At 38.7% G+C, this 72,089-nt stretch overlaps 2 protein-coding genes and 3 long non-coding RNA genes across 5 annotated transcripts in view; 3 read left to right on the forward strand and 2 right to left on the reverse strand.

Moving 5' to 3' along the window:
• The first annotated feature begins 2,321 nt into the window (after positions 1–2,321).
• Positions 2,322–40,280, forward strand: LOC127436544 (flotillin-2a). Its single transcript, XM_051690813.1, has 11 exons — positions 2,322–2,535; positions 18,285–18,366; positions 23,408–23,498; positions 31,003–31,126; positions 31,624–31,742; positions 31,897–32,010; positions 33,441–33,560; positions 33,692–33,906; positions 34,578–34,761; positions 36,965–37,114; positions 37,649–40,280. Exons 1-11 carry the CDS (start codon positions 2,487–2,489, stop codon positions 37,685–37,687), a joined length of 1,287 nt encoding a protein of 428 aa, XP_051546773.1. The 5' UTR covers positions 2,322–2,486; the 3' UTR covers positions 37,688–40,280.
• A 1,032-nt stretch (positions 40,281–41,312) lies between these two features.
• On the reverse strand, positions 41,313–45,847 carry LOC127436580 (uncharacterized). Its single transcript, XR_007896439.1, has 3 exons — positions 44,899–45,847; positions 44,408–44,479; positions 41,313–43,644 (listed from the first exon to the last, which is right to left on the reverse strand). It is a non-coding gene; the product is annotated as an uncharacterized LOC127436580 (long non-coding RNA).
• Positions 45,848–54,758: 8,911 nt separating this feature from the next.
• On the forward strand, positions 54,759–56,042 carry LOC127436560 (uncharacterized). Its single transcript, XR_007896429.1, has 2 exons — positions 54,759–54,958; positions 55,373–56,042. It is a non-coding gene; the product is annotated as an uncharacterized LOC127436560 (long non-coding RNA).
• A 291-nt stretch (positions 56,043–56,333) lies between these two features.
• Positions 56,334–65,108, reverse strand: LOC127436536 (GTPase Era, mitochondrial-like). The gene is made up of 11 exons (XM_051690807.1): positions 64,876–65,108; positions 64,491–64,649; positions 64,213–64,340; positions 63,546–63,623; positions 63,411–63,457; positions 63,119–63,180; positions 62,857–62,969; positions 62,269–62,574; positions 60,885–61,034; positions 57,523–57,603; positions 56,334–57,188 (listed from the first exon to the last, which is right to left on the reverse strand). Exons 1-11 carry the CDS (start codon positions 64,979–64,981, stop codon positions 57,066–57,068), a joined length of 1,353 nt encoding a protein of 450 aa, XP_051546767.1. The 5' UTR covers positions 64,982–65,108; the 3' UTR covers positions 56,334–57,065.
• The window catches only part of LOC127436572 (uncharacterized), a 13,386-nt gene continuing 5,833 nt past the window's right edge, over positions 64,537–72,089 (forward strand). Inside the window, exon 1 of the long non-coding RNA XR_007896438.1 lies at positions 64,537–64,681. This is a non-coding gene — a long non-coding RNA (uncharacterized LOC127436572). The remainder of the gene's footprint in view (positions 64,682–72,089) is intronic.

A 72,089-nucleotide genomic window follows, 5' to 3' on the forward strand; every position in this document is an offset into this window, starting at 1 on the left:
AAGGTACCGAAGCATTTGGAGCCCAGCTGCCTGAGAGCGGAGGAATGAGGAGGGGGTCCTAACCGACTGCCTGGAGTGGTCAGGGCTGCTACCAAGGGCGGAGAAGATCTCTACCAGCCGCTAAAACACGGCGGGGTCGGAGAACCACCGACCGCGTGCAGGGAGGGGCTCCTGGTCGACCGCCTGGAGTGGGAGGACCGCTGCCAGGGGCGGGGGAGACCCCTTCCGTCCACCGGAAACGCTTGGAATGCCTCCAATCCACCCAGGGAGGCGTGGCTGTCGTCTGCTAAAGGGCGGAGGAGTGGCTGGGGACCAGGCTACGGTGTATCGGAGAACCGGCGAGTAAATGTATTTATTTTTTTCTCTCTCTCTCTCTCCTCTCTCTCTCCCACTGCTGCTCCGTGTTGGCCTTTCCCTCTCTTTTTAAATATTCTTATTGTGTTTTGTTGGTAATATCACTGTTACAGTGTATGTACCGTGTTTTTTTGTTATTATTGTTTCCCTCCTCTTGTCCCCTCCCTGATCTAGGTAGACAGGGATGACCTGCCGGCAGACTCTCCTGGAAAGTTGAAGAACAACACCGTTCTGCCCTGCGTTCCAAACGGGATCAATCAGCCTCCGAATGGCCAACATGTTAAAGAGTCGTTCTAAGTGCTCATAAATAGCTGCTTCAAAATGAATGTTTCTGTAGGGTTGAACAACTGATGGACACCTCGCTGGCATCCGCAAGTTTGACAAGTGTAATGTAAATTAAACCAGCTGCACCTCTAAATATAGGCTACTCTGGTTCTATAAACAAAAAACATGCAACATTCCATCATCTCCATGGTTTTTAAAAGCTTTAAGCTTGTTATAAAAACTTTTTAAAACATTTAAACCCCTAGCGTTCTGTTTGAAATGAGCTTGATCTGTTATTCTTATAAAGCAGTTGAAATAAAATAAGTAGCCTACACACCATGGCATTTTATTTATTTAGTAATGGAACATTTGTTTTACTAGTTATTTAAAATAAAATAAAAAATAAAACTAATATTTATACTTTTTTTCATAAAGTCTATAAAAATAAAAAATAAAACTAATATTTATAATTTTTTTCATAAAGTCTATAAAAATTGAAGCATTTTGTGTTTGCATTCTAAAGTAGTTATTAGTGAGGCAAATCATGTATGAATATTTCTGATTATGTTCATCAGCCCGCTTCTATAGCATAGAAACATGATGTTGAAGTGCGTGCCATATGACCGATATTTTGAGCCCTACATCATTCAACCCTCCAAAGCTCTCACTCTAGAGAGTACACCCTTCGAAGAGAGGGCATAGTGATGAGCACTTGTATTGAAACACACCCCTAGTGTGTAGCTCATAGTACAGGCGTCATATCCATAGTTGCCAATTCCGCTTATTTTAAGCGACTTTTTTTTTTTTTTTATAAAGTCGCTTTTTTTGCGGGACTTATTTTCAGTATTCAGTCGGCGTTTTTTGGGCTTGCTGGGGCTTAACACTTAGCACAATAAAGTTTGACGCACCACTAAATAGCTGCTGTTCAAGCTGCACTCTACATCAGGTGTGTCAGTCATATGGCTTGCAGAAGTGTCTTGTCCAAACCGACACGCGCATCTTCGCGCTTTACACCGAAAAACTGGATCAGTGAGTGGCACTGTCACTAGGCAGCACGCAATGACATGATATGAAAAAATAAAGGTAAAAGGTGAGTTTCTCCGTTGTTTCCAAGTGTTCACTGGATGCATTATTTGATATGATACTGTTGGAGTTTGACTGAGAGACCTGTGATTAAAATTATCCATACAATTTATTTTTATTTAGGCTTTACTTGGTGTTAATGTTCGCTTAAGATGACCCTTCCTCCTCTGTCTTTACATCAAGAAAATATAATATGCCAATATTATTTTTTTTCTATGGTAGGGTATGTGTAATACCAATAATGTATTTATTGAATAGATTAAGTGACCTAATATTTTCAAAATGACAGTAAGGCAGCGTGTTAAGCTGCAAAGATCATTATTAAATTGCAAGGTTATACATTAAGAGTTTTAGTAGTCCATCCAAAAATGAATGGAGGGATGCTGGCAGGAGTCACTGTGTCTTTTGCTGTTGAGCTATCAAATCAAAATCAAATCACTTTTATTATAGCTATATAGCAATTAGGCAATTATCAAGTCTTAATATATATATAGTATATAAGTAATAATTATAATATTATTAAAAGCAAAGGTCGCTTATTTTGTGCTTGTTTTTCCAGCCCAAGTTGCTTATTTAACTACAAAAATCTGGCAACACTGGTCATATCGCTGAAAGGGCGGTGACTGCTGGTGTGTGAAAACTGCAAACCTTGAGTAATGGTGTTCACAGGTCTAGTTTGAGAGCCTTCTCATTTGACTATTTTCATTGCACTGTTCCACTGTCCTTAGGGGGAAAAGAATCTCAGCTTTTAAACAACTTTTTAAAGTCGCCCGGACAGGGAAAATATGGGGAACTGCTACACAGTAGGACCAAACGAAGCCTTGGTGGTGTCAGGTAACCTCTCTATTGCCTTCTTTTATCCTCAAAGAAACTAAACAAAACAAAGAATAATTTGCATGTATTCTATTAATCTGAATTTAAGCAGCTGTACAATGTTTTCTCAAGCGTTTTGATCGAAGAGTGCGTAAACATCCATATGCTTGCCTGTTGTATTTGGACTGTTGCATGAGAAAAGACAATCACCACCCGACACATGTTTTGTGTCTCTGGAGTTATACAAATACCACAATTACACCATTAATGCCCTTGAAATTCTTGTTTGGTTTTTGAATGTCCATTGATTATATGATGATGAATGTAAACAATATTTAATTTGTCTATTTTACTTACCACATCACTATTTAAAATAATCTTATCTATCTAAATATCATATTATAGCTAATGATCATATTGTGTGATTGTATGAAGACTTGACATTATTCTCGCTACAGAATAAAAGTGGGCGCGTTCTTTAGAAACATGATGACTGAGAGTATCAAGAGAGTGAAGTGATTTAAACAAGTAAATGAAAAGAAACTGCAAACGCAGATTTACTGAGATGCATTATGTGTAAAGTGAAAAGGTTTAACAAACCTTCTTAGTAATGTTGCTAGTGCTCCGAGATTTCCTATTAATTAACCTGACAGATTTTGCATTGTGAAGATCACATCACTACACACTATCACAAAATATGACTGAAGTTCATTGATTTGTGAAGGTCTGCCAGCTACAGTTTCCTGCATAAAGTCATTTCCTGTAACTTGCCCAAACAATGCATTTACATTGGCCATGTTATTTTTCAATAAAGTCACATGACAGAGACTGCAATGGGCCTGCTTTGATTCACGTGATTGATCTGGTCTCAATTGTGCTTCAAGTGATTCAAGCAACAAAGCATTTGATAAGCAGAGAATCTGTAGAGGATGTATGGCTGAACCCTCAACAAACATGGCATGCTTCGGCACATGCCCAAGGTGTCAAACATGGATAGAAAATAGCAAATTGTACCAAAATGACAGTACATTTCTATTGGTTGAAGGTGTTTCATTACTTTAAAAATTGAACCCAAGAGATAACGTTACTGACAACAATTTTAGTCATCTAGTTTGTAATCAGTAACAGATTACAATTTAGAAGAAATCTTCCCAGCAAAAGTAATCTAATCTGATTGCTTTTGGATTACCTCTGACCTAATTCTTGTTTGATGTCACATGCATTTGAGTAGGATAAGCTTGTATGATTTAACATGTTGCTTAAATTTAAAGTTAAAAACATATTCAGTGGATCTAAATATGAGAATGGATATGATTTTTGGTGTGTGTTTTACTTGCTATTTGTCTGTTTCTGGGTGAAATAAAAAAGGCACTTAAATTGTCCGGAGTCAGGACATTTTTGGCATTACAAATGGCATCAATGACCACGTTAACATGCACTTAAGACCAGGGTTTTTGCAGAAAGCAGCATTCTGAAACATCATGTAAACTAGAATGCTGGTTCCCTTCTACCGTTTAAGAGAAAAAGAGGATTAAGAGAAAGCGGTTTAACACACCTAGATTTCTCCCGAGGAACGCGGCTAATTGTGGTCATGTAAATGCATAAGCAGCATTCTAACTGGTTTTTGAGGAGTGTGCATGTACGTGAACAGACCGGATAACAAACGTCATAGGATGGAGCCCAACAACAAGTCAACACCGTGGAAAGAATTAAACTTTTCTGGGAATACAGTGGGGAAATCACATACACTATAATCTATACCCATTATACACAATGGAAAATGCACTGTTCATTACCATTTCATTTGTGAGTGGCCAAGAGTAAATGCAATAGTGTATAATACCTTCTTCGTCTTCTGTCTTGTGCTTAAAGAATATTGTGGGCAGCCTAATATCTTTGTGTGCCACATTGTCAAATACGACAAGAATTTTGATGCAAGACTGAAATAGTTTTCTTTACCACTGGTTCTTTATTACCGGAATATTTACATTATCTGACTCTAATGGTCAGTGAGCAGGCCACTATAGTCAGATTACAGGAGGAGTTTCCTGACATACCTTACATACCTCTGATAATAATGACAACGATACTATATCTCATGATAAACACTAAATAAGGCTCCAGATTGATTTTTTTAAAACATGGTTGCTATAACGTTGGCAGCTGCTTGCAATAGACTCCAGGTGACCTGTCATGGTTGACCCTATAATATCAGTATACACATCGAGCAGCCACAACATTAAAACCACCTGCCTTATATTGTGTAGGTCCCCCTCGTGCCGCCAAAACAGCACCAACCCGCATCTCAGAATAGCATTCTGAGATGATATTCTTCTCACAACAATTGTACAGATAGGTTATCTGAGTTACCGTAGACTTTGTCAGTTCGAAACAGTCTAGCCATTCTCTGTTGACCTCTCTCATCAACAAGGCATTTCCATCCACAGAACTGCCACTCACTGGATGTTTTTTGTTTTTGGCAAGAGGAGATTATATATTGATTAACGACCCTCTACAAAATAAGACAAGGTTCTACTGAAAGACAGGAAGATCTTTTAAGATTCTTCAGTGAGGCAGAATGAAGAAAAACTGAAATGAATAACATTTATGTATTGGTGACTGTATTATGGATGCCAGCATGTGTGTACGTGAGTAAGGGTCTGTGTTCCAGTAGCTAATTGGGATAAGTGGGATGGGAAATGCCATAGATATCCCAGAGGAGTGGTCTCTTGGAGAGGCCAGAGGCTAAACTCACTCTGTCCAGTTAGCAACTTAAGAGAGGCCTGCTGATCTAAAGTCCCCAGGCTTATCAGGAAAGTGTTGAAACAAGCAACATAGTTTATAGTGATAAAGATGGTTACTTTGGATTTTGCTTTTAAAAATAGTTTAAAAACCTTAAAAACCAACATTGGGAATATGTTCACCAGTCTGTATAGCAAACTTGGCCTACCATTTAAATATACTGTTTAGAGTAAATTCTAGAGACTGTTGTGTGTGAAAATCCCAGGAGATCAGCAGTTACAGAAATACTCAAACCAGCCCATCTAAGTCTACAAGAGACTTAGAATCCTAGCCCACACTCCCTCCTCCAATACCAAGTTTAAATCTTTCTCCCATAATCTCTTGGGAGAAGTTGAAGCTCCGTCCCCCAGACTCTGAATTAACAGGGAGTAATACACTGATGCCTCGTGACCTTTTCCAAAGGCAGTAATCACCACTTCCAGAGTATCTGCCAATTTAGATGGGTGTGTGCTACCCCCAAAAATAGCACAGAGCAAGTGGCACAGCTGTAAATACCTAAATAACTGAGATCTGGGAATCCTAAAATGTTGAACCATATTTTTCAAAAGATCTCAACACTCCACTCTCATATAGGTCACCGAGTGTATTAACCTCCCTCACAATCCACTCTGACCAATAGAAAGGGGACTTATTAATATGTAATTTTGGGTTCATCCATATGCTCGAGGCAACATTTAAATAAATGTCAGAATTAAACACTCTGGACACTTTTGTCCATACTGCATGCAAATGCGAGATAACGGAGTTTGACTTCTCTGGTTAGTTTAATAGAAAGGCTTTGTAATGGCAAAATAGGGGCAAGAACTTCCTGTTCAATACAAGATCAGGGAGGGGCTCTCTCAGATGGAAGTGACCAATTAGCTAAATGTCTGAGACCAAATGCATAATAATAAAACAAAATCTTGGGTAGGCCTAGCCCACCTTTGTCAATCGGCCTATGTAATTTATTGAAGTGTAATCTGGGACGCTTACCATTCCAAATGAAGGATTTCGTTATGCTATCAAATTGCTTGAAATAAGAGAGGGGGACATCTGTAGGGAGAGAATGTAGCAGGTTGTTACATTTTGGAATACAATTCATTTTAATAACATTAACCTTTCCAATCATAGATTATTGTAATGAAGCCCACCTACCTACATCGCTCAAACCTTTTTATTAAGGGGTCAAAATTAACATCAGACAAATTTACTGGGAATAAAATACCCAAATACTTAATGACCTGTTTAGGCCACTGGAAGGCGCCCAGCTGAAAAGCCGTTACTGGGCAGTATGCTGTCAGAGCCAAAGCTTCGGATTTAGACCAATTCACTCTGTATCCCGAGGACTTAGAAAAAGAATTAATAATTCTGTGGAGGCAAGGCATAAATCTAGTGGGGTCAGAGGTGAATAATAAAATGTCATCCGCGTAAAGCAAATGCTTATGCACCATACCTCTCACCACCACCCCTGGAAAATCAACTTCCTTTCTTATCGTGGCTGCTAATGGTTCCAGGGCAAAACAGAACAATAATGGGGTAAGAGGGCAACCCTGCCGGGTGCCCCTGTCCAGAGTAAAATAATCTGAAATTAATCCATTTGTCTGTACCGCCGCTACCGGGTGTCTATAAAGTAACTTAATCCATCCAATAAAAGTGTTCCCGAACCCGTATATTTCCAAAACCTTAAAAGGATAATCCCATTCTACCATATCAAATGCCTTTTTGGCATCAAGTGAGATGGTAGCAACCGGAGTCTGATCTTTCGACACCAACCACATGATATTGATGAGACGTCTGATGTTATCAGAAGAGCTGCGGCCTTGAATAATCCCCACCTGATCTATATGTATAAGAGATGTCATAACTTTACTTAATCAGTTAGCCAATATTTTTGACAATATTTTTATGTCTAGCTGGATCAGAGAAATTGGACGGTAACTCTTACACTTACTTGGATCTTTGTCCTTTTTAAGAATCAGACTGATCCAGGCTTGTGTCATGGTTGGAGGAAGTTTTCTATTCTTTAATGCTTCCATATAAACTTCTAACAAAAGTGGAGCCAGTTCTGTAGCATAAGATCTAAAAAATTCAGTGGCAAAGTCATCTGGACCTGGAGCCTTGCCTGTAGGCAAGGCCTTAATTACCTCACCAAGCTCCTCCAAGGTTATCGCAGAATCGAGAATTGTTTTGCTCAGTCATCAGTTTAGGGAGTTCTAATGGTTCCACAAAGTTTCTAATATCCTCATCAGTAGACAAAGACGTGGAGCTATAGAGATCAAGATAGAATTCTTTAAAAGCATTATTAATATCAATGACCGAGGTAAATATTTCACCACCAGCAGATTTCACTGAGGGAATGGTAGAAAAAGACTCTCTCTGCTTTATATATCTAGCCAAAAGCTTCCCTACCTTGTCCCCCTATTCAAAGTATGACTGACTGAATCCGCGACAAAATAGTATTATATCTGTATTTCAATCGGGTCAATTCTCTGAGGCCATCAGACGACATTCAGCACTTCAGCTCTGCCTTGGCATCTTTAATATTCCCTTCCAGTTCCATGAGTTTTCATGCTTTGGATTTTTTGGTGAATGAGGCATACTGATTGATCCGACCCCTAAGAACTGCCTTAAGTGCTTCCCAAGCCACTCTCACAGAGGATACTAAGGACCAGTTGGTTTCCATATAAACATTGATTTCAGCCTTTAACATTTGTTGGAATTCAGGATTTTGCAAAAGGGATACATTAAAGAGCCAACTATATGATTTATTTTTCTCCGTATATGGCAACACCTCTAAACTCACCAGGGCATGATTTGAGACTAAGATGTTTCCAATTGAGCAATCAACAACAGATGAAATGAGGGACTTGGATATATATATAAGAAAATCTATTCTAGAATAAATCTTAAGGACCTATGAAAAAAAATTTATAGTCCCTACCAGATGGGTTCAAAATTCTCCAAATATCTGTAAGACCCAGATTTTTACACATCCTGTGAAGCATCAATGTTGCTCTATGGGGCTTGCACATTTTTGCTTCTTTATGATCAAGGACTGGGTCCATCAAAAGATTAAAGTCTCCTCCCAATATTATATCATGAGGGGTGCCAGCGTCTTGCAACATCCCTTCAAGATCTATAAAGAAGCCCGATCATCAGCGTTAGGTGCATTAATATGAGCTAAAATCAACCTTTGCACATGAATTTCTGCTAAAACAATAATGACTCTTCCTAATTTATCATTAATCTGTTTGAGACATTTGAATTGTATATGTTTACTTATTAATGTAATGACTCCCCTGCTCTTATTTGAACCAGCACTAAAGAAAACATATCTTCCCAAATTTTTCAGCTTCCTGTGGGGAAAGATGCGTTTCTTGAAGAAACACAATATCGTATTTCTTATGTTTAAGAAAAGAAATAACCTTCCTTCTTTTTCCCCGAACTTCCCCCCGAACCAAACAAACAGAGAAAAGAAAAATGTGCACATTAACCCTGCACACAACAGCGCCAACCAGCGTCCATCCTTCTAAAATCAAACAGTCCATGTACTCCTATGAGAGCCCCCGTGGCAACTCTGCCGTTGGATTGCTCAAATCCGGTGCTTCTGTACAAATTTTGTGAGACAGAATTACACAACAGAAAATAATCTATAAAGCAAACTCCAGCCAATGGGCGGGATAAACCCAAAGACGTGTAGATTCATCCACATATCTGTACTGAAGGTGTGTTCCTCCACAAAACAAACTCCAGCCTCTAGGCGGAACCAGCACAAAAGAAACAAAAAAGGCGCCCAGTTTCCTCGGACAGTCAAGTGAATGTTCAGTGAGTCAGGCCCACTTGGCCAAAAAAATGCCCTTATCACTCCAATGTTTTGCAAGAAATATTCCACAGAACACACTCCAACCAATAGGAGGCATAAGCACAAAGATCATGAAGGCACAAAGAAGGCACCCAGTTTCCTCGGATGGTCAAATGTATCACACAATAACTTACTAATTCCATTGACTTCATGAAGGACATCACTTGCTGTGGGCATGTAAATATTTTGCGGCCATCCTTAGTATCTATTCTCAATTTGGCCGGGAACATCAGTGCAAAAGCGACCTTCCGTTGATGTAAGAGTTTCTTGCATTCCTTGAATCGATCACATTTCTCTCTTTTTGAATTCGCAAAGTATGGGAACAAGAAAATGCTGTGATTCTTCCAAGAAAGCCTTCCTTTACTCCTCGCCTTGCGTAACACAAGATCTTATCGGATGATCTCAGAAATTTGGCCAGAATTGATCGAGGCCTGTCTCCTTCGGTGGATCTCCGAGCTGGAACTCTGTGAGCTCGCTCGATTTCCAGCTTATGGCCTGTTATGTCGAGCAGACTCGGGAAGAGCTTGTCTAGGAATTTCACCATATCTCAGCCTTCTTCGTTCTCAGAAATTCCAACAATTCGGTCATTGTTTCGCCAGCTATGATTCTCTAAGTCTTTCAACTTTTTCAAAACGTGCTCCAAGTCTAACTTGGTCGCTAGTGGATTAGCAGCTAATTCTCTCTCTGATGACTCCAGATAATCGATCCGTTTCTCCACGACCGACACTCTTGTAATCAACTCAGAGAATTTAATCTCCATGGTAGTGATCGATCGATGTATTACAGCAAGATCCTCGAAGTCAGCAATGACCTTCGCCAGAATTGTCGACATGCTCGACAGTTGATGTTGAATCTCACCGCTGCACCGTCCAAACTGAGTCCCTGGTCTGCGGCCCTGTCTGGGGTAACAGCTTGAGCACGTAAGTGTCTTTTAATGTCTCCAGAGCCCAAGGATTTTGAATTCTTTGACAAATTGTCTTCATAGAACAGTTATGGAACAGGGTGTATATAATCTCACCTGTTTATGACACAAAAAGTATTAAAAACTAGCAAAGTGTGCAGAGCTAGCCATTCACCCATCCGACCCTTGCATGGAGCCCAATCTCCTCAGAGAAATGTCAGTTTTTTTTTTTTTAAAAGACTGTGCTTGTGTAGGACGGTAGCTTGTGTTCAACAAATCATACTTGTAAATAGTAAAAATTATGCAATTAAACAAGAAAAATGTAACAAAATAATATGAAAAATAATGTTATTTATTGATTGAATACATGGATTTGTTCATTTTTAAAAAGCCAAAATGTGACCAATGATGCAAAACTAATAAAATATACAGGTCCTGTGTATAATTATCACCATTAGCTGGAAAATAATTTTGCATATGTAAGCAAAAGGGACATTATTACTGAAATATACCCATATACAGTGCATTCATAAAATGTAAAGACCCCTTCATTTTCTTCACATTTTATTATGTTACAGCCTTATATTTTTCTTCACATCAATCTACACTCCATACCCCATAATGACAAAGCAACAAACAGATTTTTGATAACTTTGCACATTTATTAAAAAAGAAAAAAAAAATGAAATATCACATTGACAAGTATTCAGACCCTGTGCTGTGACACTTGAAATTGAGCTCAGGTGCATCCCATTTCTCTGGATCATCTTTGAGATGTTTCTTCACTTTGATTGGAGTCCATCTGTGGCAAATTCAGTTGATTGGACATGATTTGGAAAGGCACACACCTGTCTATATAAGGTCTTACAGCTGAAAATGCATATCAGAGCAAAAACCAAGCCATGAGGTCAAAGGAACTGCCTGCAGAGATCAGAGACAGGATCGTGTTGAAGTACAGATCTGGGGAAGACTACAAAAACTTTCAGCTGCATTGAAGGTTCCCAAGAGTACAGTGGCCTCCATAATTCTTAAATGGAAGAAGTTTGGAACAACCAGGACTCTTTCTAGAGCTGGCCGCTGGGCCAAACTGAGCAATCGAGGGAGAAGGGCCTTGGTAAGAGAGGTGACCAAGAACCCGATTGTCACTCTGGTCAAGCTCCAGAGATCATGTTTGGAGATGGGAGAAACTTGCAGAAGGACAACCATCACTGCAACATTCCACCGATCTGGGCTTTATGGCAGAGTGGCCAGATGGAAGCCTCTCCTCAGTGCAAGACACATGAAAGCCCACTTGGAATTTGCAAAAAAGCACCTTAAGGACTCTCAGACTGTGAGAAACAAGATTCTCTGATCTGATAAAATGAATATTGAACTGTTTGGCCTCAATTCCAAGCGTCATGTCTGGAGAAAACCAGGCACCGCTCATCACTTGTGCAATACCATCCCAACGGTGAAGCATGGTGGAAGTAGCATCATGCTGTGGGGGTGTTTTTCAGTGGCAGGGACTGGGGGACTGGTCAAGGTGGAAGGATATCTGAACGCAGCAAAATACATAGATATCCTTAATGAAAACCTGGTCCAGAGTGCTCAGGACCTTTTCACACTCCGGGTTTTTAAACGTGGAAGTGAACAATTGCATGGTAAACTTCAACAGCGGTGAATGGGAGATCACAGCAAATATTATTTTCACTTACACATTTGCTCCCAGACCAAAAGAAAAAATCCACTATTACATTTGAATGACTTTCCAGAAGAGGAAAAAAATAGAGAGCAGTGGATTAAGACAGTCAGATGGGAGAAAATGCCAAATTTACTGTCACTCTCTCAGCAGCTGTAATAGAAATCCCCTCACATCTGTGGTAATTCAGTTTTTAAAACTAATTCCAGGGTAATATAACACAAAGCATAATGTTATAAATTTACACTCAATATTTAAAAAATGTATAATATAAAAAAAAATTGCGAGATTTATGCTGCTAAAAAAGGCAGAATCACGTCATCACAGTCTGTGAAAAAGGATCGCCTGTATGGATTGTCACAGACGGACCGTCATGATTTGTGAATGAAAGGAACTTTTGATCCTAATCCTGAAGTTTTGATTCTGGCTGATAGAAACACGTTTTAGAGGAAGATATTAGATGAGCACTCGACGGGAAGATTTTCGTGAGGTTCATGAATTACATCTGTTTAAACAAGATATTTGCAGATGGTATATAATAGAAGTTTTATTGAAATTTGCCTTATTATACAAGACAGTTTAAGTTACAGGGAACTGTTGAGGAGAGAGCGGGGGAGTGAAACAGGCAAACACTTTAACATTATGAGCTCAAATGCGTCTGCCACGGCTCTGATATGTGGACCGTTTAAATGAGACTGTGTTGCACACCAGTCTATTATTGTAGTAACACAATGGCACGTAACAACGTAGGCTGTCTCTCGTTTGGAAGGCTGTGCCTTCCGGAGGTCGCATTTGTCGGCCGCATAAGTCTCGTTTCAGAAAAGTGAGTAGGGCACTTCGAATGCAGCCTTCGAATGCGACCTTCTTTCACGGGAATTCGGAGGATGCATGAGGTGTATCCTTCTTGGGCACTCACAGCCCACAATTCTTTGCTTCAACGGAAATGTCAAAAAAAAAAAAAAAAAAGATGCCAATTTGCCTGTAAATATGATGTTCAAATGCAAATAATGTTAATTCCCAAGTTGAAGTACCACAGTAGATGGGTGCAGAGTATATAATATGTATAATTATATTAATATATAATTAAAATAAAGTATTAGACTAAAAGTACACCTGTAAAATCTATTTTCTTTTCTCTTTACATCATTATAACTCTCCTAAAATGTACCTCATACATTCTCTTCCAGAGGGACTTTGTTCCCTTCTCACTCAAAGTGCTCGCGCGTGCTATCATAGTAACCATTTTACGTTCTGTTTCCGTTTGTCCTACGAAGGCTGTCTCGTTTAAACGAGACTTGTTTAAAGGAGGACACTCGGTATACCGCGGACTTCAAAGGACGCGTCCTACCTAGCACGTAGCCTTCGAAACGAGACACAGACAAAATGAACCATGACTGGTCGTTTACACGTCTCAGTCGCTTCACATGCAAGCAAGGGATTTTCGGTGCCCTCAAGAAAAAAATTTACCAAACCGGAAAACTTATCGGCCAATGCCGATAGTTTAAAAAAAGTCAGACTATCGGCCTATTTATTGGCCTCTGCGATATATCGGTCGACCACTAATTCAGAAATGGTTATACTGTAATCAAATGCACTAGTCACATGTTAGTAACAGAGTAGTCATTCTGTTCCAGACTGGTCTCATGGACATTACGTGACCAAAACAAAATTATGAGCCTTATTACACATTTTGCTGCAGTTTCCCATTGAAATGTTCAGCGGGGGGCACCAAAAGTGAATGAAATGGTAAAACATACCTCCCTAACCTAAACCTGACCAAAAGTGATCTAAAATCAAATGAGAAGTAGACACAAAAGACATCCTTACCCTTAACCAACGCCTAGAAATGTCCAAAAACAAAATGCTAAATGGAAAGCACATTTTCTAAAGCAACCACAATCATTTCATGTTGCTTCTTTGTCAGCTTGCATGCTTGACTGATCTTGATCTGCGGTCTGCCGAGTTCAAAGTCCAACGCTCTGTCAGGTGAGCTACCACGAATGCTAATTATGTTGGAATAAGTGTGTAAATGTAGGCAAGTCTGTAAAAAAAAAAAAAAAAAAGCATTCAAATATATCGATATGATAAAGTGGATATGTATTTCCAATGGTACGTTATAGTAAAAGTGTTTCAATATCATAACAGCAGTGTGTGATTTAATAGTATATGTGTTTATAAAGTCATAATCTAAAGTCCCTGAAATCAAGATGGCGCCAAGTATGGCTGCTGCGTTGCGAGCTCCGACACAACATAGTAGTGTTTTGTTTGTTTTGTTCACAATTCTTATGTTTTTTGTCTTGGATGTTGTCTGCCTTATTGTCTACGACAGACAAACACTTTTGGACATTGGTACAGCAATTTCACACAGTAAACCGGACTTCAAATTTCTCAATGCCGACCCACTGTTTACAAACACGCAAGCGGAGCCCTTTGTCTGGGCAGCACGTCTGCGGAAACGCAAAAGGAAAAGGGAAACGGAGCCGGCATTCTCATCAGAGTAAGACGCCGCGCAAATCGACCCCCGCTACCCACTATTCTACTGGCAAATGTTCCGTCTCTGGATAACAAGCTCTGCGAGCTGAAAGCGCGGATCTCTTTCCAACGAGATACAGGGGACTGCTGCATTATCTGCCTTACGGAAACTTGGATGTCTGCGGAGATTCCAGACTCAGCCATTGAACCCGGGGTTCTCTGTGCACCGAGCGGACAGAGCAAAAGACCTCTCAGGTAAAAGCAGAGGAGGTGGTGTATGTTTTATGATCAACAAATCCTGGTGTGATCAGAGGAACGTACATTCTATCAGGTCTTTCTGCTCTCCTGATCTGGAATTTCTCATGCTTCTGTGTCGACCATTCTGGCTACCGAGGGAATTCACAGCGGTCATTATCACTGCTGTGTACATCCCCCCACAAGCCGACACAGACCGGGCAATCAAGGAACTGTATGGGAGTATAAGTGAGCAGGAAACCGCGCACCCTGAGGCCGCGTTCATTGTGACCGGGAACTTTAATAAAGCCAGTTTCAAATCAGTCGCACCAAAATACCACCAGCACATTAGTTTCAACACACGAGGGGACCGAGCTTTGGACCATTGCTACACTCCCTTCCGGGATGGCTACAAATCCCATCCCCGCCCACCATTTGGCAAATTGGACCACTCTTCCATTCTGCTTCTGCCCGCTTACAGGCAGAAACTGAAACAGGAAGCACCCACCCTCAGAACGATCCAGTGCTGGTTGGACCAACCAGATTCTACGCTACAAGACTGTTTTGATCACACGGACTGGGAGATGTTCCGGTCCGCCTCTGATGATGACATTGAGCTTTACGCTGATAGTGTAATGTTTCATCAGAACGTGCGTAGAGGACGTGGTTCCGACCAGAACAATACGGATCTATCCGAATCAGAAACCATGGATGAATAACGATGTTCGCGCGGCAGTTAATGTGCGGACCTCCGCTTTTAATTCCGGGAACGCGGAGGAGCATAAACAAGCCAGTTATGCCCTCCGAAAAACTATCAGAACCGCAAAACGCCAGTACAGGAACAAGATTGAAGGACAGTTTAACACCACCAACTCTAGAAGCATGTGGCAGGGAATTAACATCATCACGGACTTTAAAGGGATTAAAAACTCCACCATGAACACCGCTGCCTCTCTCCCGGATGAGCTAAATACTTTTTATGCTCGTTTTGAGGGAAATAACACCGCCCTCGCGGAGAGAGCTCTCGCGGCTGAAGCTACAGAGGTTAGTTCACTCTCCGTTTCTGTAGCGGATGTAACCCGATCCTTCCGATGGGTGAATATCCACAAAGCCGCGGGCCCAGACGGCATCCCGGGCCACGTCATCGGAGCGTGCGCAAACCAGCTGGCTGGTGTTTTTACAGACATTTTCAACCTATCCCTCTCTTTGTCTGTAGTCCCACATGCTTTAAAACATCCACCATTGTGCCTGTTCCAAAACAATCAAAAATAACTTGCTTAAATGACTGGCGTCCTGTTGCTCTGACCCCCATCATCAGCAAATGCTTTGAGAGACTAGTCAGAGATTACATCTGCTCTGTGCTGCCTCTCTCTCTTGACCCGCAGCAGTTTGCTTACCACAACAACCGCTCCACTGATGATGCCATTGCATCTACGATACACACTGCTCTCTCCCACCTGGAAAAAAAGAACACTTATGTGAGAATGCTGTTTGTAGACTACAGCTCAGCATTCAACACCATAGTGCCCTCCAAGCTAGATGAGAAACTCCGGGCTCTGGGCTTAAACAGCTCGCTGTGCAGCTGGATCCTGGACTTCCTGTCAAGCAGACGCCAGGTGGTTAGAATAGGCAGCAACATCTCCTCATCACTGACCCTCAACACTGGAGCCCCGCAGGGCTGTGTTCTCAGCCCACTACTGTATTCCTTGTACACACATGACTGTGTGGCAACACATAGCTCCAATGCCATCATTAAGTTTGCTGATGACACGACGGTGGTAGGTCTGATCACTGACAATGATGAAACGGCCTACAGAGAGGAGGTGCACACTCTGACACACTGGTGTCAGGAGCACAACCTCTCCCTCAACGTCAGTAAGACAAAGGAGCTTGTGGTGGACTTCAGGAGAAGAGATAGAGAACACAGTCCCATCACCATCAATGGAGCACCAGTGGAGAGAGTCAGCAGCTTCAAGTTCCTGGGTGTCCACATCACTGAGGAACTCACATGGTCCATCCACACTGAAGTCGTTGTGAAGAAGGCTCATCAGCGCCTCTTCTTCCTGAGACGGCTGAGGAAGTTTGGAATGAACCACCACATCCTCACACGGTTCTACACCTGCACTGTAGAGAGCATCCTGTCTGGCTGCATCTCCGCCTGGTACGGCAATAGCACCGCCCACAACCGCAAAGCACTGCAAAGGGTGGTGCGAACTGCCAGACACTTCATCGGAGGTGAGCTTCCCTCCCTCCAGGAAATATATACAAGGCGGTGTGTGAAAAAAGCTGAGAGGATCATCAGAGACTCCAGCCACCCGAGCCATGGGCTGTTCTCACTGCTACCATCAGGTAGGTGGTATCGCAGCATCAGGACCCGCACCAGCCGACTCCATGACAGCTTCTTCCCCCAAGCAATCAGACTTCTGAACTCTTGATCTCCCACGATCAAAATACATCAGCACTGCACTTTATTACCCTTACTTTATTACCCATACTCTTATATCTCACACCGGACTGTCATAAATTATATCATTATTATATTATATTCTCTCTCTTAACAACTGACTATCAACCGACAGCCTGAATGTCAATACAGTACAATACTGTACATTCTATATATACTTTTTTTATATATTTTTATTTTTTATTTTTATTGAATAATGTGTATCTATATAGTAAAATAAAAACAGCGTATTGTATACTGTACAGTGTATGTTATTATTTGTATATTGTTGAGTGTAATTATGTGTATATCAAATGTTTAAATTGTGTTGTGTTAATCTGATGTTATTGTAAATTGGTATATGTCTCATCACTGTCACGACTGCTATGTTGATCGGAACTGCACCCAAGAATTTCACACACCATTGCACTTGTGTATATGGCTGTGTGACAATAAAGTGATTTGATTTGATTTGATAATCAGCCATTGTAGTTGTGATTTGTCTGAAAGTGAATAAAACACAGTTGTAGCACCTCTAGTGTTAATTTCACCCAGAAAATGTGACATAACGTAGAATTTGGCATGGTATATGAAAGTCAGTTTTGTTTGCAAAATCTAGTTACACAGCTATGTTCATTCTATGCCTACACACAACATTTGCTGGATTAGGTACATGCTAGGTGTTATTTTTTTGTGAGAGTAGCATCTCTAGCTGATTACTGACCAAACCATTTTGGTGGTTGTAAATGTGAGCAGGGGATTTCCAGTGATTTTCATTGCTTATGGTTTTATAAACAGGTTGTTGTTCACTTTGATTGTAAACCAGGTTGGTGAGGCTTGCATGGGGTTTGTAACATTCTGTAGGTGGTAAAAGTGGTGACTGACAGTTTGGCATTTCTGTAGGACTTGTAAAATAGGCTGAAAGATTTTACATGGAGAGATTTTAAAAATTAAATATGTATTAAAATAATTGGTCACCCAAAAATGAAAATTCTGTCATCATTTACTGTTCCGAACATATTTTGTTCTGACCCTGTATGACCTTTATTATTATTATTATTATTTTCAGAGGAGCACAAAAGTTTGTCTTATTCCCATTTCAATTGCATCTTTTTTTTTTTTTTCCATACAATGAAAGTGAATGGTGATTGAGTTTGTCATTTCATTTTATGTTCCAAGAAAAAAGTTGTATGGCATGATCATTTAAGTAAATGATGACAGAATTTTCCTTTCTGGTTGAACTATCCCTTTAAGTAAGTTCTAGAAAGACATCTTTAAAAAGGGTTGAATATTGTATTAAAATTCCAAAATGACTGCATCAAACGAGTGTTGACATTTAAAAGGGAGATTAGTGCGAAGCATTTGTAATAGCCTAAATATGACTTGATTATTTTCCTAGGTGGCTGCTGTGGCTCAGACGAGAAGAGCTATACAGTGGGAGGCTGGGCCTGGGCATGGTGGCTTATCACCGACATACAGAAGTAAGAATGTCCATTCATCACATTCACTCACTCTCTCTTGTTTATCAGTTCACAATATAAACAAATGGTTGTCTCATTGAATGAACGAATCTTCTCCACGTATTTACATTTCAGTTCACACAGCGTGGGGATTAGGACCATTTAAGAGACAAGTCACCGCATGCTCACATTTCACTCGCTAGACTCTTAAAATCAGTTCTGAATAAAATGTCTGCTTAAATGAAACTCTGAAGTGCACCCACCTGTGCCTGTTGTTATGCTCTCCAACACATTTAAAACCATTAAAGAATCACCCAAAAATGAAAATTTTTTCATCATTTACTTGCTCTGATGTTGTTTCAAACGTGTATGACTTTCTTTTTTATTTGCAACCCAAAAAGAGACATTAGGAAGACTGTTAGCCTCAGCCACCATTCCCTTTCATTGCATATTTTTTCTATAGAGTGAAGGTCAGTGGTGACTTAGGCTAAAATTCTGCCTACCTCTACTTTGTGTTCCCCATAACAGAGGAAGTCTTATGGATTTGGAATAACATGAGGCTGAGTAAATGATGACAGAATTTAAATTTTTGGGTGAACGATCCACTTAAGCCTGTAAATCATTAAGGAAAAACTGTTAAACCTTGAAAACAAAAATAAATGTTTCATTGCCATAAAGGGTATATTGTTGCTGTCCACACCCTGTCTGCTGAGCAGTCTTCCTTTTAAATGTGCATTTAGTTATGTAGTCACCGATCTAGATGGCTTGCAGTCTTTATGAACGAACATTATGTCTGGTATATCAGAATCAGCCCTTCCTGTTCTAACACACATGAACACTTCCTAACTCGCTTCAGCAAGGCCTCAGGATCCAGGGTCAGTGTTTGGAAAAATAAACAATACTTAACAAGAGTTAACAATACTACAGGGTAGACCGAGGTTCAGCTTCAATGGCTACGAATAGAAGCTAATTAATGGAGCGACATCTGTTGATGAATACATGGGAGTGTAGTCATTCTAAATATCTGTGATACTGTGGTGGTAAAATTGTATGTGTTGTTCAGTATCGGGATTGTTATTGTGTAGAGTACACAAATGCATGAACTGGTAAACACATTTACAAGACACCAAGTCATATGCGTCTATTCGCAAGTTGACTACTTAAAAAACATATTTTTTATTCTTTTTCTTCCTTTTATTGACTTTGTTCTCTGAGAAGGTTATGCATGTGCAATCTAAAATAATCAGCCTGCCTTTTTTTCTGATGTTCCTCCTCTGTTAATTTCTATAAGTGTTTGCCTAGCTAACCTGCTTTTACATGCACTGGACTCACCTTTGCGTGTCTAATGTCTGTTTCCGGAATCTCACTTCTGGGAACCAGATTATTGTGCTAAATCAACTCTGCGGAACTATCGATCAACTGAGGAAATGCAAATATAAGTTTAAATGTTGGAGCTAAGTGTTCATGAAGTACATTTCAGTAGAACATTTATATTTTAATCTTAATGTAAGCAGTCGAACAATAGTGACTTTTGCCAGTACTGATAACTAGGTGGTGGAAAAGGTTGATAATGGCTGATATTTAAAAAAAAGATTTCTTAGGCATTCCTTGCAATGATGGGCACAGATGCAGAAGCCACAAGAGTCCAAAATGAATAAAATCCCAGATGCAGTTTATTGTTTAACCAAAATCCCAATGATAACCAGAAAAAAATAGGATTTGGCGCATAACGTGGGACTTTTATCTCTAAGCAAGCATGAAACACAACGGGAACTCTTATTTTGAAATGACATAGACTTGGCTGTTACAATGCTCTATATTTAAGTATTTACCAAATTAAACTTTTTATAGCCTATATATTCACCAGATAAAGGGTTTTGTATAATTATATTTCTAAGAAAGTTATGAAATTGGAGAGACAGTGTATGTGCTGACATTTTTCTTTGCATGCCCTCGCTTCAATTCAGAATGCTTGATTATTTAATCAAAATAGGAAAGTATGCATTAAAGTGGGGATAAAATTATGGGTGACTAAAGATTTAGATACAGCAAATCCCCAGGAGGTGTCTGTTATTGTTTATATTTCACTTCTAGAAACTGCGGTTAAACAGTAACAAGCCATTCTAACTGTAGAATTCTCCAGTGAGGAATACAGAGGAATTAAAAAATATATATATATTGGCATAGATTTTTGCAGATAACCGATAGTTCCGCTACTGTCTGCACCGATTAATCTGTAAAACCAATATACAGTATCACCTCTATTTAATGAGTCAGTAATAAAATGTTGCATTCAAAAGAAAATTAAAATAAGAAATTCTAAATGTAGGCATCTAAAAAAAAAACTATACATCCAAAAAAATATTTTTTAATAAAGGGTTTATCTTTGTTTCTGTAAACTGTGGTTCCAGCAGTTGTTGCTGAGTGCATAGCCTTGAAACAAGGCTGTGTGGGATATCGCTTTCCATCCCCCCCTTTCCTGAAAAATAACGTAGTAATCTGGTTTACTGGCAGCTCTAAGAGCTACATTGATCTAATTGTTAAAGATTGCGAAAGAGAGAGAGGCTTGCTGCAGCACAAGGGCTGAAATGCAACATACAGTTGAGTGATCTGTACTGCACATACCGTTAAGATGTTACTCATTCAGACATGCTCCGTCTCAGTCCAACAAAAATATCAAACATTTTTCATTGGTAAAAACCAACTTGAAAGGTACAGGACAAGCTGCTCATCTAAAAGTGTGGTAGAAACCTTTTACTTTTAGCTCTACAGCATGTTTTGAATGGATTGTTTTGATGGGCTCCATCCTCAATTCCTGTGATATGGGCCTCCAGAGCACTGCACATATGGTGGTACATGATACAGTAACTCTGGCTGAATCTTAATTTGCATACTAATACTAAGTATTGGGTTTTAACTATTGTTTTAAGGATTGAGCCAGTTTGGAATATCATGAAATTGCATCTAGATTCCACATCAGCATACTGCATTCCCATCCGGGAACCTTTGACATGCTATTTTACAAAATGTTTACACACAGATTTTCACATACTTTTTTCAAATTCCTATGTAAATTATCCCATTGTCCTAATGGATGATTTACTAATTTATACTGTTTGTGTGTTTTATGAATACTTTCTTATAATCCTACTTATCACACCAAACAATCCTTTTAGAGTTAGCGTTCATTTTATTATTAGCACTAGTATTTAGTGTTTGTAATGTATGCTAGTATCAAAGAACTTAATCCATTGAACCAGCTGAGTGAATGTTGATTCAGAAATGTATTCCGAATGCGATTAAATGTGCAGCCACAGCGTAATGATAAACGCTGTCATTTAAACTACATCTCTACACGTAACAGAAGTACGTAAAAGTACAGAAAAAATCACAATATTGTTAAAGACATAAAAATGTTTCTAACAGAACATTAGTTCTGCCAGTGGTGATGCAGAAACTAGCATGTTGCAATTTAGCAGTGTTTAGGCTGGAATTCCTCAGTCGAAAACCACCTGTAGCTTGAACAAGTTATCAAAAATGAAAATTGCTTTGGAATCTTTAAATGAGTGGTTTGGGAGCAATATGCAAATGATAAAAGGTAGTGCAAGGCTTAATGTACATGAGGATTGTCATAAAACCTACATTTCAGTCAGCAGTACTAATACCAAGGAAATTTTATTATTCTCAATGCTAATTTTAATACCACAGCACAAACTAGTATCCTTTTAAACACTATATTTTATTTAAAAAGTTAAATATTCAAGTAAGTATTTAGAAATTAAATCAATGGATTGTAACCTTTTAATTATTCCTCAATTAAGTAAACATAGCTTGAAGTAAATGGTACAGTAAGTGGTTTTCTCTTTTCTTGTCAGTATTGTGTTCTGATTAATATTAATGACAGCTCTATTTGGCTGCATTGGAGATACCAAAGTGAATAGGTACTTGGTACCACCGATTCTGCAGAAAAAAAATTATGTTGTTAGGCTCACTTTTTTATTTTAGTATGGACATTTTTGATATCTCTAATAGACATATTGAAAAAAACACCCACTCAGAATCAGTTACATGAGAAAAAAATTATATGATGCAGAAGATCTCTCCACCTTGCAGCAAACAACAGCTCCCTGACGGTCCAGATACAACTGCAATCAACAACAGCACCCATCCTCCCTAACCTTGAACCCTGACCTCTGTCCACCCCCCCCCCCCCCCCCACATGTTTTAACACACTGATAATATTATGCTGTCCTGCCTCCCCTTCCCACCCCTCATTTCCCTCTCTCCCCCGCCCCTCCGCCCCATCTCCCTGCATAGACTGTCTCTGGAGATAATGACCATCCTCTGTCGCTGCGAGAATATCGAAACTTCAGAGGGTGTCCCCTTGGATGTGACTGGGGTCGCTCAGGTAATCACATTTAATAAAAAAAGCCAACCAAATGAAAGAGTGCTTAAAAAGAGAAAATTTTCAGGCACTCAGGATGTGAAAGACAGTGGCCTGGTTACATTTCCTGCGTTACCCACACATACATGTGCTCGCACACTGTTTTCCACACTGTTATGTTGCGTCTTCCTCTACAGTGAAGGAGAAAGAGTCATTTCTCACTTTCCTTGTCTGGTGTTTGGCTACGCAGCGCGCTCATGGCTCATATAACTAATGGCTCACGTCAGTGTGCTCCGACTGCTGGGTTACTGTAATGAATGATGAATGGATCAGATGCTGGGCTATTAGGAAAATTAATGGTTGCATTATAAAGTTTCATTTTGATTGCAAATAGACTTATGGTTGAGGGAATATAGGAAGACTGTATACAAGCAAGTGGTCTTTGAATCTGAATCCAGAGCATTTCATTACAGCCCACAGTCAAAACATCTGATTCGTGCAGACCAAGTGGTTGTCTTCATATTTTCACCCTACAGTCAGATTAATTATGTGTTGTTTACCTTCATGCCTTCCTTTTAATCCCACCTCTTTCCAGTTTTCACACCGCTTTTCTTTACATTTCTCCCGTAGTTCATAGCCAAATTTTTTGGTTTGTTTCCCTTTTTTGCGTTTCCACAGGATAACCCTTGAGATAATGACCCTGCAACCCAAATGTGAGGATGTAGAGACAGCGGAGGGGGTAGCTATTACTGTCACAGGTGTGGCACAGGTAAACCACCTTACCTCACCTAACCTTAGCTCTAAATGCCTCTTTCAGGTTTGCCAGGCTGGTTTCTGACCCAACAACCCTCTTCTGTACCACCTTTTTTTTTATTTTCTATCATTCCCTTCCCTCCTATCCTGGTCCTTGAATTTGACCCCCCCTCAGAATGTAACTGTGCCAATCTTAGTACTGTATGTCTCATCAGATGGAAGGTCACTGACTTGCTCTTGTTTTAATGTTCAGTCAATCAAGGACTGAAAGAGTTTTTGAAAACAATCTGTCTTAGAAAAACTAAACTCATTAAGGGCATTTTACATGACATGCAATGGGTGGCGAGCTTTGCTTGTGATCCATTCACAAGCAGCGTGGGGTAAGTTACTCAAAGTAATCCACTACAAGTTACTAATTACTTCTCTAATTACTAATTTCTTCTTTTTTAAGTTACTTTCTAAAAACACATCCACTCAACGATTTCAAACTAATGTCTATATTTCCTCTTCGTTCATTGTCATACGTACACTCTTCAGCTGTTGCAAAAACACAAACAGACATACAATACATATGAACATAATTCATGTTTTAAATGTATTCTACGTAAACATTTTATAAGAAATATGTGTAACCCCAGTAATGTACTTAAAAGTAATAGATTTTTTGTTACTTTGTAATCAGATTTCACCCAACACTGGCAGTTGTGCAATACAAAGCAGCAGGATTATTGCATATCATGTAAATCACCCTTAATACAGTTGAAGTCAGAAGTTTACATACAATTAGGTTGAAGTCATTCAAAACTCATTTTTTATCCACTCCACAGATTTCATATAAGCAAACTATAGTTTTGACAAATAGTTTAGGATATCTACTTTGTGCATGACAGGAGTAATTTTTCCAACAATTGTTTACAGACAGATTGTTTCACTTTTAATTGACTATATCACAGTTCCAGTGGGTCAGAAGTTTACATACACTAAGTTAACTGTGCCTTTAAGCAGCTTGGAAAATTCCAGAAAATGATGTCAAGACTTTAGGCAATTAGCCAATTAGCTTCTGATACGCAGCAAAATCACTGGTGTTAAATTAACACTCCTTGGTGTCTCCATGAGTCCACTCTACAGCAGTTAAAAACTAACACTGAACAGTGTGGAATCTACTCTGTGTTGTGAATCGGCCAAACGGTTAATGAGATCAAGTAGGTACACTCTCTGAATGATGACTGATCATTAGTGATGACACCTGCTGTTAACAAGCAGAGTCTACTGAAGGAAAGAGGAACAACAAGAACAGGGAAACGAGAACAATCCAGCAGACACCACAACAATTGAATCTGTCTAACTTAGATGTACATCAGCTGCAAATAAAATAATTTTTTTGACAACAGTCTCTTAATGTGCCATGTGAGGATGCTTAATAATGTGGGTTTTGTTTTTCATATGTGTTCAAAGGTTCTTTATTGAGAATTAATAGAGGTTAATTTGAAGTCACCATTACGGTGATTAGTGTTTACTTTGGTTAGACACTTGAACTTTAACAACACAATACTTTTCCAGCCAGAGCAGTATTGTTCAAGAGAACAGTTCTGATGCATTATGCAGAGAGTACTTTTTGATGAGGTCAAGTACCTTATAGAGACATCATTCAAAGTGCAAAGAATAATTGTCATAGCTTAATTTAAAATTTGTATTTATCAAGGAAATATAATTCGTAAATAACAGAGATGGGTAGATGCAATTATGTTTTAACAAATTGAGCACATGCTTCCTGTGAGGGATATAATTCTTTAGTCATCAATGATACTCATACATCAAGACTCAGCATACAAAACACAACAACAGTGACATAAACAAACTCATTTTCAGATTTCATGCATTGTGGGTGTGTACATAGTACAGAACTCAGCATTGGCACCCAGCATGCATTGCGGCATGAGCCTGAAAATGAGTTTGTTGATTATCACCATTGTTGCGTTTTGTATGTGAAATGTTGATGTCTGTGTGTCTTATTGTCAGCTCAAATGATTATATACTCTAAAGACAGTAACTGCTCATCTTGTCACAACAGTATCTCATTGACCCATCTTTATTACCAATATGCCGTCTGAATTTCAAAATTATATTTCCCAAATCATATTAGAATGTCAAATTATATTGTGTTTTAAGTCTTCGTAAGAGATACTTGAACTAAACCAAATATTTTTTTCTCCATTACAATGCATTATTGTTGTTTTCTTAAACAATATTGTACAGGCAGGAAAGAATTTGTCGTATGATAAAACAAAGTTCAAGTGCCTAATCAAAGTGAACGCTAATCACCATAATGGTGACTTCAAATGAAACAAAATGACATCAGCAACACTAAATAGAGACAAACCACTCTTAAAAATAACTTGTACACATTTGAAAAACAAAATAACCTTCATTTCTTAAACATCCTCACACAACATATTAAGAGACTGTTGTCCAGTAATCTATTTTATTTGTAGTTGATGTACATCTCAGTTAGATTCAATTGTTGTAGTGTTTGCTGGTTTGTTGTCTTGGTTTCCTGTTCTTGTTGTTCCTCTTTCCTTCAGTAGACTCTGCTTGTTAACAGCAGGTGTCATCACTAATGATCAGTCATCATTCAGAGAGTGTACCTACTTGATCTCATGAACTGTTTGGCCAATTCAACATTAACACAACATAGAGTAGTTTCAACACAACACGGAGCAGTTTCAACTCTGTTCAGTGTTAGTTTTTAACCCTCTTGTAGAGTGGACTCGTGGAGACACCAAGGAGTGTTAATTTAACACTCTGAATTGGAGGTGTACCTGTGGATGTATTTTAAGGCCTACCTTCAAACTCGGTACCTCTTTGCTTGACATCAAGGGAAAATTCAAAGAAAGCAGCAAAAGACCTCAGAAAAAATATTCTGGTTCATCCTTGGGAGAAATTTCCAAATGCCTGAAGGTATCACTTTTTCTGTACAAACAATACTATGCAAGTATAAACACAATTGGCCCACTCAGCCATCATACCGCTCAGGAAGGAGACAATCCCAGAACAACAGCAAAGGACCTTGTGAGCAGGAAACAGGTAGACAAGTATCTATATCCACAGCAAAAAAAAAAAAAAAAAGTCCTATATCAACATAACCTGAAAGGCTGCTTAGCAAGGAAGAAGCCACTGCTCCAAAACCACCATAAAAAGCCAGACTATAGTTTGCAAGTGCACGTGGGGACAAAGATCTTACTTTCTGGAGAAATGTCCTCTGGTCTAATGAAACAAATTGAACTGTTTGGGTATAATGACCATCGATATGTTTGGAGGAAAAAGGGTGAGGCTTGCAAGCCGAAGAACACCATCCCAACCGTGAAGCATGGGGGTAGTAGCATCATGTTTTGGGGGTGTTTTGCTGCAGGAGGGACTGGTGCACTTAACAAAATAGATGGCCTAAGAGGGAATGTTTACTACAATTAAATGTCAGGAATTGTGAAAAACTGCATTTAAATGTATTTGGCTAAGGTGTATGTAAACATTTGACTTCAACTGTATCTGTTAAAGAAAACTAGTAAGCAATTTACAGAGAAGAATATAATGATGTTATGATGTTCTGTGTCCTTTATCTATGTAGTGTAGTGATTATAGATATTTTGTCATCGTTTCCTTTTTAAAGCTTCTAAAAGCTTTTCACAAACGGATAAAAGGAATCTGAATGTATTCGTATGTTGATGTTTTTTTTCCCCCTCTGTTTACTTTCCCCTTGACATTTTTTTTGCATATTTGGATCTACTGTCAGTATGCCAAAATGTGCAATGTTTATCTAAAGTTACATGTTTACCCTCATGAACATTACTGTGTTCTTTTGAAAAGCCATCTTCAAACAGGAAAAGGAAACTCACTCATTTACAACAAACCCAACTGTTACAACTGAACTTGTGGTCATCATACCTGTACTTATAGGATCCTTAATTCAGAAGACTTTATCTCAAAGCCGGTTCTATTGCTTTCTGTGATTTCTTAGTCTGGAGTTTCTGTTAACAGTGAGAGTGTTGAAACACAAAGGCAGTCCTACCATTACAAGCCAGTTGGCTCTCATAGCCACATGTGATTGGATGAGGAATCTAAACAAGGCATTCCACAATTCACTCTCCATAGAGACTTCAATTTTAGGTCTCTCCATAGAGAGCCTCTATGATTACTTAGTATCAAAATAGAAAATATTGTTCTGTGAATTGAAAAATAATGATTCTGTTATATGCTGCTTCAGCTCTCCAAGTTACACCCCCTCCAATATTAGAGCACTTCTGAGAAGTCTGTCTCTTGTGTTTTGTAAATGGAGTTCTTGCAGCTGTTGAGCTAATGGACCCACATATCTGTTGACAACCCATTCATTCTCCTGCAGTGACCTCCTCCTTGTGCCTGTTTTCAAAAAATAAATCAGTCTCCATGAGTTTTAACTAGCAGACACAGATATAGATCCATATAATGCCTGGACTATGGTTTCTTAATTTGTCCCAAGTTGAAGATAACTTTGTTTCCTTACAAGAACCTTAAAACACTCAGGCTTTCAAACTTGTCCTACTTTCATTCTCACTGTTTTGCATCTCCCCCTTTGTGTTTATGCTGTGGTTTCCCATGAGCGCATTATGAGTTAGAGGTCCTTTTTGCTCTAGTTTGGGTTTGGGAGGGGATATTGTGGTCATGAATGCTTGTCCCAATGCTCCCCCTGTTGACTGTGGATGGTAGAACACTCCATAATTTATTCACATTTTTAATATCTGATTCTGAAATAACTCCACTTACTAAATAATGGCCTTTTTGTCCTTTTTTTTTTTTTTGTCCTTTTTCACTGTTCTATTAGTTGTCTGACTCTAATAATTTAATGTCAAGATAGATATGTTGAGAGATGGTTCCTGACAGCATTTGAGTGAAACATTTATCTAGCTCCTAGAACATCAGAGATACTGGACCAGTATGTATGCAAAATGGAGTCATTTGAGATTCAGTTTGTGTCTGTCTGATGTTTCCCCCACTCCCCACCACCCTCAACTACTGCAGAAAATACTGCCCTGTATTCAGGGTTGGGAGGGTTACTTTTGAAATGTATTCCACTACAGATTACAGATTACATGCTGTAAAATGTAATTTGTAACATATTTCGTTAGATTACTCAAGGTCAGTAACGTATTCTAAATACTTTGGATTACTTCTTCAGCACTGGTAGATTTTTTCACTTGTTTTGACTATTAAAAACTCTGCCAGTACAGTAAGACAAAATACACAAGTTAAAATGCATTCTCTGAAAAACCTAAATATCTTATGCAGTGTTGTTTCTATAAACAAGATAAATCAAATTGATCTTGTTTTAAGGATTTTTAGATATTTTTACAGGAAAACATAAAGTGTTTCACTGCTGTTCAAATGCACTTTGGATCGCATCATTTATATGTATAAATGTTTTCCATCTGAAAGGACTAAATATTAAATGAAACAAATGACAATAAAATGCAAAGTAATCTCTTCAGTAATCAAAATACTTTTTGAATGTAACTGTATTCTAATTACCAATGATTTAAATTGTAACTGTAGTGGAATACAGTTACTTATACTTTGTATTTTAAATACGTAAACCCGTTACATGTATTCTGTTACTCCCCAGCACTGCCTGCATTGCACTGCTTGTGGTATACCCCCTCTTTAATTGTTTAATGACTGCATGACTATGGGGAGAATGCACAGACACCCTGTCAGTGTTTGTTGAAGTTGACCTTTGATACTGCGCTGAAATCAGCTTTCTTCATAAGCAAGTACTGCTTCAAGAAGCTAGCATTAAAAAACAAACAAAAAAAAAAACATTTAACTTCAAACTATTTTCAGCTTTGAAAAAAATCTGATTTTGATGTGTGAAGGGGAAGCTGATTTTAGTTCAGTGCAGAGGGGTGGCTTCTTCTGCCCGAAACCTTAGACCCACAAAAACACCCCTCTTATTTTCAAAGAATGAGTATTCTCCTTTTCTTTTCATATCTATGGAGAGAGATTACATTTTTTAAGACTTAGGGATTTATGAGTGAAGGGGTGACAAATCCAGGCCTTCTGGGCTGTGTGAGGTTTTATGTATGTGTCTTGCGAAGTTTTAAGCAATTTTAATAATTGGATATCCCTGGCATTTTTGGATGCAGATATAACATGTATGCCTTTTTTTTTAAGCTACTGAGAACTCAAATGTTCTCATCCCTAATTTATTTTTATTTATTTATTTATTTTTTTTAATCCCTGCAGGTTTGGTTTTACTTTTGTATACACTGATCATCTGTTCCATTGCTTCAAACTAGGGCTGGGCAATATAACGAAACAATTATACTTCGATATTTGCTCTGAATTGTTTTAAACTGAAGACATGTTTTCCAGACTGTTTCTTACAAAACGTTTATATGCCGCTGTATAACAATACATTACAGTAAATACCACATTATGTTTTTACTAAATGCAGTGAAGATGGTTTATTGCACCTGACCATTTAAACAGATTCAAGGAATTGAATTTAACTTCCTTACTCAAATGCCATTTTTGCTACTGAAGTTTAGCAAAACATGGAATGATCATGAAACCAGTCTAATGACACGGTCATAGAAAATTTAATGGCCACAAAAAAGTGCATTAAATAATAATGATCAGTGGCGTAACTTGGATCTCACAGGCCCCAGTGCAAAGCACGTGTTCAGTGCAAAGCATTTAACGTTCCCTTTCGGGTGGCCATTGCCGGGTCCCCCATTCACCCCAGGCCCCAGTGCAGCTGCACATCTTGCACTGCTTGTAGTAATGCCACTGATCATGATATTGCTTATTTTTAAATCACCAGCAAAATTATTTTGGATATACAGTAATATATACAATATACTCAATATATCACCCAATCCTACCTCACACTGCTTGAATGTTACACTTTGGGACTCCTTCAGCCATTTATCTGTGTTTTAAAAAGCACTCAAATTCATTTAACTGGCTTTTTTATTTACTTATTTTAATTTAAGCGTTTTCATGCACATTCAGAGTGGTATGAATAATGATTGGAGCTTATCCCTGTACCAATCAAACATCACATATCCAATCACAGGCTCAGTTATACATAAAACATCCTGCATATTTGGTTGTGCTTAATGTCTGTCCCCACATTCCTCCAGAGTTATATGTGTTGTCCTTATACAGAATAGATGTACAGTACTTGCCATATAAACAACAGCCTAAATGAGAGCGAGAGATAAGAATGAGATTCCATAAAACAGCTGTTTGCTTTGTTAAACATGGAGGAAGTAGCCTATTGTGTCAAAGTGCAAGTAGCGATCAAGTGCTGTGTACAGTGAGAAAATAGGATCTGTCTCAAATATTGTTACCATTATAAACACAAATGTGTATAACACATAAAAAGATATACAACAGTTGATGAGTTCAAGCCATCTCTAGGTGACAGTGTAATGATGTGTTTTAGTGGATGTCTGTGTTGGAACATGACTGTATGTGTGTTCTTTCAGGTGAAGGTCATGAATGACAAAGAGTTGCTGGGTTATGCTTGTGAGCAATTCCTGGGCAAGACCGTGGTAGAGATTAAAAGTGTCATTCTACAAACCCTGGAAGGTCATCTACGCTCTATTCTGGGTGAGTGACGCTGGGCACTTGAGTCTCTATCCGTTAACTCTAAGTTTTTTGTAGTCCAGTAGAGTTCATACAGTGTGCACAGCCAGCCAACACTTCAACTTAAGTCTTCTTTTGGTAAAACGTTTCTATATGCTGCAGGTTTGTTTTATAAATCCTGTTGCAAGAAAATTAACTTATTCTTGACTCTTGAATTTTCTAGAAAAAGTGAGCAAACTAACCCACATTTTCACAGGAAAAAGCAACAACAAGGGCTACCTTATATCTAAACAAAAAAACAATGTTGCAATATTCAGAGAAAATATTTATCTTTGTAAATATAGAGGTATGTGTTGTTCTTACGTCTCCAAGGCAAGTCTAATGTCAATTTTGTGACCTGAGTGTGACTGAATCCGAGTCTCAGACTCAAGTTTCCATCTCTGAGGTATTATGAAATATTGGGCCATTCATAGTGCACTTTGTATTTCACATATTCACTTACCTCAGACTTCTGTTCATAGGGACTCTGACGGTGGAGCAGATATACCAGGATAGAGATCAGTTTGCCAAACTTGTGAGAGAGGTGGCGGCACCTGATGTGGGCAGGATGGGTATTGAGATCCTCAGCTTTACTATTAAGGTATGACAACATCAATCAGTCTGGAGAGAGGATCATAATATTGCTTACAACTGATGCAAGGAATCGGAAGCCCAGTTCAGTTGTCAGGTGATGACAATTGTTGATGGAGGATAATCTTTTCTTGTGTTATTTGTGCATTTGTCTCTTCCTACAGGATGTCTATGATAAGGTGGAATATCTGAGCTCTTTGGGTAAATCTCAGACTGCTGCTGTTCAGAGAGATGCTGACATCGGAGTGGCCGAGGCAGAGAGAGACGCTGGGATCAGGGTGAGTTGTTGAACCAGAAGAAATAATAGTTTGTTTCTGTGTTAGAGGTAGAGAAAGAGTGACTCATGACAACATTCCCCAATGGTCTGAACTGTAGCGTGCCATGTTGCCCGCCAGTCAGTTTCAACTTTGCCCTTTTTGCCACTGAACTTCGAAATGCAACAATTCACACAGCATATGCAATGTCTGACTTTGCAATGACAGGTCCATTTTCTTGACATTTTCTTCACATAATTTTGCCTCACTTATTATATCTTTAAGAATTCAAAGCAACAAGAAATGTTTAAAAATGGTTAAACCTTATGAAGAGATCTTGAATGCCTTGTTTTTTTCCATTTATATTTAAAGTATTGTTTTGTTTATATATAATACTCTCTCATCCTTTGTTTGTTGTCAGCTGATGTTTGTTTTGTGTGCTTTCCATGTGACTTGTAATTGTCGACATGTATATATTGTGTACATTTAATAAAAAAAATTTAAAAGGTCAAAATTTTCCCAGAGGAAGGACAATACTGGTTGTTGTCCAGCGAGAAATTATACTGGAACCTGTCGTCATGGTGCCTCAGTTAAATTCACAAATAGCCCTTTTCCACCGAAATGCCAGTGGTTCTCATGCGGAGCCTGTGCTCCGCTGGTTCACGGCCAGGGCAATCTGGAGCCTTTCGTAAACTGGCCCTAATTTTCCACTGACTTGAGAGCCAAACAATGACGTAACAGCCTACATGATAGTTTCACGTGACTACCTTACCTGCTCACAAACAAACATGGCGCATCACAGTGTTTGTATACAGTTTTTAGTCTTGTTTTTGAGGACATATTTAAACATACAGAGAAATGCAATCCAACGTTATTACATTGCTCAACAAGATTGTCAGAGACGACATCTGCGTTAAAGACATGTAATTACATTATTTTGTATGAACTGTGGCTTAACTTGCTAAGCTCTGTAAACTGTAACATTGGAATCGTTATTACTGTAACATTGGTGTAGCAGATGGTTATATTTGGATTTTGCCTTTTCAAATAATACAAACGTATTCGGTTCCTGCGTGGAGACCAGCAAGCTTTTGGGGCCGGTGTCGAACCAGGTTTTCGGCCCCTGAACGGCCTTTACTGCAGTGGAAATACGTGGAATAGTTAGAGAATTCACACCTTCCCAGGAACCTGCCGCCAAACCATGTCAGTGGAAAAGGGCTAGTGTCCCGACCTAGTAAATGTTTGAAACCATATTCGACAGCTACTTTTTTCTTTCTGGGTTGTATCATCTACAGAAATGTTTCTGTTTACTGTTTCCTGCTTATTTACTGCATGGCAAATAGCATCAGAGTGAAGTGCAATGTGTTGAAGTTCTGATGCAAATCATGTAAAAGAGCCTTAAGAGTGTGTGTTCTCCGTTTTGTTTTCTCACATCATTTGGTTCCATGCTACAGGAAGCAGACTGCAAGAAAGAGATGATGGATGTGAAGTTCCAAGCTGATACAAGAATGGCCGACTCAAAGCGAGAGCTGGAGATGCAGAAAGCTGCTTTCAGTCAAGAAGTGAACACTAAGGTAGAGCTGAGTTGCTCCTCGGGTTACTTTAATCTTTCTTTATGCCTTAAGCACTGCAGTTGTTGCACTGGTCATTCACAGATGTGATGTGACTTTATGAACATGCATGGAATTATTTCTTTCTTTCTCAGAAAGCTGAGGCGCAGTTGGCCTATGAGCTTCAGGCAGCCAAAGAGCAGCAGAAGATCCGACTGGAGGAGATTGAGATTGAGGTGGTTCAGAGGAAGAAGCAGATCTCCATTGAGGAAAAGGAGATTGTCAGGACAGATAAAGAGCTGATCGCCACAGTGAAGAGACCAGCTGAGGCTGAAGCCTACAAGATGCAGCAGCTCGCAGAGGCAAACAAGTGAGTGACATGAAAGAGACGGAATTAGTGAACAAAGGGAGAGAATGGGAGGAGGGAAGAGAGACTGTCAAACTTTAATAAGGCAAGTTGATTCACTCAAGGTGGCCATCTTGGTCACACCTCAATGCTGTATTCTATGTATGCAATATGTACAGTATGTAAGTACAGCTCTTATCTACTTGAATGGGTAAAGACCTAAATCTGAAACTGTTTCAAATCAGCATAAGATCTGGTATGATTCCTTTAGGTTCTTTAGGTCAAATTCTGCAAGAAAAGCCTACTTTTTAGACTTCCCAGGTACTGTCAAACTTGTGCATGTGCATTCTAGAGTGAACAAACACATTTAAAAAGGCACTTGGCTTTTTTAACAGAAAGGCAGGACTTCCATTCCTACAGCTGACACATTGAGCATCACAATCTCTTCCATTAATTTTTCTACACGTAGTCCATCTCCTCCCCCTCTGCTGTTGAAGATGGGAACAAGAGTGAATCCCTCTAACTTCAGGATAGAATGGACACATACACTAACCATGGTGTCATACTTTACATAAGTCTGAAATTAAATTCCAGTGATAAGAAAATGTCTATATTCAGAGAATACGATCCAGAAACAGCTCTCCCTCCATCCACATTATTCCTTGATCTTTCTGTCTTCTGTTCCTCTCTGTAAGGATGAAAAAGGTGTTGACAGCACAGGCTGAAGCGGAGAAGATCAAGCGCATTGGAGAAGCAGAGGCTGGTTCCATTGAAGCTGTGGGTAAAGCTGAAGCAGAGAAGATGAGGCTCAAAGCTGAAGCCTATCAGCAGTATGGGGAGGCTGCAAAGATTGCTCTCGTCCTGGAGGCTCTACCACAGGTGTGTGGTAGTCTGGAAAATTGTTTATTTTTCTTTCTTGCTTTTTTGTCCCTTTCTCCACATTACTCTCTCTTTAATTCCTGAGTGGTAGTTTATGTGACAAGAACCATCCAAATCTACCAAATAGTTATGGATCTTAGTGATTTTTGCCATATTAAAAATCTTTTGGCAAATCAAAACTAGACAATTCAGCTGACGCACCCTAAAAAAAATTCTGTTGACAAATTTTCTGTCATTATTTAATCACCATAATATTGTACCAAACCTGTATGATTTTCTTTTTTACATGAAACACAAATGGAGCTGTTAGGCAGAATGTTAAGGCCCCTGCACACTTTCTAGGAAATCAAACAACGAACGGGTATGATGGCATTGAGAACAAAGTCTGGCCAAAAAGATGTTTTTTGAGTTTGTTTCGGTGGTTCGTAACAACACACCAGGTCTTTTCACACGAAACGCGAACCTTCACTGTGATTTCTCGCCACGATAAACATTTTGTACAGAAACAATGGATTCCTAACGAGCCCTAGAAAGAACACCTGGAACGAAAATTTGTGCCGAATCACACGGTGGCAAAGCAAAGCTTCTTTTTTTTTTTACGGTGAGTGTCGATTTTCTTTTTCTTCCCCCAGCGACTAAACGCTCCGACCAATAAAATTTGAGCTGTGAATCGCAGTTCCCAAAACCAGCGGAACAGGTGGTGCTAAAGCACAGAAAGCTGTTTTGACCACTGACATTAAACACTAAAGGAACTCCAGAGGAAATCCTGAACCAGCAGTGAGGACGAGTGTTTCATTTGCATCAAACACCTTAAAAGTGGAAACAGTTTTTTTCTCCTGTGGGTTCTCTTAACATGTAAATGATATTGCTGCATCACTGCCTTGCATCCCCTTTAAAAAAAGAAAAAAAAAATCAGTTTTCTTTTTTTGATCTGCTTGTGAAGTACTACTTCTGCTCATCTGTCATAGGCTGAGGGAAGAACAGCTGAAAGGTGCGTTGAGCCACTTACCATACCGGTGTAAAATTGCTTGCCGTTTATCGTCACCCTGAATGTCCTAACAGCGGTCATTCACATCGTTTCTATGTTCAAGGGCCATTCATCAGAGATTTGCCTCGTAATCACATCGCCTTTGGTGTGAAAAGGCCTTTAGGCTGCTAAACACCTTACTGCCATTGGTCCACTTCATCGGCCGTTGTGACCTGTAGCTCCACCTACTTTTAGGCCACTACTTATTCCTGATCAGTCAGTTAAGTTCAGTCAAAATGAACACACAAGCGCGTAGAGTTATTAGGGACCTGGTGCAAATTTACCTAAATCTTTAAGATCGTTTGCGTAAAGACTTTTCCAAGAACATGTCATGCCCAAAGAAAGAAATGCCTATCATCATTCTTTTGTCTGTATTCTACCCATTAACACTCTTTTATACACCCATCTCAGCAGTAGTATCAGTTTCAACCTAAAATAATAATGATAGTGTAATCGACATATATTATGGTTGCGTATAGCAAGTTTGCATTAGTGCCCTGATTGCAAAAGGTAAACATTACAAATTACACATTATCTTGTGCATCTATATTACTTATAATTATCGAGTAGTTAATACAGCTTCTTTTATTGATCTTGAATTCTATGCATAGAATAAGGTATGAAGTCATTGATAATCCATTTTGTTGTTATAGAAGTTGATGTTTTACATGTAGTCTTGAGCATCCTCATATACTCCTCCAAGTTTCAATGTCTGAATGTTTGCAGACAGTATCTTGTTGCTCAGCTGTTTTGAACTTTTTGGCTCTGAGCGAAGAATGAAGAAGCACTTAGTCATGAGTGTGCCTTTAGTGAATGACAACCTCATTCACTTTTATTGTATGGGGACAAATCAGCATCAACATTCTCCTAAATTTCTCATGTGTTCACGGGAAGAAAGGAAGTCATACAGGCTTGAAACAACATGAGGGTGAGGAAACAATGACATAATTTTCATTTTTGGGTAAACTATCCCTTTTAAGACAATGCAAGGCAACCACTAATGAACGGCCTGTGTGTCTGTCCCTCCCAGCTCATTTTCATTATGTCAAATTAAATATGGTGTCTACCAGGAATAAGGTCTATTATATATATTTTTTTAAGAATGACTCTGAAGAATAAAGCTGAAAAATTTCTCATTTTGTTTACTACTCAATGCCTGAATTTGCATCTTCACAGATTGCTGGGAAGGTGGCGGCACCCTTGGCCCGCACCAATGAGATCGTGATCCTGAGTGGAGATGGTGGCCGTATAACTGGGGAAGTGAATCGACTGCTGGCTGAACTACCTGTTTCTGTAAACGCCCTCACGGGAGTGGATCTGTCCAAGGTGAGTGAGGCATAATAGAGAAAATTCTGAGGGCATTAAATATTGGGATTTCGTATTGGACCCATGGAATGATCTCCTGCACATAGACTGAAAAGATATTACCAGCACAATTAACAATTTATATATTAAATAGATTTGAGTTCCGGTGGCACAAACACCTGTTTTTATTTGTCCCACTAAGTATTCCTCTTTATATTCAGTCATTTGATTTTCATTGAATGGTTTTTTAATTTAAAAAATATGTAACAAAGATATTGGGGTTTTCACCATTTTTGATGATGAAGATGAAATGTACATGACACAAGCCAGAACTGACATTCGTCTCCCACTGAGAGCAACTGCTCTACATGTCTGAAGCTTGTGCGTTAACTGCAAGGCCACGGATCCAACAGAGAGCAACAACTTCGTGCATATTAGACGACTTCTGGGATAGAATAGGATGTGTATGAATAAACAACAACATGGCTAGAATGTAAAACATATTTAATTTTGTCAGATTTAACTTGTAAAAAAAAAATTGTTGTTTCTCTGCAGATACCTTTGCTTCAGAAAATGACCAACCCTCAGGCATGAGCACGCCCCTTCCACTCGGCTGCCTTTCCGACACTTCAGCTACATGCAGTCCTACGTTGATTGCCTTGAAAGGAAACACTTGAATGCAGTTTTCTTTCTACAGAAATTAATTTTCTAGACCCCTGGTGCCTTACCTCTGCAGGACCAGATTGTCTGCATGTGCCCTTTTTAGTGTTTTTCGATCATGTTTGTCTTTTTATTTGTCATTTTTGTTTAAACAAAGTACCTCATCATTAATATTCTATAAATCAGAGAGCTGTTTCATAAAATTCAGAAATGAGCAGCCGCAGATCTTTTATATCCTGACCTTGCAGATTAGAAAATATTCCTATTTGTGGTGGGTGGGTGACTGAGGTTGTCACCACAGGTTACATTTATGCAATGAATGAAGATATATAGAAGTATAGAAGAGCCATTAGATTTGGTAGAACATATTTAGTGATTTGACAGCAGTACACATGGTGTCGGGGTCTGTAGTGAGGAGGACTGACGTTTTTATTGTATCTTTAACCAGACATTTAGACGTACATTTATTTAGAAATGTGTCTTTGTACAATTCAGACATGATGAGCTCAGACCTGTAGCTTTCTGCTTTGATTGTGGACAATCAGTCTGCTTCAAAAGGGTTGTAGGGTCTGCTCCATGTGATACATTAACATTTTTGTATGTATAGGTTTTTTTTTAATGTTTTACCTATTCTTCGATATTAATAGCCAAGTGCATTCTTCTCAGTATGCCAATCAAAGGCTAAAACTTGGTAAATCAGCATGATTTAGGAACACATTTTATTTTATCACGAAAAAACAGACATGTTACCTCACCTAATGTTTAAGCAGATGTTGAAAGCTTTAGTCCTCCTTCATTCACTGCATTTATGTTGTTTTATACGCTGTGATTGCAGACAGACTAATATTATAGAACCCTCTGTTTTCTACTGTTTAACTGCCAGCCATCTAGAGGTTTTCTTGGAGATGTTCAGTAAACACACTGTACAATAGAGTTGAAAGTCTATCACCTACACTGCTTTTTGTTTGTTTTTCCAGACAAAGTTAGTATTTTTCTTTCAGTTTTGTTAAAACAAGCCAACTAGTAGATAGAAACTTTTCTTTTTATCAATATGTTTGTTAAAATGTCATATGCCTGTTAAGGTGCATTCATTGTTCTTGAAGTGTGTTGAAACTAATTATCAAAGTCCAGGTAATGTGAGAGTTCTGTCAGGTATTTTATCTTGTACACTGCCATTCAAAAGTTTGGGGTCACTTGACCAAAATGTTTCTCATGATCTTAAAAATCTTTTGATCTGAAGGCGTATGCTTAAATGAAATTAGTTTTGTAGACAAAAATATAATTGTGCCACCATATTAATTTGTTTCGTTACAAAACTAAACTTGTATTTAAAAAAAAAAAAAAAAAAATTTTAAATTGATGACTTGGACCAAATAATAAAAGCAGCCAATAAGTGCCCAACATAGATGGGAACTCCTTCAATACTGTTTAAAAAGCATCCCAGGGTGATACCTCAAGAAGTTGGTTGAGAAAATGTCAAGAGTACATGTCTGCAAATTCTAGGCAAAGGGCGACTACTTTGAAGATGCTAAAATATAACACAGTTTTTATTTATTTTGGATTTTTATAGTCACAACATAATTCCCATAGTTCCATTTCTGTTCTTCCATAGTTTTAATGACTTTACTATTATTCTAAAATGTGAAAAATAATAAAGAATGAGTAAGTGACCCAAAACTTTTGACTTGTAGTGTATGTGTGAATTTTAAAATTTCGATTGTTAAATTTTTTTTCTGCCATGTGTGTTTTGTTTTAGTTTTTAGTTTTTTTTATTATTATTATTATTTTTTAGGTTTTTTTTTCTGCCATTAAAAAACAAAAAAAAACTAAGTTTGCAAAACTTTTGAACATCAGTCGATCAAACTATATCAGCTTTGATTTCATTGTTTGCTGCTGAATTATAAATGACTGGGTCTGTTGCTCATTGGTCATCAGATAATGCCAGATGTAATGGAAAATATATTGTGGTCTTTCTCATTATCATTTGACATTGCAATTTGTGTTTCAAAGTGTTTGTGAAATGGTATTTACCATCTTGGTAAACACAAACCACAATGATATCATATGGAAAGAATCTGAATACAAATATTCTAAGCATGTTTTGTTTTTTGTGAACAACAGTTGGTTCTGAAATTTTTTTTTCTCATACAAGTGTTTTGGTTGGTTTTGACATTGTTTTAACTGCATAAAAGGGAACTGTTGGTTGAAAATGTAGCCATTGTTTAGAAGATGCTGCACACATTTAAAACTAACTTTTCAAAGGCTGTTTCTTCATGCTTAATCTAAACTAATGACCTCAGCTGTTTTTTTTTTTGTTTTTTGTTTTTCTGAGCTGAGTGTGTTTGTTCTACAGTTTGTATCGTTGTTTCCACCACTAACAATCAGATATTGGGAATGTGTCATGTAGCAGTGAATATTATTAATGCATTCTAATTCCTCCATCTTTGCTATAATAAATATACATAAGATATATGTATCTATTTAGAAATCTGTTTCATATCACATTCAATAAATGTGTTTTGATTTATGTGACTTGTTTTATTTTAATGTTCACTAACATTAAATTTACATACAGAAATTTAGAGAGGAGAATAGAAAAGACAAATACGTACCTAATGTGTTAAAACAATTTGAGAAATGCGGTCACTGAGCGTTTACATGCACACCATACACTGTGATATCACATGTAAACATGTTTCCTTCTATGGTCAGATTTTTTTTAAATATGCATATTTTTGGTAATCATCACCATGATGATGTTACTGAAAATGCACTAATTGTGGATTACACTGTGGTGCAGTGGATTAGTACACAGACACAGAAGTATCAGTACGGTCTCTGGGCTGTGTACAAGGCAACTTTACATTTCTGACAATGTTTTTGCTGACTTAAAGGGACGGTTCACCCAAAAATGAAAATTATTTCATTATTTACTCAACCTCATGCTATCCCAGATGTGTTTGACTTTCTTTCTTCAGCAGAACACAAACGAAGATTTTTAGAATAATATTTTAGCTCTGTAGGTCCATACAATGCAAGTGAACGGGTGCCAAAATGTTGATGCTCCATAAGACTCTAGTGGTTAAATCCATGTCTTCTGAAGTGATATTATAGGTGTGTGAGAGAAACAATCAATATTTAAGTACATTTTTGCTTGAAATTCAACTCCCTTCCCAAAAGGGGTGTATGCACAAAGAAAGTGAATCACTAAAATCACAAGAAGAATGTGAAAGTTGAAAATGGAGAATGACTGAGCAGGGAGGAGAATTTATAGCAAAAATTTTTACATAAATATTGATCTGTTTCTCACCCACACCTATCAAATACCTTCTGGATACATTGATTTTACCACTGGAGTCGTATGGATTACTTTTATGCTGACTTATGTGATTTTTAGAGCTTCAAAATTTTGGCACCCATTCACTTGTATTGTATGGGCCAAAAGAGCTGAGAAATTATTCTAAAAATCTTCATTTGTGTTCAGCAATAGAAAGAAAGTCATACACATCTGGGATGGCATGAGGGTGAGTAAATAATGAGAGGATTTTCATTTTTGGGTGAACTATTCCTTTAACAAATACTGTCAACACAGGATACTATAGTTAGGTTCAGTATAAAAAGGAAGCCCATAAAACAGCAGATATTATGACACTAACAGTGTGATATTGATCAAGATTTTCATATGCTGAAAACATTTGAGCTGTATGTCTTGAAACCAGCACAGATCATTAACGCACTATTAATCCTAAACATAAATATTGACTTCAACGCATTCAACAACCCCATATCCCATTGAAACTATTTACATTGTTTGCCTGTAATGCACTTAGTCCACAAACTTAATCTGTTCAGAGTGACACAGACAGCAATCATGCAAATAAAGCAGAGCAGTAGACATTGGAAATGAGCAACAAAATGATCACTGACTTTAAACAAAATATTCTGGGTTCAATACAACTTAAGCTCAGTCAACAGCATTTGTGACATAATGCTGATTACCACAAAAAATTCATTTCTATTTGTCCCGCCTTTTCAAAAAACAAAGCTCAATTCTGAGATACATTAAGGAACTTACAATGGAAGTAAATGGGGCCAATCCATAAACATTAAAATACTCACAGTTTTTAAAAGTATAGCCACAAGACATAAACAATATGTGTGTTAACATGATTTTAGTGTGATAATATTGCTTACTAAACTTTTCTGTGTAAAATTATATCCAATTTTATAACTTTGTTGCCATGACAACTCAAATAATACCCAAGTTTTAACAGAAAAAATAATGCGAGTAATTTTATAAAATTATAAGCTTCAAATTCCTGCCTTACAACCCTCCGAAAATGGGCCCCATGTACTTCGATCGTAAGTGCCTCACTGTAACCTCAATTTTTGCTTTTTTTAAAGAAAAGGATGAATGAGTGGACATTTTTTTGTTGTTGTTGTTGTTGTTGTTGTAATCAATATTATGCCACAAATGCAGTCAACTGAGCTTGACTTATATTGAACCCGGAATATTAATTAATTTCCCAATATGTTTTTACAATAGTATTCAGTTTGTGGCTTTGCAGTGGGATAGTCCAGCTGTGACCTGTGTTCGAACTGACTGTCTCTTGCCTGTTGAGCCAACATGCTGTTTAATGTAAACTGCTGACCAATGTATTCTGAACTGTTGGATAAATATGGGGGCGAAGCTCTCTTTCGGACTCCCCGAGATACTGCTCATGTTGAGGGACCTTCCCTGATGTTCCTGAGGCTAATGCTTGGACTTGGATCCTACTGTGGATGTTGGTGAGTGGTCTTGGATTAATATAGTCCGAGGCTGGGTTCATCTCCAGGTTCCTGAGAGCACTTTCAGGTAGTTGCATGCGGCTCAGTTTAGGAGGCAGAGAGTGCAGCTCCATGTCAGGGTATTGGCGGGAAGGATGATGAGGGTCTGGAGATAAGGCTGCATGAGTTGAGGATTCTTGGTCAGAATGGAATGGATTATGGATCTGCTGGGGGTTTGAGAGACTGGGCTGTGGCCACTGATTTGAGATGGCAGTCTGCTGAGGTTGGTGTCTATTGTGGAGGACTGGGCACAGGAGCTCTGAGCCATGGGCAGCGCTGCACAGAAACTATGGAGGCTGGAGGGTCTAGCCTCATTGGGACAGGGGAAATAAGAGGGAAACCAGAGTAACAAGTTTAGAATGGCAATTCCAAAATGACAATTCTGTCATCATTTACTCACCCTCATGTAATTTCAAACATATATATATATATATATATATATATATATATAATATCCTGGCCTCTCTTTAACATATAATAAAAGTGAATGAAGTCTGAGGTTGTCAAGTTACAAAATGACAAAAAATAAAAAAAGTAAAAATAATAATAATAATACAAAAAATAAAGGCATCCACAAAAGCATCCTTGTCCATACGACTCATCTGCTATGCAATAGCCTTCTGTGAGGAACAAGCAGAAATGTAGGACCTCATTCACTTTCATTATATGGAAAACAGCGGCCAGGATATTCTTTAAAAATTCCCCTTTTGTGTTCCAAAAGGGGACGTGGGGGTGAGTAAATGATGACAGAATTCATTTTTGGGAGAACTACCTCTTTAATACGTTTAATTACTTATTAAAAACAATAATTTTCTAGCACTGCAACAAAATAAAAAATCTGCATTATGTTTACTGTATTACAGTATTGTTTTGGATTCTGTTTTTGAGGTTGAGAATGTTGTGTGTTTGGTGTGGTGAATATACTCCAGCAGTGCTTGGGTTTATGAATGCTGATATAAAAGGATTGACAGAGGAAGCAGTGCTGTCTAATGTATTCAGTGCACCGCTGTATTCAACAGAACTGGATACTGTCACATCCACATCTTCCTGTGACCGTCCCAATGCTAGTGTTGGACAAAAGACAGAGAGGAATACAAAAACAGAATTTGAACTGAGAGAATATACTAGATAGATGTGTGCTTATAATGTTATTCCATGATTATTACACATGCTTGACGTTTCCTTTCCATTGGTGAGAAGGCTAATACATTTCACTTAAGGTTTTGAGTCTTTCAAGTCCTTTATCATTCAGTTTAGTCAGCTTTTATCAGCTTGCATGATACTTTATAGGAAATTGTGGCTGCTGACTCTCAGTTTGACATGATCATAAATGAACTGAAAGTGCTAAGTTAAGGTTAGTCATTTACTACTGTTCTAAACAAGTTACTCACTTAATTTTTGTTTTACATTTGTCTCTAAAGGTGCTGTTCAAGAATATCTTATGAAACTATTTTGAAATATTATCAATAAACATAAGCAGTAGCAGTGAAGATGAGGGTGTGGAAACTACAACTCTTTTACTACTGCTCTTTGATACTAGCACCTTTTCAATGAAGTACTGATTGTTATAACACAATTAAAATGAAAATAAAGCATTAAACATAACATGAGGAAAGGGTTGAATTTTAGAGAAGCAAAAAGAGTAGTAAGACAAAGCAGATGAATGAAAAAAGCTAATTAAGTAGGTCTAATGAAGGAGTCTTCAGGGTTACCATCATTGCTGCCATCTACTGGGCACCAGGTCATCACAACAAAAACAAGTAGTTTAATATGATGTAAAGATACATTAAAATTCGTCATTAAACTTTAGATCTCAAGAAATCATACCTTGCTCGTTCTGCCACATTCAAATCCTGTTTGATCTGTCCATCTGAAACCTGCGTCTCTTTTTCTCTAAACCTAATAGGGAGAAATTATGAAGGTTAGATTGACTGAAAACATCCAAATTACTGACCAGGGTTTGGGCTGATCCCATTTTAAACATCAGGACAGGGTACATAATAGCCTAAATACACAATGTTTGATTCACTACATGTAAAACTAGCTATGAGTTCATCAGGTAGATTGGAATGATGAATTAAAATTCATCTCATTTATTTTCCTGGTTGAAAGGAATTACAATTAAATCACAAAAACATTAAGTAATTTACACCCAGAAGTGAGTTTTAAAGAAATGAATGGAAAAAACAGTCCTTCGTCACTGTTCTCAAAGTTCTTAGATTCTCTCTTTCTATATCTCTCTCTCACTCTCATTTTTGGTGACCTGATCTGATAATCACAAGACTTTAATTAATCTTCTCTTATTAACCGTCTCTCACCTTTTCCTGTTCAGTCCATTGTCACGAAAGCCTTTGGCAAAGGGGTTGTTGGGAGGGGGGTATCAAGATACCATTAGCAAGCTCAGAATCAGAATCAGCTTTATTGCCAAGTGTGCTCACGTACACAAGGAATTTTTTTTGGTGATAGAAACAAGCAAGTGCACACAGAACATTACAGTGAGACACAGAATATAAAATAAGGTAAGAGTTTAAATAGACATACAAAAAAATAGGACATATAACTTAGAATGCCGTATTGTAACATATGTTGCTGGCACTGGCAAAGACGATGACGAAGAAGAACCCAAGTGCAAATTTATTCCAACAGTGCATCCAAAACCCTAACTACAATCATAAATAAACATGAACTTGATATAACATAAACTTGGCTTGGCATAACTAGACTAGACATAAACTTGAATAATCCAACAAAGTTACATTCACAAACAATACCTGCCAATGGAAAACATGAGGGTTAAATACATGATATGGGAGAACACATGACAAAGATAACCAATAAACACAAAGAACTCTAAACAAGATAACAAGACAATCAACCAATGAAAACAAGACACATGAACATGGAGGGAAACATGAAATCACATGACAAGGGAACCACATGACATGAAACAGGAACTAGAAATTTCAAAATAAGACATGAAAAACATGAACCAACAAAATACACAACACGTACGTACATGTGCAAGTGATAATATGTGTGTAAGGTAGGGGTATGTACAGTTACTGAATTAAATATGAGTGAATTTACATATGTACATGACATATTTATACATTATTGCACTATGGGAGTCCTGAAGGCATTTTAATTGAGATTCATAGACATGCTGATTAACACTTCATAAATATATTGTCAAGAGAAATTGATTAATAAAAAATAACAAAAAGGAGAAAATTTGGCAGATTTAAAGGGACAGTTCACCCAAAAATGAATTTCTCTCATCATTTATTCACCCTCCTGGCATCCCAGATGTGTATGATTTTCTTTCTTCTGCAGAACACAAATGAAGATTTTTAGAAGAATATTTCAGCTCTGTAGGTCCTCACAATGCAAGTGAATGGGTGCCAAAATTTTGAACCTACAAAATCCACATAAAGGCAGCATAAAAGTAATCCATAATACTTCAGTGGTTAAATCCATGTGTTCAGACCAACTAAACTAAAACTAAATGTAAAAAAAAAAAAAAAATTTGTGAACTGAAAAAAATAAAAATAATAAACATAATAATAATGATAACATAATTGGAAAAACTCAAACTAAACTAAAACAAAAATTCATGCATCTGAAACTAACTGAACTAAAATAAAAATAATCACAAATAAGATTTAGTGTTCGTTTTTTGAAGCTCTAAACCCGCCATAACTGTAACATGAAGATGCCACTAGACGGCGATAATAGATGGCCTAAAACTTCAATGCATCAGCAACAGAGCGGAAATCACTACCACAGGGGAAAAGCAGGTAGATAACAGTCTTTTCACTCATTCTGTCTTACCCTGTCAATCAGTAATGTGTTTAACATTTAATTTGGAACTGGTAAAGAGTTTGGTGTAAAGTTCAGCAGGGCTCGACATTAACGCTTGCCGGGACAAGTGGATTTGTGAAACGACAAGTAAAAGAGAAAAGTAGCCTGAATGTCAATAATGAAAAAAATAACCTGCTAGACTTATTAAATAGTTCTTATTCTTATACTGATGTTAAAAATTGTGCATAATTTTATAATTCGCTAACTATCTAATAGTAGCTGCGCGCTTTGTGTGCTTACATGTGTGTGCGCTCCGAGAACGATTGAAATGCAGATATGCGCCTGAAATACATTCAAAATTCCGCCCAAATCCCAGTCTTGGTGAGGTATTCATGTAATGTCTAAAGGGAACGTAAATAGTGGGGGAAAAGCTGATTTGTATCAAAGCATCAGACTTGTGTTAATGTAGCCTAATAGACCTGCTGCTGTCTGTGTGTTGTTAATTTTAAACAACCATTAAAAATTTTTTTAAAAAAACACTGTTCTTGGCTGGATAACTTTATTAGCCCTTTTTTTTTTTTTTTTTTTTTTAAGTATTAATGTATTATACAGTATATTACACAGTGAAGACCAGAAGTAGGCTATTTTAATTCATTCTGAATGTTTACTTGAATACTTGATACTGATGTTAAAAACATTTAAGCTGTTTTCTTAATTTTGTATTTTCTATTACTTTTAATTTATTTCTTTTCACTGCTGTATTATTTTATTACTGACTGAATAGTAGTCTTGAATAATTATTTGAGTACAATTCTTACATAACAATATAGTTAGTGTTATTATTTATTGTGATAAGCTGGTATCAAGAATTGTAACGTTTCACTAACAACTACACAAATTTTGGTATTGTGACAAGGTATATATATTGTGCATGGTAGATCCTGCTGCAATAACATGAAAAAGTAGATCTCATTCCATAGAAGTGTGAGCACCCCTGCTGTAGATAATGGAATGAACTACATGGAGATGGAGGCTTTTCTTTCTTTGACTACCGTATGTAACATAATATAACTACCATATGACAATAACCTCCTCCCCTACCAAGGGTGTAGATTTAGGGTGGGGGGACTACTAAACAGTCAGTAATAAAATAACCCCCACCCCCCAATCCCACCTGGAATCTACACCCATGTCCACTACCCCGCGCAGTTTAAATTTCTGTCGCAGAGAATCAAGTTGATTGCATAAGTGTACTTTCAGCAGGGCTGTTTCAAATCATGTGGGGGTCCTAAGCGAAATCCTACTTGGAGGCCACTCGCAATAATATTATTTACAAGTTGGACATTGGGGAGTACAGCAATATGACCTACAGTACATTACACAAATGCCTGTTTTCCCCATTCTCCAATTATCCCTTAATATAAATACTAAAACTAAAATAAAAACTAAATGTACTGAAAAACTACAACTAACAAAGAGCTAACAAACAAAACAAAAACTAAACTAAATTGGAGTGAAAAATTGAAAATGAAATAGAAATAAAATTAAAAACTATAATAACCTTGGTTCAGACACACTATGATAGGTGTGGGTGAGAAACAGATCAATATTTAAGTCATTTTTAACATAAATTATCCTCCCCACCCAGTAGGGGGTGATATGCATGAAGAATGTGAATCACCAAAAACACAAGAAGGAAAATGTAATAGTCAAAGTGAAAGTGCAGCTTGACTGAGCAGGGAGGAGAATTTACAGTAAAATAGGACATAATTATTGATCTGTTTCTCACTCACACCGATCATATGACTTTTGAAGACGTTGATTTAACCACCAGAGTCGTCTGGAGTACTTCTATGTTGCCCTTATGTGAATTTTTGGTCTTCAAAATTGAGGCACACATTCACTTGTATTTTATGGATCAACAGAGCTGAAATTATTCTTCAAAAATCCTTAATTTGTGTTCAGCAGAAGAAAGAAAGTCATACACATCTGGGATGGCATGAGGGTGAGTAAATGATAAGAGAATTTTCATTTTTGGGTAAACTATGCCTTTAAGGCAACTTCAACTTTAAATGAAACTTCATTCATCATTTACTTGCTCTCATATTGTTCCAAATAAGTGTGACTTTCTTTCTTCCATGGAACACAAAAGATGCAAGGGAGAATGACAGCCTCAGTCACCATTCACTTTTATTGTATTTGTATGGGGAAAAAATGCAATGAAATTGAATCATGGCTGAGAAAAACAGAAAAAAAAGAAAAAAAAATGCCTAAGATTATTACAACATTAGGGTGAGTAAATGATGACAGAATTGTCATTTTTGGGTAAACTATCACTTTAATGTCTAACATACAGTATTTCACCACTAGGTGACAGTGGAACTCTGAAGAAAAGCATCTTCTGTAACTCATCTCTCCAATTCATATCTTACACACAGTCTCTACCTCAGACACTTTTACCCAAAGTGACTTTCAGTGCATTCAAGCTACACATTGTAGCAGCACATTTTTTCCCTTGGAACTGACCACATAACTTTGGGTTTGCTAGTGCCATGCTCTAACATATGTATCACTCACCATTAATTAATTAATACATACATTCATCAATCCCTTTTAAAGGACTTTGTTGTACAGTTCTTGCCTCTGGTTTATCCATTCTAAAAATACTTACATCCATCAAGTTCAAAACATTCCTATACTCATCTGCATCTGAATTAATACTGAATAATAATGAAGAAAGAACATATATAGAGGCTTAATTTAATGAGAGAGAAGCACAGGAAAAAAATTTAACTTTAAAAGGTGCTTTACTGTATGTGGTAACATCCAAAAGTGGTTTTATTCAAGTCCAAAATAATTTATCATCACTAAATCAACCTGAATACATATTTAGGGGTTAGATCAGGAAGAAATAGGTAACAACTGCAGTCACTTTTTACAGTGCATAATAATGTTTAATTGTGAACTAATGTTGTTATACTGTAGGTGGGTCAGGGAGAATGGATGGGAATGCAGTGAGCTCTCTGTGTGTGTGTGTGTGTGTGTGTGTACAGGTTTTGCTATACTTGTGAGGACCATGTATTGAGAATCAACCTGTTCTGTGAGGACATTTCTGGTTGTGAGGACCTTTTGGGTGGTCCTCACAAGGGAAATGGCATATTAAATGAAGTTTTTTTGAAAATGTAAAAATGCAAAAAGGTTTCTGTGAGGGTTAGGTTTAGGGGTAAGGTTAGGGTTAGGGGATATAATCTATAGTTTGTACAGTATAAAAATCATTATGTCTATGGAGGGTCCTCACAAGTATAGCAAAACCAACATATTTGTGTGTGTATGTGTGTGTGTGACTGATGGGAGGGGTTGAGTGTGGTTATCAAATGGCACCATGTCCATTATCACCACATACTTTACTTTTGGATTCAGTCCCGTCACTCTTACTTTACAGCTGGGAAACATCCGCCTGAAATAAATGTACACCAGAAACACACCATAACAATTAGTATCATCACATTGGAGGATGTCCTCCATTATATGCATTTCGATTTTCATTTTTATTTAAATCAAATAAAGAATCAAATTACATGTGCTGGATAATTATTATTTTAACACACTCGATCAAACGGTTCTCTGAATGTGCTTAGCAAGGCCTCCAAGGAAGTTCAGTGTTAGCACTCCCTAAATTTAGTAACCAAAGCCAGGTTACTAAATGTAAAACATTGCTTACACTAAATGAGGTTAAATCCTATCTAGATTCCATCATATGATTTTACATTTGCCAGATGCTTCAATCCAAAGCAATTTACAGTCCATTCAAGGTGTGCATTTAAGCTGTATATTTGTCGGTATGTGTTCCCTGGGCATTGGTGTTCCTAGTGTTATACTCTATCAGTCAAGCCACTTGCATACCTGCCGGATTTAATAATCAGCATCTCTGTGCCATTAATTCTTAATTTGTCCCAAAGCTTACACCTTTGGAGCGATATATGAACTGGCATTGAGGTAAATTCTGCTTAAGCAGTGTTCAACCTGGCAGCTGTTCCAAGTTCAGTCCGGTAAATGGGTTCCTTACAGTCTAAACAACAATGACAACAACCATTTCAGTTCCTTTAAAATTAATTCACCACTTCTGTTTTTAATTTACATCACAAGTTCTCCAAAATGGCAACTTTTATAATAACATTTATTGTTACATTTATAATGTAAGACTAATGGGGATTAGTCTTACATTTTAAGGGGTTCTCCTTCTTTAAATGTTTATGTCAACTCATATTAAAATAAAATAGAGTGAAATTTACAAGCAGTTTATAAGTCAATTGAATTTGAGATTTTCCCAATATGGTTGAAGAAAAGACAGTCCTACCTTGTGGGTAACATCCATTGTTAGTGACCAAAGCATTAATTTGGTAAGACAAGTCCAGCACAGGCCTTTCCTCTGGGAGATACATGGTCCTGAGTCTGGTGCTACAAATAAATGAGGTTTGCTACAGAGGTTTGTAGATTCTAAGGCCAGTGATGTGGTAGGACTTTCCTTGGGTGGCTACCTTTCCGTTATTTCAAAAAGGACAGAGGTGTGTATGTCTGTTTCTGTCAAAACATCTGTCTCTTTGTCTCTCCCAATTTCCAGTTTGTCCTCCAGCTTTCCCAAAGAGGTGTCTAGAAACAACATTCTGTGGAACACTTAATCCAAAGCCATACAGACACACACATATAGGTGTTAATCACCCCAGCAGTTTGTCCCATCATTACTTCATGAAGCTGAGATTTTTCACTACTATTTAATGACTCTTGGTAGAGTTGTCCTCTTTGGACTGATCTAGGTTCGGGATTCAGCAGATAGATCCCAACCTTGAATCTTGAACTAGTGCCTTAAACGTGGCTCAAGGTCCATTGCATAAGGCTTCCTGCCTTTGGGTCAAGCCTGGACATATTCCTCAGGAGTAAAGAGAGAAAGTAGTAGGTGACTAGTCACACTTTTACAAAAAACGTGTATTTTTGCATTTACATTCCATCATTTAGCAGACGCTTTAATACAAAGGACTTACACCTGTATTAGTTATACCAAAATTTGTGTGATTAAACTGTTAAAAACAAGGTTGTAACCAAATAAGATTGTGGGATTTAGGGTAAATTGGCTGTTGAAAAACCCACACTGATAGAAAAATATTCTGAAAACTGAGGAAGATGAATGTCTCAGTAACTATGGATCACTCTCAGAAAAAGAAATGTACATTTTTCAGGTACAAGGGCCAGTACTGGGGTGGTACTCTCAAGGGGACCTTTTTTGTACCTCTTGTACAAAAATATAATTTTTTTGTACTAGATTTACAAATCTATACATTTTCTACTAAAATTCATACATTGTTTTGGGTATATAATTGTACACTAAATACCTATTTGGTACCTTTACAGAAACAAACTCAGCAAAAAAATAAACATCCTCTCACTTTCAACTGCTTATATTTTCATCAAACATGACATGTGTAAATATTTGTATGAACATAAAAACATTCAACAACTAAGACATAAACTGAACAAGTTTCACAGACATGTGACTAACAGAAATGGAATAATGTGTCCCTGAACAAAGGGGCGGGGGGGGGGGGGGGGGGGGGTCAAAATCAAAAATAACAGTCAGTATCTGGTGTGGCCACCAGCTGCATTAAGTACTGCAGTGGATCTCCTCCTCATGGACTGCACCAGATTTGCCAGTTCTTGCTGTAAGATGTTACCCCACTCTTCCACCTAGGCACTTCTGGAGGGAATGGCCCTAGCCCTCACCCTCCGATCCAACAGGTCCCAGACGTGCTCAATGAGATTGAGATCCGGGCTCTTTGCTGGCCATGACAGAACACTGACATTCCTGTCTTGCAGGAAATCACGCACAGAACGAGCAGTATGGCTGGTGGCATTGTCATGCTGGAGTGTTATGTCAGGATGAGCCTGCAGGAAGGGTACCACATGAGGGAGGAGGATGCCTTCCCTGTAACGCACAGCATTGAGATTGCCTGCAATGACAACAAGCTCAGTCCGATGATGCTGTGACACACCGCCCCAGACCATGACGGACCCTCCACCTCCAAACTAATCCCGCTCCAGAGTACAGGCCTTGGTGTAATGCTCATTCCTTCGATGATGAATGCAAGTCCAACCATCACCTCTGATGAGACAAAATCGTGACTCATCAGTGAAGAGCACTTTTTACCAGTCCTGTCTAGTCCAGCGAAGATCTGTAAAGTTATTTGGATTTTTAATTTAAAATTATCTTTAAAATACAGTGTCCTTAAAAAGGGATGTTTCTTTTTGCTGAGTTTATGTATGCTTTGTTACTCTCGGAACAAAAATGTATCTGCACAGTAACTTTTTGTCTCCTTAAGAGTACAAATATGTACCCGAAACAGGGGAACCACCCCAGTGACAGCCGTTGAACCTTAAAACATACAATTCCGTACCTTTTTTGAAAGTGTGTTATAGCCCTGGTTAAACACATCTATCCATCTTAGCAAAAACCTCTAAGTATATTTTCCAGCAGCAAAGGCCTTCATTGGGGTGTCACAAAATGTAGCCTATTACAAAGTAATGCCATTGAGGTTCAGTCTAAACCAATAAACACAGATATAATCAACTGAGAACTTAAATGTGACATTTTATGACACATTAAGCAGTCAACATCTTATTTATCAGAACATGTTGATATTCTTCCCTTCCCTGAAACAGTCAGAAAATTAGTGTTCTCTGAGAAAGAATCAGACTATTGAGAATCTTGATATAGCCTCTTTAGCATTTAGCAAGAGTATTTCATTTAAGGTCATTTCAGCACATATAGTAGGAAAGTCCTTTTAGAGCACTAAAGGGTTAAATGCATTGCTGAAGGGCAAAATGCTTATTGCTACTCTTCTGGTCTTGGTTTCATCCCTGCTTTGGATTAAATATGCAGCCTTTATGTTAGTTGTCCATTTCCTACATCATTAAGTTTATATGATCTGTGCAGTATCAGGTGAAGACTTGCATTCATAAGAGCTCTCTAAAGGGCAGTTTCTAGTCCTAGTCTGGCTGCACACAGCAATCTCTTTTCAGAGTAAATAATCCCGTATTCACAGAAATGTCCATTTATTTGAAGGACCGATAAGATGTCAGAGGCTTCCTACATGCTGGTGCAACTTAGATAGGCCACTATCTTATTTTTATCTGTTAGCTTGGCCCAAGCACTCACAAACACCCCTCAGCTCCACCCTAACCGGGAGTATGTCTCCATAGTAACCACGGGGGGCCACTCCCATGGTAGACAACAGACCTTTAACATCCAGATGCTGAGGACAACTACAAGTGTAGAATCAAGTTTATTTGTCAGCTCACACATGGGTATTGAAATAAACACTCAGAGGATGTCACACAGTTGGGGATGAAGTGTAATACATGAATCTGGCATGTGACTATGTGACTGCTCTGTACTGATGTGAAATCTAATGTGATTTGGGTAGTAATTGAACAAAATATGCTCTTACCAATCAAAAACATAATTATATTTGATGAATATTTTGACTCCTATCCTGACTTTCCATCAGTAATCTAAACTTTAAAACAGTATAGAAACAATATGGTTTCAAAACATGGTTTCAATAAAGACAAGCGTATTCTCAAGTGGTATTATTATTAATTTTACAGAAATTGGACCGTAATATGAAATATAAAAATATGAAATCTAAATAAGAATGTGGCAGTGGGGGCGTGGTCAAGCGTCCATCCAGAGAGAGAGAAAGCGGTAAGGGTGCTTGCACCTGAGCTAGATTATGTGTAACACCTGTCTCTAATTCCAGTGAGCACGGGGAGAGCGGCATATAAGTAGCCACGCCACCAGCAGAGAGAGAGAGAGTCTGGCACAAGGAAGGCCACAGTGCTCCTGAAGCTGCTACGTTTAATCTGTTATGTTTGTGAAGCTGATGTGTTTAAGTTACTATGTGCCTGTGAAGCTGACGAGTTTGTGAAGTTGTAAAGCACTGAAGTGACCGATTAAAAGTCCTACCTGAGCCTGGAAAAACCTGTTCTTCTTCCCTTTTGTTTGTGAGCTGTTACAAAGAAATATAACCTAAACAGTGTTTTAATAAGGTGTACATTTTTATTTTAGGATTAGATTTTAGCTAGATAAAAGTTGAAGAAACTAATATCACACAAATAAAAAAACCCTGGACCCCTGGTCCCTGAATGTTTTTCACCAACTTTCTTGGAACAATTTCAAGTTTTTTTCAAGGGTGGTGAGTTTGGGTGTGTGCTCACACACTTGCGTGAGAGAGTCCTGGTACTAAGATCTGTTCAGGGTCTGATATAGAGACTGAATCTGATTGGTCAAAAAACTACTAGGCAGAGACATGATAAGGATGGAACAGCCTTTGTCATCATCATATGCAAATTAGCAGTGAGCATTAAAACTCAGGACGAAGCTGGTAACGTTACGACATCTGAACTGCATGGAGACAACAGACTAGTGAAAACAAATGTCAGAAGACAGGGGTAAAGGTGACAGATGAAGGCAATTAAGCTGTTTTTCAACGCTTCCTACAGGAGTACTGAGGAGCAGATCTAAAGGTGAGTGTGTCACCTGGTGACTATGAAGTCCAGTGTGATGGATTTTCCACAGGTGTGATCATCTAAAGTTTGGGGAAGTTTCATCTTCTGGTGCAACTTAGACTATTGATGGATTGATGATGCTGTTAAAGAAATATTACACATTAAAAACGTCCTGTATGGTTTATTGTAATTGCTTTGGTATACATAAATTGACAGTCAAATATGATTTTAATTTTCTATATGTTTCTGATAATTTAAGATTAAGTTATCCAAACTCCCAAAAGATCATTGAAGGTGCATCCTCATAAGTGTATTATTGCTCGTTATGTTCGTCATTTGTAAGTCGCTTTGGATAAAGGCGTCTGCTAAATGACTAAATGTGTAGATTGTGATTTGTGAATCTGAAACTATAAAACAAACTTTTCTTTGCAGTTGTATTCAGTGGATATCCAAAATCAAATGGTTTCAGCATTCTTGCCCTCTAGACAGGATATCATCATATACTGTAAGTTCAACATTGAGACACTACAGTATAGATGATGTACTATCCAGGGGGTCAACACTCCTCCAACAGATTCTTGATCGCTTGCACCCACAAATGACCATTGTGACAGAGAGTGGCGGTGAAACCGTTACCATTACTGAGTTTAGTAATGGTAAGGGTTCTGTTGCCTTCTCTCAAAATTCATCTGGACAAAAGGCAAAACAAGTGTCAAGTGACCAAGACAACAGGAGCAACTTCAACACCTTCAGCACAATGGATGACAGAGAAAATCAGATTTATGAGCCCAGAATGAATTGGACTGATCTTTAATGGTGAAAATCCATCTTTTATTCTCATTTTCTATTGTTTCTACTATTTCTATTATTTTTCATACGTGTTTTATTTGAGGCTTCTAATGTATTGTTTAAATTAATAACACTAATATGCCAATCTGAAATGTAACATTCTGCTTGTTTCTTTTTTTCTTTGGGAAACCCTACAGAATCCACTTTTGACAATACCATTTTGAAAATGTTGTAACGGGCTGGTTAAGGAACCACAGCCATTTGGTAAAAGGTTTGCTTGTGTTTCTGGCAAATAAAGATGAGATGAATGAGACTCTTGGCTTTAACTTCAATGAAATCTCTAACTGATGCAGCCAACAAAAAGAGGGAGGGGGATTTAACTTTGCTTTAGGCTAGCTAAGGCATAAGCCTATGATTCATTATGGTATTCTGGGGCTAAAGGGGAAATAAATGCATTTTATCACCATTTGAAACCCAATTCAGCAGCCGGTTAGTTCCATTTTGCATTCCATTAGAAAGGCCATCTAATCCTCTAGGCAGTGAAACTTTAAAGAGCAGCTGATTTTTCCACATTTAAAAAGAGAAAAACAAGACATAGCCTACATTATTTCAATTTTTTATTTAAAAGAAAAACAGCTTTATGCGTTATGATCAATAAAATATACACATTTATAACTGAATTATGATGCAATAATTAATTCAACTAATTAAATGAGTTAATTGGGTTTTAAAAATTTTCCACTTAGCAGCAGTGAATAACTTGTAGAGCTGTAGTAGAGAACGAGTTCAGGTCAATGTATTGCTATGTCATGAAGACATTCTGCTTTACAGAAAGGCTCCACCACAGATAACAGCCCAACCCCACTTGAGACAATAACACCAAAGTCAGTCTGTCCTTTCCTTCCAATAAGAGAAAGTGAAACTATGGTCAGCTACAAGAAGTCCTATAATAACTATTCATTACTGAAGAACTACTGATTTATTGAAGCATTTATAATTATACAAAAAACACTTTTACAAAAGAATTATGATATGTAGATGCCAGAAGGAGTGATAATACAAACTTATGCATAAAACTGACCATTAGTCCTGTAGCTGAAATCATACAGAAAAGCAATATAATTTGTCAAAGGTTTGATAAACTTGAATTTCACTGTTACTTTACAGGAATGAGGATAATCTGTTGAGATCAGACTGTATAATATAATGTGGTAAATTCATCATATTTTGAGCATAATTCCACTGCTTCACTCTTAAGAAAGTCTTTGCATGTTTCCACATACTGTACATCTCTGCTTGGATCTCACTCTGACCCACGATATATGAGCTCTGAACTTCACTTCTTCAACTTCGCAGATATTTTTAGACGCACCTCTCGCAAGAAAATGTTCATTAGGTCAATTCCAGCTTCCCGGTTTATTCTGGTTATTAACTGACCTCCAGGACCAATAACCATTTTCTGTAAGAAAGACCAAAGGTAATCACTTTACAGTGAATTTCAATAATGTTGCAGTTGGTTAGGAAGTGTTCCATTTTTTTAATTAAAAAAACTATTCCTCAAAAAAAAAAAAGGAAGAAAATATAAGGCCTGGGTATACTTTTTTATATACGTTTTTCTGGTATACTACGACTGCTTTGTGATACTCTTTTAGCACAGCAGGCATATGCATGTCAATAAAATCTGGGCCGCATGTGGACAGCAGAAGTATACTTTGGCCTTTAGCCTTAAGGACTGAAGTGCAGCTCAAACCCAAGACTTTTAAGAAATGACATAAGGAATAAAAAAAGCTCACCATATGACTGTCTTTCTTTACATATAGTTTGATTGATATGTCGAGTGCCCCATCCTCACACTCCTTCCAGATTTCAATTTGCTGCAAAAAAAAAATAGAGAAAAAAAAAAAAAACACACAACAACAACATGAAATTAAGGGCCCAAAAAGGTCAAATTCAATATTTTGAGTAATGGAAAAATTCTGATGGATGACTTCGCACTAGTTAAGGGAATCAACAAAACTTTAAATACACAATTTAAAGATACACTACCTTGCCAAAAAAAGTTGCATACTCTAATATTTCGTTGGACCGCCTTTAGCTTTGATTACGGCGCTGTGGTGGTGGTGGTGGCGTGGTTGAGTTCTGGCTTGTGAATGGAGAGTGAGATCAGGAGATAAGAATGGTAAGGATCATCACCTGGCAATGACTGTCTCTAACAGCTGTTTGTCATTGCAGTGAGAGTGGAGATGGGTTTTAAGAGCGAGCCAGACGCTAGTGAGGGCGAGAAGGGAGAGATTTACCTCACACAAACAGAAGAGACCGTGCTGAACTGTTTCCGCTGAAAAGCATGATTTTGAGTTTAAAATAAACATACCATTTGAGCTGGATTCACCATCTCCTTTCCCCTAACTGTGACATTGGTGCCGAAACCCGGGATTTAAGGGAGGAAAACACCGCCATGGATACCTCACCTCTGGAGGATGTTGTTAAGACCCTCGCCAGCATCCACCAGACACAACATAAGGCCCTCCTCGAGCTGCACACCGAGCAGGAGCAGCGGTTCATTGCGCTCCTCCAGGCCCAAGCGGAGGACTGGCAGATATTCCGGAGCTTGCTGCCGCCACGACCCCGGGCCCCCTGACTGCCCCAGGTTCCGCTAGTCAAGATGGGCCCCCAAGACGATCCGGAGGCCTTCCTGGAGCTTTTTGAGCGGATGGCGGGGGCATGCGGATGGCCGAGCACCCAGTGGGCGGTCTGGTTAACTCCACTGTTGTCCGGGGAAGCCCAACTCCTGGCACAGCTGTTACCAGCGGAGAACCTCCTGGTGTACGCCGACTTGAGAAAAGCCATCCTGCAACGGTTTGGCCGGACACACGAGTAGCAGCGGCAACACTCAATCACGCTTTTCAGCAGAAACAGTTCAGCACAGTCTTTTCTGTTTGTGTGAGGTAACTCTCTACCCCTCACTGGCATCCGGCTCACTCTTAAAGCCCGTCTCCACTCTGTCTGCAATGACAAACAGTCTATTAGAGACAATCATTGCCAGGTGATGATCCTTACCGTTCTCATCTCCTGATTTCGCTCTCCATTCACAAGCTGGCGCTCAACCACGCCCCACCATCACAGGCTTGTATTCGTCGTGTTATTGTTTCAACAACCTTAAGCAACGTCACAACATTTATTTCCGTCCAGAGCTGCATTAACGTTTGGCCGAGATCTTGTATTGATGATGGGAGAGTCGAACCACTCCATAATGTCTTCTCCAGCACATCCCAAAGACTTGGGGTTAAGGCCTGGACTCTGTGGTAACCAATTAATGTGTGAAAATGATTCCTCATGTTCCCTGAACCACTCTTTCACAATTTGAGCCCAATGAATCTTGGCATTGTCATCCTGGAATATGCCCGTGCTGTCAGGGAAGGAAAAATCCATTGATGGGATAACTAGGGGTGTAACGATCCATAGATCTGGATCAATGCATCGATCCAATGACGAACGATCCAATGTTATCAATACAACGCGTAAATATCGATATATAAATTTTTTAAGATGTACCTTTATTTTAATACTCTCAAGTCAGCCGATGAAGCACCCTTATTACATTCATTTGACTTTGAGCGCTAAATACGCTTTTCACGTGGGACAAGGATGTGCGCAGGGTCTTTGAAGCCAAGTTGTGATCTGCTATCCGTGCACACGCGTCAACCAGGCTTCCCACGAAATGCAAGCTCGATTGATAGGATCAGTGCGAGCACGTCAACCGGGCACTCCTTCAAATGTGAGCTCTTGTGACAAATGCAGAGCAGCTCACCCCATTTGAATTTTACATGAGAATTTGCTATTTTAAAGTACCATGGAGAAGTTCAACCATGTGAAACATCTTGACAACACTGACATTCTGAACAGCACTAACGAGGGAAAGGGAAATACCTGCTCAGCTCCAGCATCAGTTATAAGACGTCACACATCCACACATTAACACCCTTACTAACATTTATCTCAGTTAACTGTAACAGAATTTTTCATTACAACTGTGGAAGTTGTAGCCAAGAAATCCACAAATAGCAAAGACAGTTGGAAACAAGTCATGGGTATGTAAGTATTTTGAATTGGATTAAACTGAAAAATTGTCATCAAACGAGTGATGATCACTTCTGTGTGAGACTTTATTTTTTTATATTATTTACCTTTTTTTCAACATCTGAAGTACCTTATTTTGTTGTGGATGTCCCAATGTGGATACAGAGAGCTGAATAAAATAATCAAATTATATTTTGGATGCATTTGAGGGCAAACATTTTTTAATTGATTGTGTAAAATAGGCACATAATATCGGAGTATTGAACGCAGGCCCCTGAATCAAATCGTATCGTGGCAGACTTTGAAGTATCTGCAGTTATCGGAGAAGAGAATCGATACAAGATCGTATCATGATGAAACGTTCGATTTACACCCCTAGGGATAACCTAGTCATTCAGTACATTCAGGTAGTTAGCGGACTTCATTTTATTGCCACATAATATTGCTGAGCCTAGACCTGACCAACTGAAGCAACCCCAGATCATAACACTGCCTTATATCCAAATGGCTACATTTTTTGGCCAAGCAGCGTATAAACAGCTATAGAATATATGGGAACCATATTAGGAGTTAAAGAGATACTCCAATTTTTTATTTAATGGCCTTTTGTCTGTCACATCATAATCATACAAAATAGTAAAGAGCAAACAGAAAATTCAAGGGAGAGAAAAAGGGAATGGCACCAGGACATGACAAGCCATATTCAACCCTGTGTCTCCCCAAGCACAACTGCTTTGTGTGTTGTGAACATGTGCACTACCACTGTGCCACAGCCTGAGAAACCATCTGTGCCTCATGATATACAGTATGTTGTGTATGCTATTATGTCAACATAATTAAGGCTATATGGCAACGCGCTCAACAAGCCTCGTGATAAGATGCACGGGTTGACGGTCTCAGATGCGGAGGTAACTGGGATTCGTCCTCCGCCACCCGGACTGAGGCGATTCACTACACAACCACAAGGACTTAAAAAAAGCACATTGGGAATTGGGCATTCCAAATTGGGAGGGAAAAAAAAACAGAAAAAAAAAAAAAAAACAGCACATTGACATAGTGCACATTTATTGTGACTTACCTGGGTCATCGTGTACGGCACCTCCTGAGGGAGATACTCAAGAAGTTTCTCTCTTATAGTGTTGATGCACACATCCTCAGGAGTTTGATCTGTAAGCACTTCACTGTGGTACTGCCACAGGCGAGGCTTTGCACACTCAATCAGGTATCTCTGTTTTCAAATGTACAAACACAGGCTGATGATGTTTGAGATTAGAGCTCTAGTCTTTCATTATAAATATAATTGGTAGTTGTAATTTTTGTATAGTAACGCATAATAAATAAATACAAAATACAAAAAAATTAAAAAGAATAACAATTAATAAACCAAGATTTTAGGTTAATATGTACAGGCAAAGTATATATTTTAGGTCATTAACTATTTTTAATAAAGGTTTTGCCCTCAATAATTACTTTTTAAAGGTCCTGTGGTGTGGCAAATACATTTTTTAAAGTACTATTCAACGAAGTGTCAACCATCGTTAATATAAGCTCATTATAATCATTTATAAAAGAATTAGCAAAATGCTGTATAAAGATGGAGTATAACATATCACACCACAGGACATGTCCACTTCCATAAAGTTTTCTGGCTACTATAGACCTTATTCCCGCTAGCACCATCTTTGATTTTTAATGGGAATGACAACGAGGCTGTGAGGGATAGACTTCCATCGACAAAACATTGATCAAATATCTGTCCAAGAACATTCAGTATTCAAAGAACTCCAGACAACATGAGGTGTGGAAAATCAGATGTGATCTAGGAGCTTTATACAGCTTTATACCATACGTGCCATTGAAGAGATGGTAAGTCTGTCCCTCACAGCCTCGTTGTCATTTCCACTAAAAACTAAAGATGGTGCTAGCATGAATAAGGTCTATACACTTAATCCATGTAAATGTAACTTTTAGAAAGTATTTGAAATGAGAAATGGTCTCTTTTAGACTTTCCTAAAAATAAAGAAGCCTTGTTTGTATTGTATAATCTGCATTCAGCTAAGGAACAAATTCTAAAGAGAGAAACTGAGTGTTGTTTTTAAATAGGCTATTGGTAAAAAGTTCTGGAAGGATTGTCTCTGTTTAAAGCTGAAGGGTGTAACTTTTTCCTGTTAAAATACTTCCTCTCATTCCAGCTTAATATGCAGAGACAATTGTAAACAAGCCATTTGTTGGTCAATTTTCTCAAACTGTAAACACTGTCTCTGTGCTACTTTAAAAAATCCTGTTTGTTTTGAGTGACCCGTCCAGCCTGACACAACAGCATTGACTCAAACAATGATTTGAGTTGGGAGCGGGACCATTTGATTGTTCGATCAACAACAGACGGTGGCACAGAAACTACACACTTCGGCTTTAACTACTAATGACTTGTCATCCGCCAAATCTCGGATGTGATTTCTAACCTTTAACGTTTCCACATATTCTCTGTTGATAGCACTTAGCATGAACACGTCCTTAAAATGTGGCCACCCGCTGCAGCGCTTCAAAGCCTTCAGCTGCTCTCTGCTCAGTCTGTCTTTACTCTCCAGAGACTTTTCTTCTGCACTCTCAGAATTCAGTTCTTTGCTGTGGCTGCTGTGGGGTTTGGCTGCTAATCTCCGGCACGGTTTCACCGCACTCCGAATCCTGATCTTCTCTCCATTAACTACCCCCTCCGTCAGCTGTGCGGTGATGTCGAGCAGCAGCATTTTGTTCTTCAGTAGGTCCACCTGTATGCGAAGAATCCATGTTTTCCTTCATAATCTCTTAGGAGTTCTCTTTTGTATCATAAATGCCTTGCAAGCCACTCTAAGAGCATCAGCTGTACATACTGCAATAATTAATTGAATATGATATTGAAATTCATTTCTGTAGTAGTAACAGCAGCAATACAGACTCTTATCAGTCACATAAAAGTTGGGATCCAAAGAAAAGATTGTTATTTTCTGTGCAAAGTAATCCCATGGTTGAATTGTCTGGGACAGATCAATACGCAGTGACACAGTCAGTACCTTATTAAGGACAAGGACGGCAGGGACATCTGGATTGAGGGCCAGACACTTCAATACCTCATAGTCCAGTTTATTTCGGGTCCATTTATCAGAGACGTCAACTAATACCACCACTGCAAATGTACAGGAGAAAAGGCTGAGATGAAGCACAGTCATAATAGCATGATGTGAAAATATTACTTTCACGAAAAAAAACAAAAAACAAGTGAATGCTAACTTTGCACCATCTATTATTAACAGAAACATACAAAGATTTAGCTACCTAGATCAGCCTCTTGCAGTGACTCAAAGGGATCCACCAAAAGTGATTCCTCAAGCTGGTGTCTGTTAAACAAATATATCAAAACATTCATTTTTATTTTCTGAGTGGATGCCTATTAACAAGAAAGTGTATCTTGTGTTGGGGTAATTTTCCTGTACAAAGGATATAAAGGTCAAACATTAATAACTGGCAAAAAAAAAAAAGAGTTTTACAAAATATTACAAGGACTGATAATAGAAAGTGGAGAATCAAGAGACCAACATGATCAAAAATCACTTAATTATAAACTCACCTTTTAGCCTTTATTAGGGTAGTGAGACCAGGGGTGTCCAACAGAACCTAATAAAAATGTGATACAACGGACATGACATTCTCAAAACTGACTAGACTTGTATTGGGATTTAAGCATTAGTGCCGGGGTGCTTACAATTTGTGTGTTATCCTCTGTCAGAACCCCAACAGCACGCGATCTCGTTGTGTGCACTTTCTCTGACACGGCAAACAGCTGTGAGAAAATGGGATGGTCGATGTTTACTACTTCATCCATTATGTATAAAACGAACGATTCATCCAAAACTCACAATTCTGTTATCACTCATCTTCATGTATTTTGAAACTCTTATGACATTCTTTCTTCCATGGAACACAAAATGCGTTATCTACAGCATTTTGTCCAAGCTGCTTCTTTTTAATGTAATGAAAGTGAATGGTGACCATGGCTCTCAAGCAACATTTTCAGATAATAACAACTTCAATTTCAGTCTGTTCCTCGCACAGAGCTATCATATGGCTTCAGAAGAATTGGAACATAGTGCATTAGTTGTATGGACTACTTCTATGATGCTTTGATGGTGCTTTTTGTCCTTTTGGGAGCTTGGCCGCCTTTGGTCCCCATTCACTTTCATTGCAAGGTAGAGAGCAGCTCAGACATTCTGCTACACATCTCCTTTGGTGTACCATGGGAGAAATAAAGTAATACAAGTTCTGAACAACATGAGGGTGAGTAAATGATGACAGAATATTTTTAAACAGTTTAGACTACAGACATAACATCATAAACAATGTGTGATTTATTCTGTTGCACATAATAGCACCTTTCTGCCCAGCAGCTGATTGGTCAGTGTGGATTTCCCTGCATTCGGGGCACCCACTATTGCCACTTTAAGAGATTTTGGCTTTTCAGGTTGATCAGGATCCTTCAGCAATAAGGAAAATTGATGACCTGAGAGCAAACACACACATACTTAGTTTAATGACCTGTCTCTAATATCGTAAACATCCACGAAGATACGATTAAAAGAGCTCTGCTTTCGACATCTTATCACTAAAAGAGCAAACTAAAAGCTTTGACATGTGCTGGGGTAATTTTTACCACTGTCTGATGGGACGGAGACATGGTGATGACTCTCGTCGGACACAACAGCTCTCCCCTTCTGCAATATGTCCAAAAAGGCTTCTGAAGACACCAAACGGGCCGGAGTCCAGTGAGTGAGACCATTCCTTAATGCCTGAGGCCGAAAAACGGAGCAACCTATGAACAAGAGGAAATCAACAAGCGAATAGGTAACAAAAAGCTTCAATTATCCATTCTTTCATTTTACTATGAATTTTATTATTAGAGTTTGGTTTCTTGTGGTGAAATTGATAAAATGCATCAGCATTGACAAAGTTCCGCACGCAGACACGAGATTAATGGACAACAAACACGTGATGGATTTTAATCTATTATCATTGTTTATTATGGTTGATCAACACACCTGCGCGCAGATACAGTGGCGCATGTTCTGGGGCTGCTGACAGTTTGCTGATGGTCGAAAATCGCAGAGATCTCCGTAAAAACGTCTTGCAAAGCCGTAATGTCATTTTCTCTGAATAACAGGTCAGTTTTAAAGCCTTTCGGTTAGGTTATTCCTTGAACAAGGTTACTTCTCTCTCCATGTTTGTTTACGCATGTGTACAGGGCGCAGACATGTTGCTTCAGTCTAGAAGTGCGTTGTAGTGATCCGTCTAGAATTTATATCTTACTGCCGTCTACTGGTCAGGCGCCACTATGATCTGGAGCCATGATAACAAGTGCTTCTTAAAGGAATAGTTCACTCAAAAATAAAAATTCTTTAATTTACTCACTCTCATTCCATCCCAGATGTGTATGACTTTCATTGTTCTGAAGAACACAAATGAAGATGTTTAGAAGAATATTTCAGCTCTGTTGGTCCCTACAATTCAAATGAATGGTGACCAGAACTCAGAAGCTCCAATAAGCACATAAAGGCAGCATAAAAGTGATCCATACGACTCCAGTGGTTAAATCCATGTCTTCAGAAGTTATATGATAGCTGTGGGTGAGAAACAAATCAATATTTAAGTCCTTTTTTCCTTGTATTTTGACGATTCGCATTGTTCATGCATATCGCCACCTACTGGTTGGGACTAGTCAAAAGTGGAGATTGATAGTAAAAGAGGACTTAAATATTGATCTGTGTCTCACCCATTCCAATCATATCACTTCCGAAGACATGGACTTAACCACTGGAGTCGTATGGATTACTTTTATGCTGCCTTTATGTGCTTTTTCGAGCTTCAAAGTTCTGGTCACTATTCACTTGCATTGTATGGACCTACAGAGCTGAAATATTCTTCTAAAAATCTTAATTTATGTTCTGAAGAAGAAAGAAAGTCATACACATCTGGGATGGCATGATGGTGAGTTAATGATCATGAGAGAATTTTTATTTTTGGGCGAACTATCCCTTTTAAATGGTTTTGCTTCAGGAGGACCCAGATTTTGCATTGTACATCAAGTGCTGACTCAACACAGTACCAAAGTGGTTTATCAAACATGTCCTTAAAATCAAACATTGGTAAAGCTGTTTTCTGGAATCTATTGGAAAAGAGTGGCTGAGCTTGGAATGGCATACTCCTATACTCTTACTATTTCTACTGTAGTTTGGAATGGGATACTACCATACCAATGCAAAATTATTAACTTAGGCTGATTAAGAAAATTGATAATTTTGTAAACACAAACAACAGCCATTAGAGTTTGACTGGATGTGTAGTATTTGATGTCAATACCAAAAGATATGGAATGGATTTTCTCCTCTGTTTTAAAAGATGGTACACCTATTTATTTTGCTTTAAAAAAAAGACAAAAAAAAAAAAGGTTTTACTGTGTCAAATGGAATGGGTGCAGATTCCCTTTAACCATATCCCATATCAGTATTAAATTCTTCTGTTAACTTAATCCTCTGTCCTCTGTTAATTTTCTCACAGTCTAGTTTGAAAAAGAAAGGCCTACTGAGTCCAAGTTACTGTTTGTAGTTTTGTGGTAATAGTAGACTTTCAGAATCAGACAGCTGAGTATGTTATGATCCCTAACAGGATCTGATGAGGTCTTCATTTTGTTTTTATCCCCTCAGATAGAAGAATTAGAGAGTACAGATGTGTTTTTCCATCTCCCATCAAAAACTAGTCCAGTTACTGTATGCACCACACATATTGCTTATAATTCTGACTAAACAGCTCTTTCTTGGTCTGATCTCTCCACAGAATCCTTTCCCACATCATTACTAGCGCACTATTATGGTTATCATCAAACCGTAGATGTGCTTTCACATGGTTCTTTTTGAATAATAGCTTCTTTTTATCACCCTCTTGGTGGTGTTTGCAGAACTCTCACTCACAAGTCTCCTTTTTGGCATGAGCATTTGTGAGATGACCTTTTCTGCACAGCGTCTGCGTCATATTATGTGTCTTCCACTTCCTGGAAATTGAATCCTGGTAATTTATCTCTAAATTCTAAGAATGCTCTTTCATTTTCACAGCTGTCATTCAGATTTACAGCATGAATATTGATCCTTTAACTTTTTGGTTTTTATTCAGAAAATAACTTCTGCAACACAAGGACATGCATATGCAAGCAGCAATTGTATCGTCTTAACAAAAGGAAAGGAAACAGCACAAACAATTTCTCCTAATGAAATGAGAGAAGTTGACTTAAATAACAAATCTCTTATAGTTTCTGTGGTTTAGCGAACTTTGTGCTGCTATGTTGATCTGTGCTCAGCCATGGGTTTTTAACTCACAAAGATCGGGGTTAGAAGTCCGAATTAGGAGGCTGGGCTCAGATCAGCATAAAATGACAGCATTGTCCCAGGATTGTTTTTGGTGCTTGTGTCATAATTGTTTAGGAGCAGTGGGTGTTGAATAACTGCTGCCAAGTCAAATATATCAGCAGCTCTCTCCTTGTCTTCTGCACACACACGCTAAGATAGAAATGTTCCGCAGTTACAGCACAACATTTCGACCTTTCTGCGGGCAAGGAGGAATAACAAAGCTGAGGAGTTAAATATAAGACAGGCATGTGACAGGAGCTAGCTGAGCCATGCTGGGTAGATGCAGGGGGGTAGATTCCAAGGGGGAAACCCCAATGTTCAAGCCAGATCTATGCCCTTGGGTAGATGACTGTTGCTCAGGCAGAAACACAGCTCCCTCTTGCTCAGCCATTACACATGATTGCAGCATGCCACACAAAGCCACACAGCTGCGGCATCCTTGGTCACATCCTCGTGAAAATGCTTTTGGGAGGATTCTTTTAAAAAGCACCCAGAGGACATATTTTCCATCCCTGATTCTGATTGCAGCATGATTGAGAGATAGAGAGAGAAGGACAGAGTGAGTTAGACAAGGGGAACAAGTCATACTCTATCAAGATTTTGCAACCAATACAACTTGTCTGTAAAGTGGATCAATAATGCATCTCCTTTGATATCTTCAATCACGCCAGACTTGAGTTTAAAAAGTGCAGTTAGCACCACCATTTCTAAACATCCTGTCTTAACATCTCTCAGGGCCAAAGAAAGACACCATTCTGCGTCATTAACGCTGTATTATTGTGTGATGAAGCCCACTGCTGAGCACTTCCCCTTTAGCTGCCCGAGGCTCTCTGGGTGCAAAATGAGTTTTCGTACTGATCTGGGATCAAATAAAATAAAATAAAATCACTTTTATTGTCACACAGCCATATACACAAGTGCAATGGTGTGTGAAATTCTTGGGTGCAGTTCCGATCAACATAGCAGTCGTGACAGTGATGAGACATATACCAATTTACAATAACATCAGATTAACACAACACAATTTAAACATTTGATATACACATAATTACACTCAACAATATACAAATAATAACATACACTGTACAGTATACAATACACACAATATAGATACACATTATTCAATAAAAATAAAAAAGGTATATATAGTAGTATATATAGAATGTACAGTAGGTTGTATTGTACTGTATTGACATTCAGGCTGTCAGTAGAAAGTAAGTTGTTAAGAGAGAATAAATATAATAATAATATAATTTATGACAGTCCGGTGTGAGATATAAGAGTATGGGTAATAAAGTAAGGGTAATAAAGTGCAGTGCTGATGTATTTTGATCGTGGGAGATCAAGAGTTCAAAAGTCTGATTGCTTGGGGGAAGAAGCTATCATGGAGTCGGCTGGTGTGGGTCCTGATGCTGCGATACCTCCTACCTGATGGTAACAGTGAGAACAGCCCATGGCTCGGGAGGCTGGAGTCTCTGATGATCCTCCGAGCTTTTTTCACACACCGCCTGGTGTATATGTCCTGGAGGGAGGGAAGCTCACCTCCGATGATGTGTCTGGCAGTTCACACCACCCTTTGCAGTGCTTTGCGTTTGTGGGCTGTGCTATTGCCGTACCAGGCGGAGATGCAGCCAGTCAGGATGCTCTCTACAGTGCAGGTGTAGAACCGTGTGAGGATGTGGCGGTTCATTCCAAACTTCCTCAGCCGTCTCAGGAAGAAGAGGCGCTGATGAGCCTTCTTCACAACGACTTCAGTGTGGATGGATAATGTGAGTTCCTCAGTGATGTGGACACTGAGGAACTTGAAGCTGCTGACTCTCTCCACTGGTGCTCCATTGATGGTGATGGGACTGTGTTCTCTGTCTTTTCTTCTGAAGTCCACCACAAGCTCTTTGTCTGACTGACACTGAGGGAGAGGTTGTGCTCCTGACACCAGTGTGTCAGAGTGTGCACCTCCTCTCTGTAGGCTGTTTCATCATTGTCAGTGATCAGACCTACCACCGTCGTGTCATCAGCAAACTTAATGATGGCATTGGAGCTATGTGTTGCCACACAGTCATGTGTGTACAAGGAATACAAGAGTGGGCTGAGAACACAGCCCTGTGGGGCTCCAGTGTTGAGGGTCAGTGATGAGGAGATGTTGCTGCCTATTCTAACCACTTGGCATCTGCTTGACAGGAAGTCCAGGATCCAGCTGCACAGCGAGCTGTTTAAGCCCAGAGCCCGCAGTTTCTCATCTAGCTTGGAGGGCACTATGGTGTTGAATGCTGAGCTGTAGTCTATAAACAGCATTCTCACATAAGTGTTCTTTTTTCCAAGTGGGAGAGAGCAGTGTGTATTGTAGATGCAATGGCATCATCAGTGGAGCGGTTGTTGTGGTAAGCAAACTGCAATGGGTCTAGAGAGAGAGGCAGCACAGAGCAGATGTAATCTCTGATTAGTCTCTCAAAGCATTTGCTGATGATGGGGGTCAGAGCAACAGGACGCCAGTCATTTAAGCAAGTTATTTTTGATTGCTTTGGAACAGGCACAATGGTGGATGTTTTAAAGCATGTGGGGACTACAGACAAAGAGAGGGAAAGGTTGAAAATGTCCTTAAAAACACCAGCCAGCTGGTTCACGCATGCTCTGATGACATGGCCCGGAATGTCGTCTGGGCCCGCGGCTTTGCGGATATTCACCCGTCGGAAGGATCAGGTTACATCCGCTACAGAGACGGAGAGTGAACTAACCTCTGTAGCTTCGGCCGCGAGAGCATTCTCCGCGAGGGCGGAGTTATTTCCCTCTAAAAACGAGCATAAAAAGTATTTAGCTCATCCGGGAGAGAGGCAGCGGTGTTTTTATTCCCTTTAAAGTCCGTGATGATGTTAATTCCCTGCCACATGCTTCTAGAGTTGGTGCTCTTAAACTGTCCTTCAGTCTTATTCCTGTACTGGCGTTTTGCTGTTCTGATAGTTTTTCGGAGGGCATAACTGGCTTGTTTATGCTCCTCCACATTCCTGGAATTGAAAGCGGAGGTCCGCGCATTAAGTGCCGTGCGAACATCGCTATTTATCCATGGCTTCTGATTCGGATAGATCTGTGTTGTTCTGGTCGGAATGACGTCCTCCAAGCACTTTCTGATAAAACACATTACGCTATCAGCGTAAAGCTCGATGTCGTCATCAGAGAACATCTCCCAGTCCGTGTGATCAAAACAGTCCTGTAGCGTAGAGTCTGATTGGTCCGACCAACACTGGATCTTTCTGAGGGTGGGTGCTTCCTGTTTTAGTTTCTGCCTGTAAGCGGGCAGAAGCAGAATCGAAGAGTGGTCTGATTTGCCAAATGGTGGGCGGGGGAGGGATTTGTAGCCATCCCGGAAGGGAGAGTAGCAATGGTCCAAAACCCAGTCCCCTCGTGTGTTGAAACTAATGTGCTGGTGGTATTTTGGTGCGACTGATTTGAAACTGGCTTTATTAAAGTCCTCGGTCACAATGAACGTGGCCTCAGAGTGCATGATTTCCTGCTCACTTATACTCCCATACAGTTCCTTGAATGCCCGGTCTGTGTCGGCTTGTGGCAGGATGTACGCAGCAGTGATAATGACCGCTGTGAATTCCCTCGGTAGCCAGAATGGTCGACACAGAAGCATGAGAAATTCCACATCAGGAGAGCAGAAAGACTTGATAGAATGTACATTCCTCTGATCACACCAGGATTTGTTGATCATAAAACATACACCACCACCTCTGCTTTTACCTGAGAGGTCTTTCGCTCTGTCCGCTCGGTGCACGGAGAACCCCGCGGGTTCAATGGCTGAGTCTGGAATCTCAGCAGACATCCAAGTTTCCGTAAGGCAGATAATGCAGCAGTCCCTTGTATCTCGTTGGAAAGAGATCCGCGCTTTCAGCTCGCAGACCTTGTTATCCAGAGACTGAACATTTGCCAGTAGAGTAGTGGGTAGCGGGGGTCGATTTGCGCGGCGTCTTACTCTGATGAGAACGCCGGCTCTGTTTTCCCTTTCCCTCCTGCGTTTCCGCGTCCGGGCTGCCCAGACAAAGGGCTCCGCTTGCGTGTTTGTAAACAGCGGGTCAGCATTGAGGAATTTGAAGTCCGGTTTACTGTGTGAAATTGCTGAACCAATGTCCAAAAGTGTTTGTCTGTCATAGACAATAAGGCAGACAACATCCAAGACAAAAAACATAAGAATTGTGAACAAAACAAACAAAACACTACCATGTTGTGTCGGAGCTCACAACGCAGCAGCAATACTCGGCGCCATCTTGAGTCCAAAGATCAGCCATCATAACCTTAATAATTCCAAGGGGAAAAATCAGAAGACAGACATTAAAAGCTAGGTCTTAAATCAGCACCAAGCTTCAGTTATGTTATTCCCTTGCACATAATGGCTTTTCTTTTTGAGTTAATCTTTTGACCCTGATATGATCTTAAGGCATGTAGAATGACTTGCTCTCATCCAGCATTTTCTTCTTTCTCTGTGGCAGAGATTAGATGAATTAGTCTTGATAAACACGTAGTTCTGCATGCTATGAATCACACAATGCCCTAGTAATGATAATCATGATGACCACAGTTTGTTTCTGAGAGGATGTACATTAGGTACAGACGGGTGGCATACAATCAGTGTAAAAGCATACATTTTTCTTTATTCTCCCTATACAATAGTTTATTTAGTGCAGTATGAATAGCCCCACAAATGTGGTTTCATGGTATTGCTGCTTAAAGAATCTTTCATAAAGTGTTTAAAAAGCTTTATAGATGATGATATAGCCATGAAAAGTGGAGCAAGGAAGAAAATTCTATTGGTTGAGAGGAAGGCATAAAATCAGATGTTTTTTTTTTTTTTTTTTTTTGTT

Source organism: Myxocyprinus asiaticus, chromosome 4 (genome assembly GCF_019703515.2).
Source record: "Myxocyprinus asiaticus isolate MX2 ecotype Aquarium Trade chromosome 4, UBuf_Myxa_2, whole genome shotgun sequence".
NCBI lineage: Eukaryota > Metazoa > Chordata > Actinopteri > Cypriniformes > Catostomidae > Myxocyprinus > Myxocyprinus asiaticus.

Bases quoted from the DNA above. Each gene is read 5' to 3' on its own strand.
- LOC127436536 (XM_051690807.1), bottom strand. From the start codon at position 64,981: ATGACATTACGGCTTTGCAAGACGTTTTTACGGAGATCTCTGCGATTT. The intron at 64,650-64,875 runs GTGTGTTGATCA...TCTTGTTCATAG, and splicing joins GCCACTGTATCTGCGCGCAG to GTTGCTCCGTTTTTCGGCCT. The intron at 63,458-63,545 runs GTAAGCACCCCG...CATTTTTATTAG, and splicing joins CAGAGGATAACACACAAATT to GTTCTGTTGGACACCCCTGG.
- LOC127436544 (XM_051690813.1), top strand. From the start codon at position 2,487: ATGGGGAACTGCTACACAGTAGGACCAAACGAAGCCTTGGTGGTGTCA. The intron at 23,499-31,002 runs GTAAACCACCTT...GTGTTCTTTCAG, and splicing joins CTGTCACAGGTGTGGCACAG to GTGAAGGTCATGAATGACAA. The intron at 33,907-34,577 runs GTGAGTGACATG...CCTCTCTGTAAG, and splicing joins CAGCTCGCAGAGGCAAACAA to GATGAAAAAGGTGTTGACAG.